The sequence below is a fragment of the Balaenoptera physalus genome (assembly GCF_965194825.1).
Source record: "Balaenoptera physalus genome assembly, chromosome: 2".
NCBI classification, from domain to species: Eukaryota; Metazoa; Chordata; class Mammalia; order Artiodactyla; family Balaenopteridae; genus Balaenoptera; species Balaenoptera physalus.
In genome coordinates, this window is record NC_138883.1 from 1,350,289 (window position 1) to 1,418,972 (window position 68,684).

Below are 68,684 nucleotides of genomic sequence, written 5' to 3' on the forward strand. Positions count from 1 at the left end.
CCCACCTGGGCCCCACCCAGCTCTCCTAGATCTTTCTGGACCCCAGTCAGATCAACGGCTTCCTCTGGCCCAGCATGGCCTATGGCTTGGGCACCTACAGTACCTACATCTCATTTAGTTAGAAGTCTGTACCCCATCCTCTGGTCTGGGAGCCCTGGAGGGGGGACCAGTGCTTGGCTCAGGGCCGTAATGGAGTAGGTGCCCAGGAACGGTCCACGTAGGGGGAGGGAGGGACCCCTAAGTCAATGTCATCCTGAGAACAGCTCCGGGTAGTGGCCCTGCCCCTGCACACACCTGGCCTGGGGTGAGGAGATATTGCCCCAGTTTGCAAATGAAGATGCAAAGGCTGCAGGCCAGGGATGAGGCTGGAGGGAGGCTGGGCTTGCCTTCTCCACGCCACTCTCCTGACCAGAGGCAGTGCACAGGCTCTGCCCTGAGGACGCTGGTGGGAGCTGGCGCCAGTTGTCAGGCCCCGAACGAAGCCACTGCATTTAACTCAGGGGTGACTGCCTTGAACTCCCACAGTGTTCCTTCAGTTGCCAGTAGCATGAGATACCTGTGGGCGAGACAGACAGATGTGAACATGGGCAGCTGGCAGTCTGCGTCCTCCCTGAGGGACAGTGGGCTGGCCTGCAGCCTCTCCCTCTGGGTGCGCACATCTCACACATGTATCCAACACATAGCCAGACTTTTTAGGTACAAACATGCGTAACACTGTGCACATTACTTTGCAACTGGCTTTTTTTCTGTTTTTTTTTTAAATTTATTATTTTTAAAAAAATTTATTTATTTTTGGATGCGTTGGGTCTTTGTTGCTGCGTGCAGGCTTTCTCTAGTTGTGGCAAGCAGGGGCTACTCTTCGTTGTGGTGCACGGGCTTCTCATTGCAGTGGCTTCTCTTGTTGTGGAGCACAGGCTCTAGGCACAAGGGCTTCAGTAGTTGTGGCTCGCGGGCTCTAGAGTGCAGGCTCAGTAGTTGTGGTGCACGGGCTTTGTTGCTCCACGGCATGTGGGATCTTCCCAGACCAGGGCTCGAACCCGTGTCCCCTGCATTGGCAGGTGGATTCTTAACCACTGTGCCACCAGGGAAGCCCCCTGCAATTGGCTTTTTTTTTCTCTTGCAATTAGCTTTTTAAATTTAACACTGTGACGGTTGAAACCACGTGGAAATTTGAACCACAGCCCCATCTGGATGTGGCGTCTCTGCCAGAGCAGAGTAATGTGCCCCCTGGTACAGGGCATCTGGCCACTGATCTGGTGAATATATTCCTTTCCATCCCCACCAGAGATGGTTGCATTCACGTGGGAGGAACAGCAGTGTTCATTACAGTCTTGCCCCAGGGCTGCGTCAACTCTCCTGTCTTCTGTCATCACGTAGCCGAAGGGCCTGAACCATCTGGACAAACTTCACACTCTCGCGAGGTCCACTGTGTCAGTGACCACGTTATCTGTCGGAAAGAGCAGGCAGTGGCAAGTGTGCTGGAGGCCTCGGGAAGACGCCTGAGCTGTGCAGGACTCAGGGGCCCACCGCATCAGTATCCTTTTAGGGTTTCAGTGGTCTACAGCATGCTGGAGCGTCCTCTGTGAAGCAAGGAACAGACCACTACATCCGGCACCTGCCACCATGGAGGAGGAGGAGGGACATGCTCAGAGGCCCCTTTGGGTCTGAAGCTCACAAATCCCGCACCTGGGGGCCCTGCTCTGACTCATTTACTGAGCCACATGGAAGGCCACCACCTTTGACTGGGTCCTGGAGCAGGAAAGACCCTGTAGAAATTCTAAGCTGGGTACAAGTGGCCCCTGTGCTTGGGCCGTACAAATGGGCAGGTCTCATGCCTATAGTATTAGAGGTATTGATGGGGGGAAAGGATGCTATGTGGCATTTATAAGCCCCAGTAGGTTCCTCAGTGTAGACCCTAAGGTTCTGGAGCGAGGGCCCGCCATCCACACGGGAGAACTGAGTACCATTTATGCAACAGCTCCTGACGTGCCACTGGCCCTGGTGGAGACAGAGGGCCTAACCGTGGGGCATCAGCTGACCACACAGCCAGGACTGACCGGCATGCGCTGGATTCTATCTGACCCACTACATCACAAGGTCATGCCCACCCAGAGGCAGCCCACCAGAACACGGAAACTGGTATATTTCAATCAGGAGCAGTCATGGTGAAAGTCACAGGTGAGCTGCACAGGCGGGGTTCTGTTGGCAACTACCTGGGGACTCGCAAGAGGAAAGTTTGTGGGACAAACTATAGCTCCACCTCTGAGTCTGGCCCTGAAGGAGAGGTGAGGGGAAACCTTCGGGTGAGCAGAGCTTTAGAGAAGCTCGGGATCTATACATAGCACATAGGGCTGGGCTGCTCAAGGTGTGGACTGCGGTGAATGACATGGTCAGGGGCTCACACCCCCTTCAGGACAGACGGACCTGCTAATGGACCACAACTGTGGCTCTCTCTAGAAATTGCTCTCTGCCATGGGAAGCTGCCTCACCCAACATAGTTCATTCCTGCCAGGGCCGCATCCCTTGTCTTGGTCTCCATGGCTCAGCTTGGGACACGTCTACCAACGCTCAGAGCTTCCTGTGGGATTGGCTGAGGCCTCCGTTACAGCTGCATCACAGGCCGATGTCCCCCTTCGCCCAGTTCTGCTGCCTTGCTTCTTCGCGCCATGTGTTGCTGCATGTAGATTTCAGAGTCTCAGAGTCTGTTTCCCAGGGAACTGACCTAAGATACTAGTTTAGAGAACAGCTACTGAATTTTGTATGTTTATCTTGTGTCCAATTATCTTACAAAGTTCTCTTGTAAATTCTAGTAATTTTTAAAATAGAGTATCTTGAGTGTTCTGGGTATATAATCATATTATCCTCCAATAAATATAATCTTGCCTCTTTGTTTCCATAGATATACTGCTTATTTTATTCTCTTGACTTGTTTCATTAGGTAGAATTTCCAAACAAATCGTCATAATAGTTGTGACAATGAGAATTCTCATCTTGTTTCTGATTTCAGTGGGTGCAGATTTTCAATGTTTATAGGCAGTTTTAAAAAATCATATTCAGGTACATTTCTTCTTATTTTACATAGACTTAAAAAAAAAGAATGGATATTCAATTGTGTGAATGACTTTTAGGTATCTCTTGACAAAAAATTTTGTGGTTTTCTCCTTTATTTGTTGGTGTAATAAACTATTGATAAATTTCCTAAAGCTAAGCTGTTCTTACGTTTTTAATAAATTCTGCTTGTTCATATTTTCTTGTTTTCTTAATACATTGGGTTGTATTCAATACACCAATATTTTCTTTGAAAATTTTTACATCAATATTTGTAAATGAAATCCCCTGTTACTTTCTTTCCTTCACTATTCTAATAGGATTTTAGCATTAGTGTAATGCTGACTTTTACCACATGAATTTTGGAGTTTTCCAGATTTTCTATAGATTGAAATTATTTTAAGAACAAGGGACTTCCATGACTTTTGAAGGGTAAGTAGAACTCATCTCTAAAAATGCTGGTGTCTTGTGCCTTTTAAAACGGTAGATATCTAGGGGGGCGGAGTCAGGATGGCAGTGTGGGCAGATGCAGAGTTAGCGTCTCCCCACAACAAGGGCGCCTGCTGGCAGCTGCTGGGGGACTGTGACCCCCAAGGAGGCGGGAGAAACCCTAGAGTGAACCAGTAGGACGGACGTCGGGGGACCGAGGCGGGAGGAGAAGTGGAGGCCAGACTGGATCAGCGCCCCTGAGGCGGGAGAGATCAGGAGAGGCAGGTGGGAGGGGCTCTCCAGGAGGAGCAAGAGAGGCGAGGAGGGCGATCACCTGGCCCACTCGGCCGGGGAGCCTGCTGAGCTCCCAAGCTGCTTCCCCCTCTCCAAAGCCCCATCCAGGCCGCCTGGGTCCTGGGGGCGTAGGAGGGAAGCCGGGGGATCAGGAGAGGCAGGCGGGAGGGGCCATCCAGGAGGAGCGGGAGAGGAGAGGAGGGCGACTGCCCCGCCCACTCGGGCCCGGGAAGCCTACTGGGCTCCCAGGTGAGGTCCCTGCCCTCTGAGACCATGGCCGGGGGACACACCTGGGCCCCTTCTGTTCCCTGAGCCTAAGCCCCACCTCCCACAGCCCCCAGGGCCTTTTCCAGCCCTGTGGGTCCTGAGAATTGGCCCCGCCCACCGCCCAAACCTCGCCCCTGCTTAGGCCCTGCTTTCCACAGCCAAAGCCTTCCCCCTCAGCTCTTTTTTTTTGTCTTTTCCCTCCTCCTCTTGTTTACTATTGTGGTACTGATGTACCTTCCAGTTGTTGATTCATCTATATTTTTATTTTTACATTCTTTCTAACATATCTGTTACTTTCCTAGTCTAATTTTACTTTTTACTTTGTTATTGTTCTCTCTGTTTTTTTTTTTTTTTTTGCCACCCCATGCGGCTTGCGGGATCTTGATTCGGGAGCCTGGGGTCAGGCGGAAGCTCCTGCGGTGGGAGCTCCGAGTCCGAACCACTGAACTAACAGAGAACCTCAGACCCCAGGGAATATTCGTTGGAGTGAGGTCTCACAGAGTTCCTCATCTCAACACCAAGACCCAGCTCTATCCAATAGCTTACAAATTCCAGTGTTGGAAGCCTCAGGCCAAACAACCAGTAAAACAGGAACACAATCCCACTAAAAAAAAAAAAAGAGATGGCAAAAAAATATGTCGCAGATGAAGGAGCAAGGTAAAAACCTACAAGACCAAATAAATGAAGAGGAAATAGGCAATCTCCCTGAAAAATAATTCAGAGTAATGATAGTAAAGATGATCCAGAATCTCAGAAATAGAATGGAAGCACGGATTGAGAAAATACAAGAAATGTTTAACAAAGATCTAGAAGAACTAAAGAACAAGCAGAGATGAACAACACAATAACTGAAATGAAAAATACACTAGAAGGAATCAATAACAGAATAACAGAGGCAGAAGAATGAATAAGTGAGCTGGAAGACAAAATGGTGGAAATAACTGCTGAGGAGCAGAATAAAGAAAAAAGAACAAAAAGAATTGAAGACAATCTTAGAGACCTCTGGGACAACACTAAACACACCAACATTAGAATTTTAGGGGTCCCAGAAGAAGAAGAGAAAAAGAAACGGTCTGAGAAAATATTTGAAGAGCTTATAGTTTAAAACTTCCCTAACATGGGAAAGGAAATAGTCACCCAAGTCCAGGAAGCACAGAGAATCCCATACAGGATAAATCCTAGGAAAAACACACCAAGACACATATTAATCAAACTAACAAAAATTAAATTCAAAGAAAAAATGTTAAAAGCAGCAAGGGAAAAACAAAAAATAACGTACAAAGGAATCCGCATAAGGTTATCAGCTGATTTTTCAGTGGAAACTCTGCAGGCCAGAAGGGAGTGGCAGGATATACTTAAAGTGATGAAAGAGAAAAACCTACAACCAAGATTACGCTACCCGGCAAGGATCTCATTCAGATTTGATGGAGAAGTCAAAAGCTTTTCAGACAAACAAAGCTAAGAGAATTCAGCACCACCAAACCAGCTCTACAACAAATGCTAAAGAAACTTCTCTAAGCGGGAAACACAAGAGAAGAAAAAGACCCACAAAGACAAACCCAAAACAATTAAGAAAATGGTAATAGGAACATATATATCAATAATAACCTTGAATGTAAATGGATTAAATGCCTCAACCAAAACACACAGACTGGCTGAATGGATACAGAAACCAGACCCATATATATGCTGTCTACAAAAGACCCACTTCAGACCTAGGGAAACTTACAGATTGAAAGTGAAAGGATGGAAAAAGATATTTCATGCAAATGGAAATCAAAAGAAAGCTGGAGTAGCGATACTCGTATCAGATAAAATAGACTTTAAAATAAAGACTGTTACAAGAGATAAGGAGGGACACTATATAATGATCAAAGGATCAATCCAAGAAAAAGATATAACAATGGTAAATGTTTATGCACCCAACATAGGATCACCTCAATACATAAGGCAAATGCTAACAACCATGAAAGGAGAAATTGACAGTAACACAATAATAGTAGGGGACTTTAACACCCCACTTACACCAATGGACAGATCATCCAAACAGAAAATAAATAAGGAAACACAAGCTTTAAATGACACAGTAGACCAGATAGATCTAATTGATATTTATAGAACATTCCACCCAAAAGTGGCAGAATACACTTTCTTCTCAAGTGCACATGGAACATTCTCCAGGATAGACCACATCTTGGGTCACAAATCAAGCCTCGGAAAATTTAAGAAAATTGAAATCATATCAAGCATCTTTTCTGACCACAACGCTATGAGATTGGAAATCAATTACAGGAAAAAAACTGTAAAAAACACAAATACATGGAGGCTAAACAGTGCGCCTCTAAATAACCAAGAGGTCACTGAAGAAATCAAAGAAGAAATAAAAAAATACATAGAAACAAATGACAATGAAAACACGATGACCCAAAACCTATGGGACACAGCAAAAGCAGTTCTAAGAGGGAAGTTTATAGCAATTCAATCTCACCTCAAGAAACAAGAAAAAACTCAAATAAACAATCTAACCCTACACTTAAAACAACTAGAGAAAGAAGAACAAAGAAAACCCAAAGTCAGTAGAAGGAAAGAAATCATAAAGATCAGAGCAGAAATAAATGAAATAGAAATGAAGAAAACAATAGCAAAGATCAATAAAACTAAAAGCTGGTTCTTTGAGAAGATAAACAAAATTGATAAACCCTTAGCCAGACTTATCAAGAAAAAAAGGGAGAGGATGCAAATCAATAAAATTAGAAATGAAAAAGGAGAAATCACAACTGACACTGCAGAAATAAAAAGGATTATAAGAGACTACTACAAACAACTATATGCCAACAAAATGGACCACCACGAAGAAATGGATGAATTCTTGGAAAGTTACAATTTTCCAAGACTGAACCAGGAAGAATTAGAAAATATAAACAGACTTATCACAAGGGATGAAATTGAAACTGTAATTAAAAATCTTCCAACAAACAAAAGCCCAGGACCAGACGGCTTCACAGGTGAATTCTATCAAACATTTAGAGAAGGGCTAACACTGATCTTTCTCAAACTCTTCCAAAAAATTGCAGAGGGAGAAACACTCCCAAATTCATTCTACAAAGCCACCATCACCCTGATACCAAAACCAGAAAAAGATAATTATTAAAAAAAAGAAAATTATAGACCAATATCACTGATGAACATAGATGCAAAAATCTTGAACAAAATACTAGCAAACAGGATCCAACAGCACTTAAAAGGATCATACACCATGATCAAGTGGGATTTATTCCAGGGATGCAAGGATTCTTCAATATACACAAGTCAATCAATGTGATACACCATGTTAACAAATTGAAGAATAAAAACCATGTGATCATCTCAATAGATGCAGAGAAAGCTTTTGACAAAATTCAACACCCATTTATGATAAAAACTCTCCAGAAAGTGGGCATAGAGGGAACCTACCTCAACATGATAAAGGCCATATATGACAAACCCATAGAAAACATCATTCTCAATGGTGAAAAACTGAAAGCATTTCCTCTAAGATCAGGAACACGCCAAGGATGTCCACTCTCACCACTATTATTCAACATAGTTTTGGAAGTCCTAGCCACGGCAAACAGAGAAGAAAAAGAAATAAAAGGAATACAAGTTGGAAAAGAAGAAGTAAAACTGTCACTATTTGCCGATGACATGATACTATACATAGAAAATCCTAAAGATGCCACCAGAAAACTACTAGAGCTAATCAATGAATTTGGTAAGGTTGCAGGATCCAAAATTAATGCACAGAAATCTCTGACATTCCTATACACCAACAATGAAAAATCAGAAAGAGAAATTAAGGAAATACTCCCATTTACCATTGCAACAAAAAGAATAAAATACCTAGGAATAAAGCTGCCTAAGGAGGCAAAAGACCTCTACTCAGAAAACTATAAGACACTGATGAAAGAAATCAAAGATGACATAAACAGATGGAGAAATATACCGTGATCTTGGATCGGAAGAATCAATATTGTGAAAATGATTATACTACCCAAAGCAATCTACAGATTCAATGCAATCCCTATCAAACTACCAATGGCATTCTTCACAGAATTAGAACAAAAAATCTTATAATTCATATGGAAACATGGAAGACCCCAAGTAGCCAAAGCAATCTTGAGAAAGAAAAACAGAGTTGGAGGAATCAGGCTCCCCAACTTCAAACTATACCACAAAGCTACAGTAATCAAGACAGTATGGTACTGGCACAAAAACAGAAATATAGGTAAATGGTACAGGATAGAAAGCCCAGAGATAAACCCATGCACATTTGGGCACCTAATTTATGGCAAAGGAGGCAAGAACATACAATGGAGAAAAGACAGCCTCTTCAATAAGTGGTGCTGGTAAAACTGGACAGCTACATGTAAAAAAATGAAATTAGAACACTACCTAACACCATACAGAAAAATAAACTCCAAATGGATTAAAGACTTAAATGTAAGACCAGACAGTATAAAACTTTTAGAGGAAAACATAGGAAAAACACTCTTTGACATAAACCACAGCAAGATCTTTTTTGACCCACCTTCTAGAGTAACAGAAATAAAAACAAAAATAAACAAATGGAACTTAATTAAACTTAAAAGTTTTTGCACAGCAAAGGAAACCATAAACAAGACAAAAAGGCAACCCTAAGAATGGGAGAAAATATTTGCAAATGAGACAACAGACAAAAGATTAATCTCCAAAAAATACAAACAGCTCATGGAGCTCAATATCAAAAAAACAAACAATCCAATTAAAAAATGGATGGAAGACCTAAATAGACATTTCACCAAGGAAGACATACAGATGGCCAAGAGGCACATGAAAAGATGCTCAACATCACTAATTATTAGAGAACAACAATGAGGTATCACCTCATGCCAGTCAGAATGGCCATTATCAAAAAAACTAGAAACAATAAATGATGGAAAGGGTGTGGTGAAAAGGGAACCCTCCTGCACTGTTGGTGGGAATGTAAATTGGTACAACCACTATGGAAAACAGTATGGATGTTCCTTAAAAACTAAAAATAGAACTACCATACGACCCAGAAATCCCACTACTGGGCATATACCCTGAGAAAACCATAATTCAAAAAGAGACATGCACCACAATGTTCATTGCAACACTATTTACAATAGCCAGGACATGGAACCAACCTAAATGTCCATCGACAGATGAATGGATAAAGAAGATGTGGCACATATATCCAATAGAATATTACTCAGCCATAATAAGAAACAAAATTGAGTTATTTGTAGTGAGGTGGATGGACATAGAGTCCGTCATACAGAGTGAAGTAAGTCAGAAAGAGAAAAACAAATACCGTATGCTAACGTATATATATGGAATCTAAAAAAAAAAAAAGATACTGATGAACCTAGTTGCAGGGCAGGACTAAAGATGTAGACATAGAGAATGGACTTGAGGACATGGGGTGGGAGGGGGAAGCTGGGGCGAAGTGAGAGTAGCATCGACATATACACACTACCGAATGTAAAATAGTTGGCTGGTGGGAAGCAGCAGCATAGCACAGGGAGATAGGCTCGGTGCTCTGCGATGACCTAGGTGGGTGGGATAGGGAGGATGGGAGGGAGGCTCAAGAGGGAGGGGATATGGGGACGTGTGTATGCATACGGCTGATTCGCTTTGTTGTGCAACAGAAACTAACACAGTATTGTGACGCAATTATACTCCAGTAAAGATCTCTTAAAAAATGGTAGATGTTTAATAATCTTTCCAATTTATTCTGTAGTTCTCCCTTTGGGCCACTTGCCTCTCAATTGTCATGGTCTCTTTTGTTTTGGCCTAACCCTTAAAGTGTAAGACCCCCAGATGTGTTCAAATTAGTCAGTCCATTGGATAATGATTGGATGGGATTTCAACTCTTGTCCAAATTGGGGGGGGGGTGGCACTGAATTTCCTGAGCAGGCTCCCTTTGGTTGAATCGGGGAACTCAACAGTAGCAGAAACCCCATGTGTATTCTCTAAGGGAAGGGTTGCTGTCCCAGACCCATGGCTGGTCTTCAATGTGTGCTTTAAAGTGACTGCAAAGTGAATGTGCAATGCACAGAAGACAAATTACAAATAGTACCAGCATAGGAAAGGATGCTCAACCTCACGATGATAAGGGAAACCCAAGGTTACACATCAATGAAGACTGACAGAATTTAAAAACAACTGATTTTCTCAGTTTTGGAGAGGGTGTCTGCAGCATGGATAAGAAGGTAAGTTGGTACAACATTTTAAGAGACCAGTTTGGCAATTTCTGTCAACTCTTAAAATGTGCATACCCCATGACCCAGCAATTCCTCTCCTAAGAACTTCTCTTTTAGGAAATACCTGTACAAGTGCGCAAGCATGTGTGTACAAGGAAGCTCACTCAACAGTATTTGAACTAGCAAAAATGGAAGACATTGACCAGCTACCCAAAGAGGGATAGTTATGCAAATTGTGGAATCTTCATGATTATGGACTTTTACACAGTTATTAAGAAGAATGAAGTAGATCTCTATGTGTGGGCAGGGAATAATGTCCATGACATACTGCTGAATGAAGGAATCAACCTGCAGAATGGTGTGTATAGTATGAAGCACTTGTGTAAATTGTGGGTGTGTGTGTTTATGTGCTTAGCAAAATGTCTAGAAAAGTTGAAGTCAGACTGTGAAGAGTGGTCACCCCAGTCATGTGGCCGGGTGGGGGTGGGGAGGACAAGAAGGGGACATTGTCTTTTTATTTTATACATATCTATGTGGCTTGACTCTTAAAATGAGCATATATTACCTTGGCAATAAAACAAAAAGGTTTTTTTAGTGCTTGCAACAAAAATGCGGATGTAATTTTAAACCACTTGGCAGTTTCTTTTAGAAGGAGGCTTCCTCACTCTGGGAATAGGACTAAATGTGACTTAGTCTTAAAGGGAACTGGAAAAGGCATTAATTCCATTAATTAATGCGTCAGCAGATTCCATCTCGGGAAAGGCTGTCTTAATGAGGTGCCTGGGGCATCCATTATTTATCTTACAAATACCAACTCAGGGCTCTGCTTGTGTCAGGCAGTGTGAAAGATGCCCCTTCTGAGGGTGCTGTGCTGGAGAAGCACAAACAGCTAACAGACCCACTCTGTCCTCTCGGCACCCATCTCTCCGTGGGCGACCCCTGTGCCATTTCCTCGACCCCAGATCCTCCCCTCTCCGGCCCATTTCCCGTATACTTGGTGCACTCCAGGACCCCCGAAAAAGAGTCATTCCAGTCCGGACTGCAAACCTCGCTCCCACCCCTCATTATGGGCATCTTGGATCCGTCCCTGTGAATCCCTCCCTCCTAGCCTCTTTTCCTTAACGCCAATGGGGCAACTGGGGACCTGGGAACCATCCTATGTGAGGCCCACACAGGTAGCTCCTGGTACCAGAGTCGGGTCTCGGTAAGCCGACATAGCAATCTTCCCATTCCCTCTCCTGGTTTCCATTCCGCTTCTGCATCGGTACACCCATTCTCCAGCGTGGCCCACACCCACCCATTGTCCCCTTCGCCCCCTTTCCGCGCCGCGAGCCCGCCGCGAGCTGTCCGTGGTGCTGACCGCAGGCGCGGCCCGCGCTCGGCCGCTGCGCACGCGTCCCGGGCGGGGCGCGCAGGACCCCGCCGGCGCCGCCACTGCGCAGCCTCCCGCGCGGATCCGGCCTGGGTGCGCGCGGCGCCGGGAGACTCCCGCGGCCTCGCCTGCCGGCCTGCGCCCCTCGTCCCGCGCCGCCAGCCAGCCCCGCGGCCTCCTCCGGCGGCTCCTTCGGCCCGCCTGGCCCCGCCATGGCGCTCAACAATTTCCTCTTCGCGCAGTGCGCCTGCTACTTCCTGGCCTTCCTGTTCAGCTTCGTGGTGGTGGTGCCGCTGTCCGAGAATGGCCACGACTTCCGCGGCCGCTGCCTGCTCTTCACCGAGGGCATGTGGCTGAGCGCCAACCTGACGGTGCAGGAGCGCGAGCGCTTCACCGTGCAGGAGTGGGGCCCGCCGGCCGCCTGCCGCTTCGCCCTGCTGGCCAGCCTCCTCTCGCTGTTGCTCGCCGCGGCGCACGCCTGGCGCACGCTCTTCTTCCTCTGCAAGGGACACGAGGGGTAAGTGGGGGCCTCACAGCTGCCCTGCACCAAGAGACGCAGCCCTTACCCCTGGCACGGCCCCCCTCCCGTGCCCGCAGCGCCCCAGGCTCTCCCCTGACAAGCAGGAGCGTGAGTCCCTGCATCTCCCCGCAGTCTCAGAGGCCCGAAAATATCAACCAGCGGCCCTCACCACTTCCAGGGAAACTGCCCTTTGTCTGCACGCAGAACCGAGGGACCGTGGCGTTCTCCGTACCAGGCCAGTGCTTCCCTCTCCAAGTGCGCATCACCATGCACAGCCCGGGGTGCAAATGTTGCATCGTCATCTCGGAGCCGATTTGGGCCTCCCTCTCTGGCCCAGCGGGGCCCACACCCGTCAGCACCGCGGACAGCTCCCAGCCGGGTTTGGGCCTGCACCCGGAACGGGGAGGGACCAGGCAGGCAGGCAGGGGGCAGACCAGGCTAACAGGGGATCCTCCCCTCGTTCCCATCCTCCTGGGAAGGAAAGCCGGAGGGAAGGCCCTCGAGGCCCACCGCTACCGCACACACCTTGGCTGGGGGATGCGGGAGAGGGAGCGGCAGGTCTGTGAGGTCCCGCTAGCCTCCCTTCCCCTGGCCTCCATTCTCCTTTTCACCTTCTCCTGTCCTGGCTCTATTTTGTGAGAGAGCGGGATGTGGGTCCCTGGGCTGGGGTTCTCAGCCGGTAACACTCCCTGGGCCTCTACCCCTGTGGGACCCTGTGTGGCCCGCCCCACCCACGCCCAGGCTGTGGATCCCTGCGCCCTGGAGCGGCCAGGTCTCCTGCAGAGGTCCCGGGAGGCCACTCCTGCCTGTTGCCTGCCCTCACATCTACGTGGGAAGTCCATGCCTTCTCCCAAACTCTGCCCCCACCCTCACCCCCATCCATCATCTGTTGGCAGTTTTTAGTGGCTTTTCACTTCTCTCGGGGAGGTGGGGCCTTGAGGTTGTGAGTGGGCAGGGACTCCTGAGAGCTCTCAGCTTGGCTTTGGCATGGAGAGAGGGGCTGGAGAGAGGAAGAGGGGGCTGCAGGTTGAAGAGGAAAGGGACAGCTGAGGCTGGGGGGAGAGGGGTGAAATCCCAGTAACCCATGCGTATGAGTTTTCAGGGGCTGCTGTAACAAAGCACCACAAACTGGGGCTTAAGACAATTTATGCTCTTACACTTCTGGAGGCCAGAAGCCCAAAATTAAGGTGTTGTCAAGGTTGGTTTCTTCTGGGGGGTTAATATTTCCAGGCCTCTTCCTAGCTCCTGGCGGCCGCTGCAACCCCTGATGTCCCTTGGCTTAGGCCTTTATCACTCCAATCTCTGTCTCCTTCTCCACATGGCCTCTTCTCTCTCTCTTTCCTTCTTCTTATAAGGATACTCGTCATTGGATTTAGGGCCCACCCTAAATCCAGGATGACCTCATTCTGAGATCTTTAGCTTAATGACACCCACAAAGACCCTATTTCCAAATAAGGTCACATTCACAGGTACTGGGGGCGCAGATGTGGGCATACGTTGTCAGGGGACGCAATTCAACCCAGTGCACTAAAGTTCTGCATTTGGGGTCTGTAGAAGCCATGTGTCAGCCCAGGGCGTCCTCCAGGTGCTGTGTGCGGGGTGGGGGCTCTTCCCAGGGTGAGCCCAGGCCAGTCCCAGGGGGATGCCTGCTCTGCTCCTCCTTCCCTCCACCCGCACGATGGCTGGTGCCCCGAGGAGGCTTTGAGACACCATCTGCACCTGCGGTGCCAAGCCCACGTGGCACCCAGTCAGAGTCTCCAGTGCAGGTTGGGGCTGGAGAAGCATCTCTGATTACGAGACAGGGTCTGAGGTCAGGGTCTGCTGACAGGGCGGTCAGCAGGCGGGGTAGGTCGAGGTCCCTTCAGTCTGGGAAGCTGAGGGCAGTGGGCACAGGCCAGGTGGGGGCCACGGCTTGGTCATCAGCTCACGCTCATGGTTCCAGCTTGTCCCTACAAGACAGGTGACCTCAAGGCATTCAGGGTCTACCTGGCGAGGACACGTAAGCAGCTCTCTAGGTGGGGCCCAGCCCCCCGTGGCTCTGAGTGGCGGGAGGTTTCAGAGGCACCACCAGAGGCTGGGAGCAGAGCAATGGGAGCCCAGGGCCTGCAAGTAAGGAAACCTGGTCACGCAGGACTGCCTGTTTCGCACAAGTTGGGCAGCAAACCTAGGAACCTAGGGACAGCTTCTGTCCTTTGTCATCTCATAGAAGGTGTCCATCAGCTCTGTGAAACCATCCCCATCCCCATTTTAAAGACAGAAAACTGAGGCTTGGGAGTGTACACGCCTCCCTGTGCTCTTTCACTGTGCCCGTCCCCTGAGGACAGAGGGGGCCTGTGCTCCCATGGAGGTGGCCTGGTTGGAGGAACATTTAGGGTCCTCTGTCCCTTTGCGTCAGTCCTAGGGGCTCATATGTCCTACCACCAATGGCCTCGACCATGGCAGCCAAGGCTGGGCCAGGCTTCTCTTCTCCAGGGACATCTGTTGCAGAATGTCCTTCTCAGCCATCAGGAATTCCGGCCCAAGGCCACGTGATGTGCCACTGCCCGCTCGCACCCTGTCCACCACACAAGCCAGTTGGCAGTTGGTCAGCTGTGATGACATCTGTCACAAGTGTCATCCTTTCTTCTTGGTTCGGGTTGTAGGAGCCGGTCAAAGCTCTTGTGGATGTCCAGGCCATGGCTATGCACCTGAGGGGACCCTGGGCTGGCTGAACCCAAGGCACACACGTACCTTGTTCACCTCTGTGTGCTCAGGGCTGAGCACGGGGCATGGTGCCCAGGAGTCACCAAATTAGTGATTGTTGAGTGAATGACAGAAAGATTCCTGCCCCCTGAGGTTTGCTGCTTCACAGCCACTCACGGGCCCTGATGCCTTTGCAGATTCACAATCTGACCAAGGGGTCAGCGCTCTGGGCTCGCTGTGTCAGCCAGATCTGGACCTGTGGGAAGGCTGGGTCTGCCTCATCCAGCCACGGGCAGGACGGTCAGCTGAGGGCAGCCAATTCCAGCACGGTTGTTGGTCAAGCTGCATAGACCAGACGAGCAGGTGCTGGGTGGGTAAAGGGACTCGGGACAGCCAGGAGGCCGGGAAGGGCAGGTGGAGAGAGCAGTGTGATGGACCGTGGCTCTCAGGGCTGTTGATGGCCACTGGACATCCGGCCCATGAAGGACACCACTGCCCTCCTTAGACTTGGGTTTTTAGAGGCCCTGCCTGCTTAGGGTTTAGTGTGCACCCTAATTCTCCTAAGAGTCCAACTTCAGACCGAGACCCAGGGTGGAACCCTACACTTTGATCTGTGTGAGGGGCTCACGGCTGCGTCTCAAGCTTGTGGTCAGACGCGGTGTCCGTGGTGCCAGCTCCCTCCCCGTGCAGTGTGTGTCTCTGTGCAGATTGGGGACCCCTGATGGCTTGTGCCCAGGGGTGTGACGGGTAAGGGGTCGGGGCAGCTTTTCGTACAGGGGGGTCATCCTGCTTGCTGGCTGGGGGAAGGAGTGAGTGGTCAGCGGCACCTGTGGCTCCTGGGGCACTGCTGTTTCAGGCCCCTGGCTGAGCTGAGGGTGAGTCTTGGGCCTGGGGGCCGGGCAGCTTTGCCGGTCCAGGTGGCAGTGGTTTGTGATTGACGGCTGGGGAGCGCTGGGTTAAAACAACCCATCTGCCTGCCCACACGTGTCCCTCAGCCTGCAAATCGCTCCCAGGGCTTCCCAGGATAGCTGTCACCATGGAGACAGCACATCCAGGCAGGGCACCCTGAGAGGTAGCGGGAGAAAGATGAAGTTAACCCTGTGAGTGCTGGGCTCCCGTTCCTGACCGCTGCCCCGGCCCGTCCTTGGGAGGAGGGGGTGGGAGTCGTGTTGTGAACTCTGGGGGGGCCGGGGCCAAGTGAGGCTCTCACGCACCCGATTCTTCAAAAGTCTGTAAAGCCAGAGCAGATGCCAAGGAAATGACCAGAAACCGATGGGAAGGGTAAGAGGAGGCTGCTGGCTGGCAGGACCCCAGCACGGGCCCTTCCCGTGGGGTCTCGTGGGATGGAGACCCCAAATCTGTGCCCATGTAATAGGGATGCGGCTGGAGTGTCGGTGGTTTCTGGCTCTCAGAGACTGTGCTGTAAATCGCCCTCAGAGGTGGGAAGGGGCAGCTTTCCGACGGGTCGGCTGTGTCTCAGGCCCGCTGTGCCAGGGGTTCCATGAGGGCACTTCCGTCCACACAGGGGGTGAGGAGCCCTCCTGGGCCTCTAGAATTCAGTACAGAATGGGGGGGTTGTGGCCCCTCCCCAATGAGAAGGAACAGGATTTGCCGCCGGCTGGTCGGCCCGCTGGCCTGCCCTCCGCACCCTGGCCATCCCTCCTCCCAGGAGCCCCGCTGGGGACAGGGTTCCTGGGGGGACGGCAGAGGCCTGTCAGCAGGTGGAGGGCACCTAGCGAACCGCCGTCCCAGTGAGCTGGACTTCTGTGCCAAGAGCGGCCTTCTCCTTTGCTCTGCCTGTGGAAGCTCGTCCCTGGCCTCCCTGGGACCACCGTGTTCTCCTTGGCTGGAGCCAAGTGTCCATCCAAGATGGAGATGCCAGGGGCATAGGCCCTGGGTAACCTCTGCTTTCCTCGGAAAACCAGCTCCTGGGAAGGGGGGCTCCAGTGGGCTGGGCCTTCCCCAACCCCCGAGCCCCACCCAGCCCCATGCTGCCCCATGGGGGGCACAGCTGGCCGTGAGCCCGTCTCCAACTCTGGTTCCCAAGGGTGACTCAGCAGCTTCTCCATCCCTGCTTCCTGCACCCCATCTCCTGTGGCAACACAGGCCCCAGCCCGAGGGCTCCAGGTGTGCCCCTGGCTTGGGGGTCAGAGGGCAGTGAGCCCGACCCGGCCTGGATGATGGGCTGAGGTCTGTCCTGGGGGAATGCGAGCTCATGAGTGGCCCCGCAGCTACATGCCCTTCACCCACATAAGCTCCCTTGGTTCCCACCATAACCCGATGTTACAGAGCAGAAATCGAGGCCCCCAGAGTGCCTTGCAGAGTGAAGGTCACACAGCTGGCAAAGGGCAGACCGGGCTTGACATCACCTCTGCTTGGTGACAGCTTCGGAGGGGGATGGGCTGTAACGTACCTCTCTTCATAACTATAGGCCCCTGACCCCTAATTTGAGCTCTCAGGGCCAGATGGATTTTGCAGTTCAGAATTGCATCCATCAGGGTCCCAGGTGGAGATTGATGACCACCCAAGTGAGGAGAACCTGAGGACTAAGGTGTGGGCCAGGTGTGGACCCTGTCACCACCCCCGACCGAGGGGCTGGGCAGGGTTACGTGGATGAGGCCGCCCAGAGGGGCAACCTTTGGTGGAGGGACACCGCCAGCCTGGGGCTGCCCCCAGGAGGGACCTGGGGATGAACACCCCCCACCCCCACTGTCACGTCCCCCCTGGGACCCCACTGGCTGGATGCAGCCAGGAGCCAGGGAGAGGGTGGCCCCCTCCGGTGGGCCCCCGCGGTGGAGGGTGGAGGGGGCGTGACCTGAAGAGCAGCAGCCCGCGATGGTCCCGTCCGGGCAGGGATTTCGGTGCCGCCCTCAGAGGGCGAGACACAGCAGGGCGGGCAGCTTGAGACTCAAGCACAGTGAACACACAGCCTTGACCCTGAGCTGGGCAAGGACCGTGGATGCCCGGTGCGTGCAGGCGAGCTTGCGCTGCCGGGACCAGTCTTTGGAGAACTGGGGATGGGGGGCTGTGGCGGGCGTGGAGCTTCCTGTGCACGGCTCTCACCTTCGTCCCCTTGGCCTGGATCCTGGGTGTGGAGGCCCCACGTGTATGCGGGAGCGTGAGTGCAGACATGGGGCCAGGCCCGCTGTCCCTGCCCTTGCAGCTGTGATTGTTGGGGTCTCAGGAGCGTCCTCGCCCCTCCTCTGACGCTCTTGTCGGGGTGGCTCAAGCCCTCCCAGCCTTGGTACTCAGCAGGGCGGCCCTGGATGGGGCCTGCCGACAGCAGCGCTGCGGGATCTTTCCCTGGAGATGTGGATGGTCCCGGCTGTGACAAAGCAGCCTGGTCATTCGTGCTGTGAGTTGGGCACTGGTGACCTCGGTTTACCGTCTGCCCGTTTTTCTGAGGCAGCTCCTGGGCCGGGGCTGCGGCGTCCATGCTGTGTTGTCCTTGGGGCCCAGCACAGCGGGGGTGGAGGCCCAGAAAGTGTCTGGCGGGTGGATAAACAAAAGAAAGAAACAACAGACGCAGGAGCCGTGCATCCATCGCTGCTTGGCCTCGGCTGATAGTCACCGTGTCTGGTGACAATAACTTTGATGTTTTCTTGGCTGAAACCCCAGCTGACACCTTGTTTAGTGAATGTTCCCCGTGAAGCCAGATTTGATCAATCATTTCCCCCAGATTCAATGTACTGCAAGCACTGATGTTCACATCAAACCTGCAGCAGGTTAGATGTAGGTCTAGGCTGCGGCCCCACGTGAGGGCGTTCCCTCTGCCCACGCCACCCCTGCCACGGGACAGCCCTGTGCCCCCTGCCCCCTGCGGCATCAGCTCGGCTGCCTGCTCTCCTGCAGGACTCTGAATCTCCAGGGGGTGGTTTGGAGATGGTGGGACGGTGGATGCCTGCGGGCCGGCAGGAGAGTCTGGTGGGTGGGGGTTCCCACACGTCCCTCCCCCCACCCGCCGTGCCATTGGAGGGCAAACATCACCGCCCTCTGAAAGCACCCCAGTGGGGGCCGTGCTCCCATGGACCCTGGAGAGGCCCTGGCCCCGTGGGGCAGTGCAGCCTGGCCCTGAGCGAGCTCTGCCCTCTCGGCCTGCCTCCTGGGTCCCCCAGGTGCCCACTCTGGTCACCCCATGGCCTTTCAGGTTTCAGTGGAGAAATCAGAGCAGGGTCACAGACCCCTATGCAGGTGCAGGCCAGCCGCACTGATGACTCTGTGGGAAAATGGCCTTGGTGGGTGCCCGCACGGCTGATCCACCTTGAAAGGCTGTCTGGCCTTTTCAGCATGGGTGCTGGTTCTGACGCTTCGGAACCAGGCGGCCTTGGGTTTGAATGGTGGCCGTGACTCCGCTATAAGACGGTCCCCACTCCCGGGCTTTGGGGGGACGGGCTGGGCAGCTCTGGCCGGCGCGTGGGCCTGTGGGGTGAGGAACGCTGCCGGAGGGGAAGCGACCTCTGGTGACCCCACTTGGCCCTACCCCGTCATCTGGGGCCCAGACCCCAGCTGGGACCCCGAGGGTGGGGGGCTGCCTTCCCGCTGCCGCCTGGCCCTGCAGCGGTGCTGTGGAGACCGGGGGTGGCGCAGTGACCCCCCTCCCGCCCTCGCTGCAGCTCCTTCCTCTACGCCTTCCTGAACCTGCTGGTCAGCGCCTTCGTGGTTTTCCTGGTCTTCATCGCCAGCACCATCGTGAGCGTGGGCTTCACCATGTGGTGTGACGCTGTCACGGAGAAGGGCACCGTGCCCCACAGGTGCGCCCTGGGCCCCGCCCGCCGCTCCTGGGATGACGTCTTCCTGCACGAACCCCGCCCTGAGCCCGCAGCTTTGCTCATCCCACCCGTTCCCCCACCTGTGCACACCTGGCCGCCCCTGCCCTGGGGCCCGTACCCCCTTCCCAGTTCAGGGAGCCCACAGCGGCTTCACGCAAAAGCAGGGGCCCCACAAACCTTGGGGGTGGATCGGGGTATGGGGGGGATGGAGGCCCAGGAGGTCGGAGGTTCCGGCTTCCCCGTCATTGCTGGCACGTGGTTGGGTGACGGAGCCCCACAGGGTGGGCTCCAGGTCCCGGAAGGCCCCAGAGAGCCGACCTTGTGCTGCCGTTGGGGGCAGAGGCCTGGGCCCAGGTGTGGTAATAAGGAGGGTGTGGAATATGAGGGTGGAGGGGGTGGGGACGGTGAGGGACGGGAGTGGAAGTTTCTGGTCAGAGGGCGTCGGGGACGGAGGCCTTCGGGGCTGGGACGGAGGCTCTGGGCCCTGAGGCAGGGGCCATCTCTGGCTTGGGGGCGGCCCAAGGTGGAGCATGGTGACTGCCTGACCCCCGGCAAAGGGCTGCCCGCTGCCCAGCCCTAAGGGGCATCGTGCAGTGCCCCAGGCCATTCCCCTGGAAAGGCAGGGACCCTTGGGTTACCTCTTCCAGAGACTCCAGATTCTTTCTTTAAGAAAAATCAGATCTGGAACCTTAAAGTATAGAATGGACAGAAGATCCGAAGTGGGTGGGGGCAGGGGGCATCTACCAGCTTATCCTGCACCTTCACCTCGGGGGTCCCTGGGGTGCCTCTGCAGCAGCTTGGGGCACACAACAGAGGGAAGTTCAAGCACCCTGGGTGGGTGGCTATTTTGGGGTCCACACCAGGGCAGCCTATCTGTGGGCTGGGGTCTTGCCCATGCTGAGCTGCGCCCTGCCTGATGGGCCGCCGGCCACCTGCTTCCTCACTGCCCCACCCCCCCCCAGCCCACCCAGAGCCCTCGGAGCATGGGCAGGCCCCTGGGTGTGGCCTTGGGCTTCTCTAGAGAGAGTTTCTTTACCCTCACAAACTCCATTTCCAGCCCTCCAGCCCCATCCTCCAGCCCCTTGCAGGGTCCAGCCCCTTGCAGGGCGCGCCGGGGCCTCTGGGCCTCCCTCTGCCAGGCACCTCGCTCCCGTTAACGTGTGCTGACACCTCGGATGCTACGGGCCCCTGAGCCCAGGCCGCATTCACCCCAGGCTTCTGAGGTTGGCCTGGCCCAGCCTGTCTACTCATTCACCCCAGGCTTCTGAGGCTGGCCTGGCCCAGCCTGTCTACAGACGAGCAGCTTGTGCGGGTCACTAGCACTTTGTAGTTTGCCCTGCTAGTTCCCGCTGGTTACATTGGCCTGTGCTGCCAGCCCCAGGAGGTGAAGGGTGAGCGGGTCAGGTGGCTGGGGCTGCCCCCGTGGATGCCCGTGGCCCTTCAGCCGGGCTACTGTGTAGCTCAGTCCGGGGACCAAGGGGCTAGAAGCAGCAGCCCAGCAGCCCTGCAGCCCTGCTTCTGAGGCCCCTGGCTCTGCGGGGGCCGAGGCTGGGGTCTCCAGGAGAGTGACGGGCAGCGCTGGTGGCCCCCACTGTCCAGTGCCACATGGGGACCGGGTCTGCAGGTTTCCTGCCCCACCCGTGGGGCCCCACCCCGCCTGTCTGCCCCACCTTAGGGACAGCCGCTCGCCGTTTGGGGGTGATGCCCTGCTGCCCCCCATGCTTGGTCCCCCAGCGGTCCCCATCCACCCTGCGTCTTGCCGTTGTAGCTGCGAGGAGCTCCAGGACGTCGACTTGGAACTGAACGTGGACAACTCTGCCTTCTACGATCAGCTCGCAGTCGCCCAGGTGGGTGGCGCTGCCCAGGCGGACGGCAGGCGTGCATTGCTGGGCAGGGGGCGATCGCCCAGGTGGGTGGCGCTGCCCAGGCGGACGGCAGGCGTGCATTGCTGGGCAGGGGGCCGTTCACTGCTAAACATTCACTGAGTGCACAGCGAACCCATCCCCTCACCCCACCCCGGGGCAGGAAGCACACTCGTAGCTAAGGACGGTGCCAGGCAGAGGAGATGGAGCTGAGTGAGCCCTGTGCTGGGGGAGCAGCCGGGAAGGCTTCCCAGCGGACGGCTGGATCTTGGAGACTGAGAGGATGCCTGCAGGGGGTGCGGAGGGGTGGGCTGTGGGGCGTCCGAGGAGGAGGGAACAGCGTGAGCTAACTGCAGAGGCGGGGAGGCCTGGGGAGTGAGGGCGTGGCTCTGTGCCCGGTGGTGCTGGGAAGGAAGCCGGGCGTCATCCTGGGTCTACAGTGCCGGGGCCGGGAGTCTGGATTCTGGTCCTGGCACCAAGGGGGCCCTCAGATAGACGCCTGAGGGCTCACAGTGAGTCCCCAGAGAGGGATGCCGAGGCAGTGTCTGAGGAAGGGTGTCGCAGGAGGGGATCCGCCCCTGCATTTGGAGGAGCCCCCCAGCCACTGTTGGGGAGACCCTTCTCCTCCAGCCCTGCCCTTGTATCAGCTTCGTCCCCTGCCCTCCAGGAGACCACGGGGCAGCTCCGGGGACCCTGTCTGCTGGAACACAGGCATGTCGGGACATGTGGTCAGAGAGGGCCTGTCCCTCAAAATCTGCATCTGACCCTGACGATGACCCTGATGGCAGGGATGGCGGGGCCCCCCGGGCAGGGGGTGGATCCTTTCAACACAGGGCAGGGCTCACCAGCCTTCAGGTCCACCTCTGGACCCGCTTGGCCAGTGGCTGGTCTGAGGACTCTCTATGGCGAGGAGCCCCGTAGGGGGTGCTGGACGTCGTGTGGGCCCCGCTGAGACGAGCGGAGCCTGCCGGAGACACCTTCACGCAAGTTTAGTGGGAAATGCTCCAGCCTGAGTTCATGGAATTTATGCCGATCACATCAAGGAAGGTACAGGCTAAGTCTGATGACAAACACCCTCAATTGAGTCAGTTTAATTGCAGCTCGAGGCTGGTTCTGATTAAACTGTTTCCCCTTCAACTGTTTGGAAACAGCAGATAAAGGTCAATTTGTTCCGGCGATTGGAAGAGGCTACATTACGGATGAAACGAGCTCCCTTGGAGCCGAGCGGCCCCAGCTCCTCCCGGGCCCTGTCTGGGCGCGAGGGTGGGCAGAGTTCCCAAAGCGTTTGCACAGCTTGGGGGCCGGGAGGGCCGCCAGATGCCGGGGGCGACGTCCCCGTCCTGTCCTGTCCCCGCAGCACCTCGTTCCTTCCCCAGCGGGTCCGTCCTTTTCCCGGGGGGCGGGTGGTGGCCACTGGGTCTGGCTGGCCCCCTCACCCCGCCCTCTGCCCCCGCAGTTCGGCCTCTGGGCCTCGTGGCTGGCCTGGCTGGCCATCACCATCCTGGCCTTCCTGAAGGTCTACCACAACTACCGCCAGGAGGACCTGCTGGACAAACTGGTCCACGAGAAGGAGCTGCTGCTGGCCAGGCCGGCCCCCCATGCCGCCTTCCAGGGCGAGAAGAGCGCCGTCATCTAGGCCCGGCCCCGGACGCCCCGTCCAGGGCACATGGCCTGCCCTGGGGCCACGGCCGGGGCTCTGCCCGGCCCCCCGCGACTTGCATGCCTCCCCTCGGCACTGCGTGTACTGAGCGACCCCCTCACCAGGCGCCCCGTTCCCAGCCTGAGCGGCGTGGCAGCCGACGGGGGTGGGAGGGCCTCCCCCAGGTGCCACGCGGGGGCAACGGGCCGGTCCCCGTGTCAGCCTGGAGGGACGCCCTCCGGCCAGCGGGCTGGCCGTGGTCCCCCTGCTCCCCGGGCCTCGGCTGGATGCCATCTGCGTCATTTCCTGCAAGGTTCCGTGGCAGCAGCCCGAGTCCCCAGCGTGACCCCACCGGCCCGCGATGGTCACACTTGTCACTTGCTCCTGAGCCGCGTGTGGACAAGAATCCCACCACCTGCGAGAAAGAGCCGAGTGTGGGACAGAGCTGCCCTCTGACCCCGGGTGGTCCCCACCCAGGGCTGAGTCTCCTCTGCTGCGGCTCCAGAGCCCCTGGGGCCAGACTAGTCTCAGTGCTAGAAGCACAGGCACGGGGGGCTGGACCTGGGGTCAGGTGGTGGCTTCGCGGGCGTCCTGGGGACTTGCCCGGGGAGGCCCCAGGGGCCCCCGTGCAGGCTGGGCCTGTGCTTGGGGGGCGGAGACAGGGACTCCAGATGTGGAGGTGCCATTTCGCAGGGGAGCGGGGGCCAGGTGCCACTGTGGGTGTCTGTGTGCATGTGAGGCACGTGAGGGTGTGCGTGTGTGTGTGATGTGGGTGCACATGTGGTCAGAGTGTGTGCATGTGTGTGAGTGTGCACATGGGCATGCATGGCGAGGTGTGAGCGTGTGAATGTGGGTGTGAGTGTGCAGGTGAGCGTGCCCATGCGCAGGTGTGTGGGAGCGTGCAGGTGTGGGTGGAGACCAGAGCGGGCAGCTGTCTGCAACCCCGTCCCCGGGTGCCCCAAGGGCCCCTTGCACCCCAGAGGAGGGGGCTGCCTTCCCAACTCAGGAGGCCCCGAGGGCATGGTCCTGCCCCCTCGGCAGCAGGTGGTGGAGCTGGGAGGGGAGCTGGGACCCTGGAGCTCTGCGACAAGCCACCGGGGGCTGCTTGGCTGTGGACGCCCCTCCTCTCGGGGCTCCCCAGCTTCCACACCCTGTTCTCCGTGTCCTGTCCGGGATTGGGGTGCCCGAGGTGTAAGCACGCCCCGCCCCTCCCCTGAGCTTAGTAAATAGTTTCCTGGTCTGGCCTGCGTGCTAGTTTGCCCCCCACCCTCCAGGGGAAGGTGAGCCCCCAGCTCCCCATGTCCATGGCTCTCACCACTGGTGGATGGTTCAGTCTCCCAAAAAGCGGGGGAACAGGGTGTCCAGAGGCCACGGATCTGGGCCTGGGTCAAGGTGCCAGATGTGGCGGGCAGCCCGGGCCCGGGAAGCGAGGCTGCAGGTCACTTGTCATGACGCTGCTCAGCTGGCACCTTTCGGGAGTGGGGGCTTGGGACCAGGGTGACTGAGGTTCCTGGCATCTCAGATGCTCTGGCCCCGGACCTGGCTGAGAGTTTTGGGAAGAGCAGCAGGGTCCTTGGGGAGGTGTTTTGACAGAACCTGAGGCCCCCGAGGGGATGCGCCCGCCCTAGTCCGCCGGCCGTGGGGACCCTGTCCGGCCCCGGAGAGCTCCTGGTCTCCAGCAGAAGGTCGGGTGGCTCTGCCTTGTCCCCCATCAGGTAGCAGCCGTCTGGGCCCTGGAGGGAGGAGCAGGGCCAGGATGTGGGCTTCCGGAGCCCGAGGGTCTGCTGCAGATTTGACGCCTGTGGATGGCCTGGAGCTGATCTGAGCAGCCCCTTGGTCAGGCGAGCAGAGACCTGCGTGCGCTTACAGGGCCACCTGCAGAGCGGGACTGCCGCTGACACACTGGCTGGCTGCACTGGCACCCCCAGACATCCCCACCCCGGGGGCTTCTGGGAGAGGCACAGCTGGCCCCGGGGAGGGGGTACTGGGACAGGAGCCGCGCGCCCTTGCAGTGGGCAGGGGATGGACCCTCCGGGGCTGGACAGGAGGGGTGGCCGTGCCTCTGAGGCTCCTGGGGTGGGTGCACCCGATCGCTTCCATGATGCCTTGCTTCTCCCCGCTGCTGTTTGATAATGGACATCCTGTTTTACTTCTACTTCCGGCTTAACTGAAAGTAAAGATTCTTAAACTTAACTGTATCCATCTATTTCTCAAGTCAAAATAGAAACAAAAATACCTGAGCCTCTAAAGTGGGCAAGGAGGAATCTCTTTGCCCGTCTTTTCTCCATCTCCAGTTTGCCTTGTTTCCATTGTTGTATCTGCTTTTGATTGAAGACTTAAAGCACTGCACTCCGTGTTTGCTCCTGGAGTTCCCGGAACTTACTAGGAACTGGGAGTTGGTCCCCCTCCCCCACGGCGGCTGTACCCTCACATCCGCACATTTTCTCATGGGTTCTGTTCTCACTGCTTCCCGTGGAGACTTCACGGGTGTGAGGGTGGATTTCAAATTTTGGAATTCTTGGGGTAGTCGGGTGCACCTTGAGCAACATTTTTCCGAAGACAATGGAGGTCACGGTCTCTCGGACCCTCCAAGGCTGAACGTGTCTTTGCAATGAGCGAACAGCCCTTAGCTGAGCGCAGCGGGGCCGCGAGGAGGGGAGCGCCACAGCCCAGCCCCTCTGGGCGGCTCCCCCCGCCCCCCAGTACCTGCCCCAGGGCTCTGGCGCTGGGCTTAACCTGCTTGTCTTCTTCAGGGGGCAGGGTGAGACGAGGCTGGGGTGGGGGGGTGGGCTGGTGTGTGTGGGGTGTGTGATGCTGGAGGGTCCCCGAGGGCCAGGGCCCGGAGCCCCGCCGTGGACCCCACTAGGACACTGCTCCTGGAGGTGGGCCCCTCTCAGCTGGGCTCCCCACTCAGGGCTCCCCGAGTCCTGAAGCCCGAAGGGACCCCGGAGGCTGCCGCCCCGGCCCCTGAGGCCAGAGGGGACGGCTTGCCCACCTCTGCCTCAGCCGCTGGAGCGACTCCCACCGCAAATCGGTCCCCATTTCCCTCCTTTGGGTAAAAGCCCCCAGACTGAAAGAGGTGCAGTGTGTTTTAATAGAGAATCCGTGTCTCCCCACGTAAGCCGTGGAACAGATGCTTAGAGAAGGCCCGCGGGAGGGACAGCACAGCACCGGCGGCTGCGTAGACGCTCGTCTGAAGGCTATGGGGGTGCAGCTTCTCCCCTAGCGGTGCCTCCCGGTGTCTGACCCCGGGCCTCCCTGCTTTGTTCAGGGCCCCGCTCCATGCAGCGTCTGAGGGGACCCTGGGGTCCGTCATCACGTGGCCTCCTTGGCCTGGCAACGGGGACGAAGGCTCGGCGTCTACAAAGTCACGGGACTCCCAGGCCGCGCGGCGCCAGCTGGGACCCGGGCGCAGACGGCTGTGTCCTGAGGGTGGCGGGGTCCTCTCGGCCCCCCGATGTCCTCTCTGCACCGGCCACACTCCCAGGCTGACGGCTAGGGAGGAGCCGGGGCAAGAGGGGATCCCCAGGCCTTGGGCCCAGTGCAGGCGTCAGACAAGCTGGGGGCTCCGGGGCGCTGCCCTGCACGTGACTGCAGGAGGGAGTACGCCCCGCCCCGCAGCCCGAGCCTCTCCCAGAGGGGTTTCGGGGTCTGGGCTGCAGGCCCCAAGCAGCAAAAGTCCAGTTTTACCTCCTCCTAGGACTCCCACAGACATAGGGAGGGTGTCCCCGTCCTCAAGGGGCTACACACGGCCACATCCGGGCCAGGCCCAAGGTCACCAAGAGTTCCCACCGGGGTGAGGGAGGGGCCCAAGGGGTAGCCTGGGGGCTGGAACCTGTGGGACCCTGAGTTTCAGTGGTGGAATTCTTGTTCTCCTAAAGCCTCACAGGGCACCCCAACATGTGAAATAGGAGGGGCTGCCTGCTTGGAGCTGGGGGGCCGCCTGCTGCATCCAAGGCCGCAGCACCCCACGTCTGATCTCAAGCTGTGGGCCCCCCTTTCCCAGTCACCCTGCCTGCAGCATCCCCGCTGAGTCCAGGGCTCAGGGCTGTCTGGAAGCCCCCAGCCCGACCTGGGGCTCTCCCTCTGCAGTGTTGCCCCCCGGGCCCAGGGGAGGTGAGTGTCGGCCGTCAGAGCTGCAGGAGGTGGCGCCAGCAGGCCAGGGCCGCGAGCCGCAGGCGCAGGAGGAGGACCAGGAGCCGGGCCCGGAGCTCCTCCAGGGCCAGTGCCACGGGCTCGGCCCGGCTGCAGCACAGCCCCAGCGCCAGCAGCAGCAGGACACACGCCGTCAGCCGCAGGATCAGGGCGCCGTCGCGGGGCCTGCGCCGGCCGGGCGCTGGGGCCGAGGGGGGACTGGTGAGCCCGGGCCGCGGGCCTGAGCCCCGGCCCCAGTGAGGACCCTTGGGCGCCCGCCTCCCTGCAGGGCTGGTGGGGAGGCTGCGGTGGGCGGGCACGGCTCACCCGGAGGCTGGCACCTCGGTGCTGCCCGTCGGGTGGGCCCCTGCGGCGAGGGTCTCCCCGGCCCTATCTGGGCCTGCAATCTCCTTGCAACAGGGCCTCCTGTAGGCCCTGCCCTCGCACCCTCCCTGGGGAAGGAGTGAGGGGGACAGAAGGTACCCCAGGGGTGCTGCCGCCGACCCGTGACTGTCAGGGACCCCATGGCCCTGCCGGGGTGGGGAGCCCGGCTGGAGCAGTGGGGGGTCTGGTGGTGGCCTGGAGCTGGGGCTGTGCTGGGCAAGCGTATGGGCTGGAGCTTTGAGGGATGAGGGCCGAGGGCTCAGAACTTACCCCTGGCCGTGGCGGAGGGCTCCCTGCAGGCGATGTCTGGGGAGGAGAGTGAGAGTGGGTTCGGGCGGAGCGGGGGGGCACCCCGCTTGGAAGGCACACTGCCTCTGCCAGCCAGGAGCCCCCGGGGCCCCTCATCTCACCCGCCCACCCTAAGGACCCCGAGATGGGCTGGGTCAGCTAGAGCTACCCCTCTTTACAGATGGAGACTCAGGCCCCCGCAGGTCCTGACCCGGCCGGCTGTCCATACCCCCTGGCCGGCCAGGCTGCCCGGCACCACCCGGGGTTCTGCCCCAGCCTCACTGATTCAGATTCTAGCTTCCAGATGCTGGCGCTGCTCTCAGAGCCTTCCGGGGGCCCTGCGAGAGTGTGGGGCGTGGGGCCCCTGCAGCAGCCTAGGAGGAGGAGACTGCAGGGGTCCTGGGGGGGCAGCAGGGGCTGGCACTTTGGAGAGGCAGGCAGGACACCCCCCCCACCTCCTGTCCATTCCGCTTAGCTCACTGGGGGACCCCAGACCAGCCCCGGACCGTCTGGGCCCTGACTCCCCACCTGAGAGTCTCTGCTTCTGGGGCTGCTGGGAAGCTCCAGAAGCAGGTGCTGAGCTGTGCTCTGGGGGTTGGGGGCCGGACCGGGGAGGGGGGGCGGGTGTGGACCCCTGTGGGAGGCCTGGACCCGCCGTTTACGATGGGCCTTCAAGGGGGACGCTGACACATGTCGGGGGAGTGAGTTTTTCCCGCAACTCGGCGGGACTCAGGGAGCACCTCCCTTGGGGGGCTGTGGAAGCAGAATCTAAGATGCTCCCACGATCCCCCCAGGTCCTCATCTTTGTGTGGTCCCCTCTGCTTAGTGTGGGGGGCTTGTGACTTGCTTCTACCAACAGAACATGGCAAAGGGGCAGGGGTTCTGCAGCTGTGATGGAAATCCCCACAGTGGACCGAGTCAATCAAAGGGAGATTGTCTTGGGTGGGCCTGACCTAATCAGGCGAGCTCTTTATAAAAGACGGTCTGGAGGTCAGAGAGAGACTCTGCTGCTGGCCTTGAAGGTACAGCTGCAAGGACACGAATTCTGCAAATAACCCTGTGAGTTTGGAATAGGGTCCCGAGCCTCAGGTGAGGCCCAGCCTTGGCTGACACCCTGATGCCTGCCTTGTGCCACCCTGAGCAGAGGACCAGCTTTGCTGCGCCCAGAACCCTGACCCACGGGACCACTGAGATAATCAGCGTGGGTTGCTTGAAGCTGCTATGTTTGTGGTGATTTGATACGAGGCATAGCTAGCTGATACAAGGGCAGTGTCCCACGGGAAGGGCTGGAGAAGGAGTGAGGTAGACTGGGGTGGAGAGGGCAGGGGGTGGGGAGAATTTGGGAGGTGGGCAGTGAAGGCTGAGGGGCAGTGGGGAACTTCAGAGCGTTGGAAGGAAGAGCGGGTGGGCTCTGGGAACGCCTGCCCACGGGCCTTCCTTCAGGAAGGCACTAATGACTTGGGCAGCTCTGGTTCTATTTCTCCTGCCGGTTGCTGTTTCCTTGACCGTCACTCTGTTCAGACCGAGCCCACGGGCCTGGGTTTTATTGGGGTTACACCTGTGAGCACAGGGCAGTGACTGTGGTCCCCGCGGACAGCCCTCTGTGAGATGCTGGGTGACGTCCCCCCACCCCGCCTGGCCCGCTCGCCTCTTACAGTGGACGGCCACCTCCAGGGGCTCGCGGAACCGCACGCGCCTCGTGGTCCTCCGTGGCTCGGCCCCATGGCTACGGCGCTCCTGCGGGCTTCGTCTCAGGATAGAGGGGGGGCCCTTCCTGTCGCCCTCCTGGGGGGTGGGAAGCAGAGGGAGGCAGGCAGGAGTGAGCCCCTCCCGCCCGGCCCCCCGAGGCTGGAGACAGGCAGCCCCTGCGGCGTCCCTGCCGTCTCCTCTGGGTCTACGCAGCAGGGACCAGACAGGGGCGTGGAGACCCTCTGCGGACGTGCCCCGGCCCCAGCCTGGCCGTCTGACCCCCTAGGCCTGCTGCCAAGTGGTGAGGGCTCGGACAAAGCCACTGGGACTGGTCATGACTGGATGGCCGTGTTAGCGGGGACGGGTGCGGTCCGTGATCACGCAGGCCTGTGTCTTCCGCCCAGGCTCTGCCCCCACCCATCCCGACGGGGTCCGGCATCACTTCTCCATGTCAGTAACGGTGACGGCGGTCGCGGCTGGCATCCCCCGAGGACTGACTGCCTTCACGTCTGAGCTGTACACACGGAACCTCCCTGCGCCCCGGGGGGCTCTGCCTGGTGGCCTCCTCTGTCCAGGGGAGGCCCTGCCTGAGCTCAGCGCCCTGTGACTGCCCAGCAGCGCCACCCAGAGCCCGCTGTGGGACAGCTCTCGCCACACACTGGGCCTCGGTCACTCACCTGTGGACGAGGGGAGGGATCTGAGCAGGAGGCCACTGGCCCAGGGCGGGGGGCAGAGCCTGGACACAGCCCACCAGGGGCCGCCCTCCCACCCACTGTGTGTTTGGAAGGTGGAGCCAGGAGTCAGCAGCCCTCTCCGACCTCAGTGTTCCCATCTATCAAATGGTGACAGCAGGCTGTTCTGCGCGGGCACCCTGTGATCTGGGGCGTTTGTGAGATGGCTCTCTGCTGGGGGGCCACTGGCTGTGTGAGCCCGCTGCCGGCCTTCCGGGCTGAGGCGGTCCTGCTGGGGCGGGAGACGCACCCGGTCCCGGGGTTTGGTCCAGCTCATGGCTGTCCCGTTCCCTCGGCTGGACACCTATGCCTGTGGCCTGCCCTGGTCAGCAACGAGCTCAGACGCTAGCTCAGGACTCAGGGCCTGAAGTCGGGGCCCCACCTGCCCCTTGGGGAGACCCCCTTACACTCCCTCCGTCTCCTGCTGCTGCCGACTCTGCCTTGTCCTGGACCCAGGCCTGACCTGGCTGCGTCCTGTCACCGCGCTGTCCTGCTGTCTCCACCCCCCCCACTCCGACACCCTCCTCCCTGTGCCGCCAGGAGAAGCACCAGACTTGCTGCTGCCCCCGAGCCCTCCGTGGCCCCCACCTCCTCTGCCTCTGCCGGCCCTTCCCAGCCCCTGGGACTCTGCTCTGACCCATCCTCCAGGCCCCTTGTATGCTCTACCCCCACCTTCAGCCCTGGTCAGATGCTGTGCACTCGTGGTCATCCTGTGCCCCAGCCTGGGGGCCTCTAACCCTCTCTGCCAGGCCCCCTCCAGCCCCCCAGCCCAGCGATTTCCCTCCCGGGGATCCTGGGGCTGAGGCCAGCTCGGGGAAAGGGCAGGGAACACATTTCCCTCTGCTCCTCCGCCTCCCTGCCTCCAGCTGAGGCCCCCCCGCCGGACCAGCGCCCACCCAGGGCCCTGCCGCACCCTCCCCGCCCTGAGCGTGGGTGAGCCTGGAGCCGCGTCCTCATTCTTTCTGGTCTGATGCCGCGTCTCTGGCAGGGAGTCGGGGCTCAGGGCGTGTGCTGCCGTCTTCATTTACTGGAACATGGTCCTAAGATAAGCAAAGACATTATTTATTGCACACGGAACACTCCTCATAGGAATAAAATAAAAGGAGGAGAGGTTCTTCCCAGGAAGCTGGGCTGGCTTCCCTCTTCCCATCAGCCTGGCCCACAGGCAGACGCTGCTTTCCTTTGAGGTGCTCCGGGTGCAGAGGAATCCTGCCTGCTCAAAACCGAGATCGTCAGCAGCTTCCCCTGCTGCCAATCTTCCTAATTATCAGCTTTAATGGCTGCGTAATATTCCACAGGGCTGATTCCATCATTTACAGCCACCCTCCTCCGTTATTGGGGATGTTTGGGAGGTTTGCATTTTATTATTGTCACTTGCAGTTTCTTTAGGTCACTTGCAATTTTCTGAGGCCATAGATAAGACTGCAATAAACATCACTGCTGCCTCCTTCTCGGGGATGCTCCAGGCATGAATGATGGGGTCCAGGGCTGGGCTTTGTCAGGGCTTCATGGGGGCTAGGAAAGGCTTCTCCAGGGGTTCGTGGGGGCTGGAGCTGGTGGGCCCGCCCCTCAGTCCTTCCCAGACTCTCTCTGTCTCTCCCTCCCCCCGGATTTTGGATTGCTCATGTACTAGGTGTAAGGTGGTACCTGCCCTGTCTCGTCAGTGAGCCTCTGATTGCAGCGTTTCCCATCTCTCCTCACTAATTGCAGCCCTTTTGGTGTGAATTTTCTTTCACATCCTTTGAACGGTCCTTGACTTTTGAGACCTCCCCCTGTCCTGCTCCCACCGGGCCTGTGCAGGTGAAGCCTGGCAGGCATTTAGCCTCAGTCCTTTGAGGGCCCTGTGGGGTGATGGGCCCCCCCACCTCCTTGTACATGTGGGGCAACGTGGACACCAGGGGCTGTTGCCAGGTCCTCTCTGCCCCCCTCCCCCTGGATGATGAGACGGGGTGAGGTGGCACGGGAGCCATCTCCCCTCCTATCCCCAGCCCCACGCTCTGCCAGGGGTCTCTGGTCTGGGTCCTTGGCGGCCGTTACTGCTCCCTTCCTGTGCGGTCAAATGTCTGCACTTCATGAGGAGTGTTCTGGCTTCCATCCACCCTCCAAGGACCCTGCCCCCAGGGGCTGAGATGGAGCTGAGTGAGGGGCACCTTCAGAGGAGCTCCTTCAGGGCCTCCCCAGAGGGGAGCTGCCAGGTGGGGGCCGGTTTGGGGGAGGGCTTTCTCCGCCTGGGAGATAACAGGCCAGCCATTCAGTTATTTAAAAAAGGAGCAATTTTCTCCTCTCTCAGCATCAGGCTTTTTATTGCAAATAGGGTCATGGGGGAGCCGGCCAGCCTGGGGAGGAGGGGCGGGGAGAGAGGCCTTATCTGAAGGACCGGGTCTCACAAAGGGTGGCCTGGGGGCCCAGCTTCAGCCCCGAGGGGAGGAGGGCGGGTTGTGTGTGTGACAGTGTCACTGCCAGCGGGCCCAGCTGTCGAGCCCCTGCTGTGCCCAAGGCCCTCCGCCCAGGCCGGGGGTGGTGGGACAATGTGTGAGTGTGTGCACAGCTGTGTGAGCACTTGTGTGTGAGTGTGCACGTGTGGGTGTCCATAGAGGTACGTGTGTGCACGCGTGCGTGCGTGCTGTGTTCACACATGTGTGAGTGTGTGTGTGAATGTGCCTGTGTGCATGTGTGTGCCTGCAACTGGGTGTGCACGTGTGTGTACATGCGTGTGTGCGCATGCAGTGTGGTGTGTGTCCCTGGCAGCTCTGTGCTTCCAGCGCAGGCAGCCTCACTCGGCTCCGTCCTGTGCCTCCCGTGACCTTGTGTGACCTTGGCAAGTCTCTTACCCTCCCGGTGCCTCAGTTTGCTCGGCTGAAAATGGAAACAGCAGCAGCAGCAGCTTCCCCCGTGGCTCCGGTGGGCTGAGTGAGGCAGCGCACGTCAGGGCTCAGAGGCGACCTGGGGACCCGCCTGTGCTCGCGGCCCTCAGCCGTGGTCATCACTCAGGGAGAGGGTGTGACTGCCTGGCACGGAGCCTGCGCACACGGTGAGAGCCTCCTGTGGGGTGTCGCCTCTCCCGCGCCTCTCAGGAGCCCTGGGCCCTCTCCGGCCTGTGCCTTTGCCTGGGCCTTTCTCTGCTCCCAGGTGGTCCCCCGAGCCCAGCGTCCTCACCCCGCCCGGCAGCCTTGCTCAGGCTCCAGCTTCCCGTTAAAGTGTTATCCCTGCCACCCCCCTCCCCAGAGGAAGCGGGGCCTCTGCAGACCCCCAGGACTGGCCTGAGCCCTGGGTTCTGCCCTTTTGTCTCAGGAGCCTTGGTCAAGCGGAGGGACGGCCCCAGGCCTCAGTTTCCCCACCAGGAAAACGGAGGAGTAGCGTGCGGCTCTGGTTGGCTCAGCAGGTAAAGGCCGCTCCGGGTACCACCTCTCGCCTGCCCCGCAGGCCTCCTCCAGCGCCAGCAGGGCCCCCTCCGCCCCGGGCTGGATGGCGAGGACAGGGCCCCATGTGGGAGCGGGAGGCCTTGGGCTCTGGCAGGGACAGCGTGTAATACGAGTGCCCTGGCTCTCAGGCTGCCTCGTGACAGATGGGTGATAAAGGGTGGAAAATAGCTCTGGGCCTGGGCCTGCGGAGTGTCACCCCCGCTCTGCCCCGTCCCCTGCCTGGGGAAGGCACGCCCCCTGAGGGTGGGGCTTCCCAGAACACTGCCTGGAGAGGAGGGCGGCCCTGTCCTTCCCGGGGTGGGGACCTGCCCTGGGCCTCCCCCAGAGCTCCTGCTCCAGTCCTGCGGGCCCTGGAGGGTGCCGAGCGGGGTCCCCAGGCTTCCGCCCGCGTTCCAGGAGAAGGGGGTCTGGCCAGGACGACACGCCCACAAGACGCCCACCCTGACAGTCCGCGCGGTTTGGGCGAGCACTCTCCCTCCCGCCCTACCCGATGCGCCTTTGGGAGACAGTGACAACATCCACAGGGGTCCCTCCAGCCCAGCTCTGCACCCCGTCCCCCCACCCCGCCTGCTCCCCCGGCCTCCAGGGGCTGCTGCCTGGGCCGGGCCGGCTCCACCTGGTTCACCGCCTCGGGCAATGCCGAGTCCTGGGTCCCGGCCGCCTGTCCCGCTGCCCACACCTGCCCCACCGCTTGTGACGCCGCTCACTGGCCTTCCGCCTCCTGTGGGCCAGGCTGTCGCGGCCCCGGGTCCGTCCCCCGCTCCCTCCCCCGTGGCCTGCTGGCACACCTCTGTCCTCATTGAGGGACCTCTGAGACCCCCGGCGCGGTGCCAGCCCTGCACAGGGAGGGCCCCTCCTTGGCTCTGACCCCACGCCTGGCACCGGCTCAGCACCCGCACCTGCTCCATCGCCCTTCGAACCCTCCCTGTGCCTGTCCGCCCATGGGGACCCCAGGGCGCAGGGGACAGACAAGCTTGCCGAGTCCCACAGCCCTCAGGAGCCCTGGGCTCGGGGCAGCAGCGCCATGGCCGGGCCCCTCCCGCTGTCCTGTCGCGGGGGACACCGCCTCCGGGGCTGGCGCAGGCAGAGGACCACGCCAGGACCTCGCCGGGCAGGCTGAGCTCATGCGCACCAACTCACACACCACATACACACCCCACACGTATGCACACACACACAACACATGCACACAACACATGCCACACACATACACACATACCTACACAGCCACACACACTCATACGCACACACCATACACACATCTCACACACACAACCCACATGTACACACATCACATGCAAACACACACACTCGTACACATATGCACATCCCACACACACGTTTATACACACAGGCTCACACACACACACACACGCACGCGCGCACACTGCTCGGCCCACCTGGGCTCCTGCAGCTGTCGCAGCCCTGCGTGAGCTCGCCCACCTGACGGCCTATAATCCTCTGGCGATCAGAGCCTCCAGCACAGTGGGAACCGGAGCCGCTCACAGGCCAGCCGAGAAGTTTCCATTCCAGCCACGGGGCAGTGGCCTCAGCGGTCCTCTGGGCTGTCCTACCCTGAGGCGTCCTGGTGGCAGTTTGACCCCCTGCCCAGAGCAGCTTGGCTGAATTAAGGGGCCTGAGGCCACAAGCTGCGCGTTTCCTCAGCGGGAAAACGAGACGGGAGGCTGTGGCCACCCCCATGCTGGCCTTCCCTCGGGAGGGCGGGGAACAGAGTGAGGGCTGGCTGGCTAGCGGCTGCTCCCAGCCCAGAGCTCCCAGCCTGGCAGCTTCCCAGATCACACCATTTCTGAATTAAGCCAGGGGAGGACTCCCGGGGAGGCCCCGTGGGGCTGGCCTTGCTCACTAGGCCTGCCCGGCGCCCGCTGGCCCTGCCCGGTGCGGGGATCCAGGGAGTGGGAACTGGCCCGGTGGTCCCGAGGCCCCTTCCACGCTGAGATGCGAGGCCCACACCTTTCTAGGGCACATTCAGGACATGGGGTGGCAGCAGGACCGGGTGATGGCTGTGTGCCTGCTGGGTGCGTGGGGCCAGCCAGCCTCGGCCTCGGGAGCCCCAGGTGACAGGGCAGGTGGACACCCACCTGGACACCGGCCACATCAGCCCACGTTCCCGCCCCCAGCTTCTGCCCACCGTCCAGAGTGCTGTCAAGATGGAGAGCTAGGCCTCCCGGGGTACCTGCACACAGCAAGTGCCAAATAAATGGTGCGTCCTGAGCCCCACGCGCACGGTGGGCCAGGATGTGGATTCCCTCTGATAGAGTCAGCTCAGAAAAGAGCCACGTCTCTGGGGATGCCCAAAAGCCATGGCCTGGGCTCAAGTGACCCCAGTAACGCATCTGTTCCCTCTGGGCTCGGCCCACAGCAGGGCCCCCGAGGGCCTCTGGGGAAGGCTTGCTGGCGTCGGTGCCCGACCCTGCCGCCTGTGCCGTGGCCCGTGCAAAATGCCCAGAGCTCGAGAACCCTGGCTCCCGGGCCTCGGAAGGCTTGGGTCCTCGCGGGGTGGCGCGTGGAGGGACCCACAGTCCAGCTTCGCCTGCACATGGCCTCAGGCAGGAGCGCGGGTGAAGGGCCGGTGGGGCCCTCATGTCAGGCCTGGCCGCGGGGGAGGGGCTCAGAGCACCAGTGGCCTGGGACACGGCTGAGTGCGCCGGCCACCCACCCCGTACACATCAAACACGAGGTTCAGAGGGGCCGGGGCTTCTGACGTCACCCACTGCCTGGTTTGCCTGGGACTGTACCCGAATGAGTGCTGAGAGCATGCGGCCCGGGTGGGTGGGATGGGCGGCCCCCCAGCCCCCGTCCAGGGCCACAGTGCACGCCGCCCGGCCTCAGTCCACTGCCGCGCGCCCGCCTGCAGCAGGGTCTCCGCCCGCATCCATTCTGGGGAATCTCTCCGCTCCGGCTGCCTCATGCCCTGATGCGGAGCGAGCATCCCCTGTGCCCCTGAGTGGCTCTCACCTGGCTCCCTCCTGGGTCTGTGAGGGGTGGTGCCAGCTGGGCGCTGTGGCGTCCCCCAGTGGGCACCGTGCCGCATAACCCTGGCCTGGTCTCGCTGGCGGTGCCCCTCCTGCGCCCTGGAGAGGCGGGTGCTGGGCTGCTCAGGTGAACGGGGCCGCGACTGCCCGGCCTCCTGCTGCCCTGGTCTGGAGCTGCGGCCTGCCTGCCTGTGGGGCCAATCTGTGGCCGGCCTGTGTCCCCGCCCCAGGCCCCTCTGCCAGGTGGCAGAGCTCGGCCAGCTGGCAGAGGCTGAGCTATAATTACCTCTCCTCTTTGGCAGAAATAGCAGCGACCCCGAGGACAGGCCACTGGCCCCAGAGCGGGAGAGGAGGTGGCCATTTCCCAGGCCCTGAGAACACAGGCCCGGCCTGCAGAAAAGACGAGGGGGCAGTGCCCCCCCTGCCCTCCAGACCCGTACGTGTCTTCCCAGGCCGGTTCTGGAGGCGTGCAGCTTTTGGAAGACCCAAGGGTCGGCATCAGAGGAAGAGTGTTGGGTGGGGGGAAGGCAGAGGGTGGGGTGATGTTGGGCCCTGGCGGGGTGCAGGCTGTAGAGGGTGGGGTGATGTGGGGGCCTGGCGGGGTTCAGCCTGTAGGAGGGTGGGGTGATGTGGGGGCCTGGCGGGGTGCAGGCTGTAGGAGGGTGGGGTGACACCAGAGTCCAGCCCCCAACTGACCCTGCCCCAGGGTGGAGCCCCGAAACAGAGAGGGGCCGGCCCTGACCCCTGCTCCTGCACCCTCGTGCGTCCTGCCTTGGGGTCCCAGGAGGAAAAGGCAAAGCACAGGTCCCAGGCTGCCGATTAAGGGCACAACGATTGAGTCCCGACATTGCCTCAGAGCTAGTAAATTACCCGAGCAAACTGCTACGCGGGCAGCGGGACAGGGCGTCCTCAGGGACAGCCGGCGCTGGCCGTTCCCTCCTTTCTGGTCAGCAAGAGGGGACATAAACGTCTGCCCTGGAGCCCCAGCCTGAGCAGTGCAGCACCTCCTGCGGTGGGACAGGCCCCAGGCCCCTGTGGACAGAAAGCCGACAGAGGTGGCCTCGGGGCAAGGGCTCAGTGGGAGGGGGTCTCGTGTGACTCTAGGACCCCCTCCGCCCAGCCCACCTCCAGAAAACGGCTCAGAAGCTCCGTCCCTCGGCCGCCCTGCCTACCCGCAGTTTTTGTAAATGAAAGTGAGTAGGGCTTTACTGGAACACAGCCACGCAGCCTTGCTTTCTGTCCACGGCTGCCTTCGCCCTGTGAGGGCAAAGTTGAGCACGGCCACGGAGCCTAAAGCATCTGCCATCTGGCCCGTTACTAGGAGAGTTTGCTGCCCGGCCCTAGCATGGACACGGCGGCGGGGGGAGCGCCAGCCCAGAGCCCCTCGCCAGCTTCTGCACAGAACATGCACAGCCCGTGGGGTCCAGGCCACTGTGGCCATGTGCAGCCCTCAGGGGACCCTGGGACACTGAGAGGCAGTCACCCTCTGTCACACTGCCCCTCGTAGCCCCGGTCCAACCCAGGCACACGGCAGGGGGGGTGGTTCCTACGGCTGTACCTCCTCCACACCCAGCAGAGAGGCACAGGGGTCAGGGCTCTCTCCGCGTCCCTCGGGCAGCCCCTTGATCGGTGGAAACCGTACAAACCCGTCAGGGATCTGCCCGCAGCCCCCGGGCCCGCAGCCACCGGCACCAGCCTCTCTCAGACCTGGTTCCATCAGGGCTGCCACACGTGCCAGGACATCAGGAGCTGGCTGGAGGACAAAGGGGGTGCCGAGACTGGGCCAGGCCCACCCCTCATGGCTGTGTGACTTTGGGCAAGTTACCTCCCCTCTCTGAGCTGCACTTTGCTCATCTACAAGTCTGGGCAGCTCAGCACCTGCCAGGCAATAGGACACAATAGAAGCTGAATGCCCCCAGCTCCCAGCGCAGGACAGACCCTGGGAAATGCTGGCTCCTCGCCCCTGCTGCCCCCTCTGCCCCGCCTGCTGGGGCAATGTCGGGACTCAGCCATTGTGCCCTTAACCGGCAGCCTGGGACCTGTGCTTTGCCTTTTCCTCCTGGGACCCCAAGGCAGGACGCACGAGGGTGCAGGAGCAGGGGTCAGGGCCGGCCCCTCTCTGTTTCGGGGCTCCACCCTGGGGCAGGGTCAGTTGGGGGCTGGACTCTGTTGTCACCCCACCCTCCTACAGGCTGCACCCCGCCAGGCCCCCACATCACCCCACCCTCTGCCTACCCCCCACCCAACACTCTGCCTCTGATGCCGGCCCTTGGGTTTTCCAAGAGCTGCACTGGCTCTAAGGCTCAGCCGCACTAGCTCAGCTCAGGCGGGCAACGTCCCTCCCTCCCCCTCTCCCCCTCCCTCCCTCCATCCCCCTCCCTCCCTCACCCCTCCCTCCCTCCCTCCGTTCCTCCCTCCTCCTGCCCCCCCCCCACAGGTCTGCATTGCACACCTGCCCTGTGCCAGGCCCTGGGGCCCTGTGTCCTAGTAGCACAGCCATTGCTCAGCAGGAGGCGGCTCTGGTCCCAACAGCAGCTGTGAAACCCAAGAAGAGAGAGGGCTGGGGGGAGGGCTGTATTACTCGGGGATCTCCAGAGAAACGGGCCAACAGGACGTGTATAGAGAGAGTGACTGCAGGGTCTGGCTCTCACGGTTGGGTGCGGAGGCTGAGGGCTCCCACGACCCGCTGGCAGCAAGCTGGGGACCAGGAGCGCCAGCGGTGGCTCCGGTCCACGCCCAAAGGCAGGAGACCGCTGTCCGAGCTGGAGACCGTCGGGCCAGGAGAGCGGATTCTGCATCACTCACTTCTGCTCTGTTGAGGCCTCCAGGACTGGACGAGGCCCCCCCGCAAGGCGAGGGCACCTGCTTGACTCAGACCACCCGTTCAGATGTTACTCTCAACCAGAGACACCCAGAAGAAAGTCCCACCAAACACCTGTGGCACCCGTGGCCCAGCCAAGCTGACACACAAAACGAGCCTTCCCAGGCCTGGTCTCCGTGCAGAGGCCGGAGGTCGGGGAGGGTGACTCGGGAGCCTCATGGTGACCCTCCACGTTGTCTTCACCCCACTCGCCCCCCAGTACTGGCCCCGACTCCCAGGCCCCCCTCCTGGGACTGAGGTCTTGCCTGAATGCAGAAAGCCCTGAGGGTCAGGTGGGAACAGGGGTGGGAGAGCCCAGATGGCGTCCCTCCTGCACCTGCAACAGAACTTCAGGGACGGCGTGAGCTGCTGGCACCAGGTGCCCAGACCACGTCCTTGCCCATCAGGGCCAGCCCTGGGCCCCTTGGCTGGGCGGGGCCGCGTCTTCCCGACAGTCTTCTCAGCAGTGGACGGTCAGCTGCTCCACGCCTTCTGGAAGACACTGGGGGGGGGGTTGCTTGGTGGAGGGTCCCCAGGCAGGTGAGGAGCGGCAGGAAGTCAGGCAGGGGGGCTCCTGCGGAGCCCTGTAGGCCACTGCACGGGCCTCGGCACCCACGGGATGGGGCAGAGGATGGATGTGACCTGAGGGGTTTAATTGGGCCCTTTGGTTGCCTTCCCCTGGGGGAAGGACTGGGGGGAGGGGAGAGGGGGGGAGGGTGGGAGGGTGGGTGTGGGACTCACTGAGGGGTCAGGTGTGGGTGTGTGAGGGTCAAGGGTGCTACAAGGCCGCTGGCCTGGGGAAGACGGTGTAGGTGCCGCCGGTGGCCGCTGTCACAAATGACTGCAAACAGTGACTTTACACAATCCAAATGTACTCTCGACAGTGCTGGAGGCCAGAAGTGGGAAATGCGCTGAGCTCAGGGTGTGGGCAGGGCTGGCCCGTCTGGAGGCTCCAGGGACCATCGTTTCCTTGGTTTTTCCTGCCTCTGGAGGCCCCACTTTCCCCAGCCCGTGGTCCCTGCCTTGGGCTTCAGAGCCAGCGCTGTCTGTTCCAGTCACCTCACCTCACATCACTCCAACCTCCTCCCCCCGACCTTCAACCAATAAGGACCCTGTGACTACATTGTCCTGCCCCCTCAATCCAGGATCATCTCCCCATTTTAAAGTCATGCAACTTTAATTCTATCTGCAACCTAATTCCCCTTGCCATGTGACCTAACATAGTCACAGATTCAGGGGGTTCGTATGTGGACATCTTTTGGGGCCATTATTCTTCCCACCACAGATGGCAGGGGTGCAGGTTTTGGGGGTACCATGGGGATTAAATATGAGAGCCAGTTAATTTGAGATGCGTGGGGGGCTTCCGAGTCAGGGCGGGGGAAGTTGGATGTACGCGTCTGGTTCCAGGTGGCTCCAGATGGGAGATGTGAATTTGGGGTCACCCTCTTGCTAGCTTGAAAAATGGTTCCCCAAGACATGTCCACATCACATTTCTGGAACCTGTGGATGTTAACTTACTTGGTGCCATCACCTGTGTTCCCATAAGGGGGAGATTTGACGCAGAAGAGGAAGCAGTGATGTGACCACAGGTGCAGAGCTTGGAGGGATGGGGCCACAAGGCACAGACACTGGCAGCCATCAGAGGCTGAGAGAGGCTGCAGGGACCCTCCCCCTGAGCCCCTGGAGGCAGCGCGATCCTGCCAACGCCCTGATTTAGGATCCCTCAGAACGCCGAGAGAATAAGTTTCTGTTGCTTAAGTCATAGGGTTTACGGCTTTTTGTTATGGCATCTATGGGAAATGAACCAGCCATCTTAGAGATGACATAGAAAGCTTTGGGCCTGAAGGAGTGACCCAGGGGTGCCCAGGGACAGAGGCGCATCGTGAGGTCCGAGCATGAGCCTCGGACCCAGGTCAGGCTGGCGTGGGGGGGAGAAGCCAGGCAGGGAGGTGGAGCAGGGGGCCTGTGGGGTGGTACAGCCCAGGGTGGCGGGGGGCAGGGAGGAAGGGGGCGCTCTCAGGGCCACCGCCAGGGCAGGAGGGACGAGGAGAGGAAATTCACTACTGGGCCTGGCTGTGAGGAGTTCACAGGTGGACCTGGTGGGCTTGAGGGTGGGGGACTCAGGAGAGGGGGAGGGAGGGGAAGGGGGGAAAGGAGAGGGCAGACTTTGGGTCGGAGGGGCCGATGTACCATCTGGGTGGATCCAGGACAGGAGACTGGGGTGGGGTCCACAGGTGCAGGCCGCCCTTCTTGGGGGCAGGAAGAGGTGGGGAGAATTTCCACCAGTAGTGAGGTAGTGAGCCCTCCATCACTGGAGGCAAGAAAAGATGATTCCTGCCTTTGGGGCCTCTCAAGGGCTCCACACAACCCCAGGATCACATGTGCCGTGGGGACGTGCAGAGGGAGGGAGAGCTCGACGGTTCAGCGGGTTGGGGTCTGGCCCTTGTGTGCGCCAGGAGAGACGCTTCCCTTCTGGTTGGGATGCAGGTTGAGGGTCCCGCCTGAGGTCACAGCCCTGGGCGTGCAGCATCAATGCCCTTAACTGGGGAGCCCACAGCTTGTCATTCTCAGCCTGAAGCACGGACCCTCTGGCAGTTAGGGCCGTGTCTGCTCACCCTGCCACCCAGCCAAGGCCCCACTTCACAAGACGGGGCGGGGGGGGGGCTGGGCAGCGTCCCCGCAGAGCCTGGCGGGGCCCTGGGTCACCGTGTGGCTGGGCCGCTCCTGTCGGAAGCAGCGGACGTGGGCCCCCTGGTCTTCAGCAGTCGCGGTAACGGGAACCGCTGGGCCCCATTGTGCACTAACAGAAGCGGCCCCTTTTCCCTTCTCCTAAATTATTCATGACCTCCAGGAAGCCGTAGAAGTCGTCAGCTCTCTACAGGAGCCATAATTACAATGATAAATTTTATTTGTAAAGCCGGTCCCTCCGGAGAGCCAGCTGCCTGGGGGGCCGTACATAAGCCGTAACCGAGGCAGGGGCCGCGGGAAGCTGCCCGTCACGGCTGTTTTTCCAGCAGGGCCTGGGCGGCTGGAGCAGCGGGGAGGGTTGCGGGAATGGGGGTAGCTCAGCCTGCTGGCCTGGCCTGCTGAGGGGGTCTGCTTGGCCTTTAATGGGGCAATCAGGTCACCCTGGCTTGGGCTCCCTGGTTAGAGCCGTCCGTGGTGGCCAATCTCCCGTTTTGTGGGTGCCACTCCCACTCTTGGGCTCGGGGACCTGCCTCTGGCCGGCCCCAGGGCTCAGCGTTCATACCCGTCACACACACCCCAGGTTCACACTCCGGGATTCTGCATCCATGTGCACGCGTGCCGCGCGCACACACACGTGTGGGCACATGCTCTGTCCACAAAGGTGAGGTGTGTTCGTTGGGCCAGGATGTGTGCCAGACCCCCGCATGGCTGAGAGCCTCTCGGACCCCGCCATGGATGGAGCCCCATGGATAGGCCCTCGTGTTGGCCCGACCAGAACACAGATTTTGGGGGGAAGTGCCCACACGAGGCCCCGAGGGGGCAGCTCACAGAGTCGGGGTTTGAACCAGGGCCACTGGGGCTGTCCTGGCACCTGTGTCACGTGGCCACCTAGAGCTGTAGGCACAGAACGTTAGAAAGAGCTTGCCACTGGAGGCAGAAGGCAGGGCCCCCAGCTCCGCCATCCCTGACTGCGTGACTTTGGGCCGGTGCCTGCCCAGCTGAGAGCCGCTGGCCCCTCTCCCGTAGGAATCGTCACCCTGGGGCTGCTGCAGGCTCTGGAGGGATCTGAGCGCCACACTGCAGGCACGTGGCGCTGGTCCACATTGGGGCAGACCCAGCAGCGGCTCAGCAGCCCGGGACCTGGATGCCCACAGGTCTGCGTGGCCCAGGTGTGCTTGTCATGGGGTGTTGTGCGCCCTGGGCTGTGCCTGAAGCCTTCAGCCTCAGGGCGGGGAATGCTTATCCTTCGGACCCTCTGCCGTATGCAGAGAGAAGCCTCCCCAGGTTGGCTGGCCCGAAAAGGCAGGAAGAGTCAGTCTGTAGGTCTCTAGAGAAACCATGTGCTGGAAGGAGACATAGCCAGACCTTTAGAGAGCTGAGGGGTAAAGGGTCTGGGCTGGCGTTGATATCAGGGGACCCAGGCCCCGTCAGGATTCGAGGGAGAGCTTATGGAGGCCAGGAGACAAATGGACCAGCTCGAGCCCACCTCACAGTGGGTCCGGTGATCTGCAGACCGGGCTTGCTGCCTTTGCCCCGGCCCCTGCTTCACGCTTGGGCTGTGTGCCTGCAGCAGCTGCAGAGCCCTCTCATTGCTTCCCCGACCTGTGGGGTAAGAGCCATGATGATAACAAAAACCCAACCCAACCAACCAACCAAAGAAACAAATGGAAGCTTCTGAAACCACCCACCCTGCCCAAGAGAGTCATTCCACGCATCCTGAGTGCTTGATGGAAATTGAAACCATCCCCGAAGACTCCAAGGATACACGGTTGGTGGTCCCACCATGTCCCCCTCAGCTCACCTGTGTGGCCCCAGCAAAAGCCAAGTAGATGATGGTAGGAAATGGTGGGTCACCCCAAACCTGAGCCTGCGTCAGCCCAAGCGGAAGCTGCTCTGCCTGATGCGGTCCCTGGAACGGCGCAGGTCACCCACCTCTGCAGGGGCTGCACCAGCTGCTCCGGATACCTCGTCCTCGTTCCCCGTCCGTGAAGAGGAGCCGGGCTCGCTGGCCTTTCCCTGCGCAGGACAGCAGTACATGCAGCCTTGCTTCCGGGCTTCGTCCCCCTCTGGCTCTCCTGTTTCGATCCAGTCTGCCGGGACTCCCTGCCCCTCCCTAATCTGCAGAAAATCATGTGGCTCCACCATGCCCAAGGTGTCGTGCTGACCAGACCTGGTGGGCAAGACCTGGTGGGCAAGACGTGCTGACCAGACCTGGTGACCAGACCTGGTGGGCAAGACCTTTGATTCGCTAACGATGGAGGAAAACTCCAGCCCTGGTCCCAGGAGCTGACTGCGTTCGCCAGTGTGATGTGAAGGGACTTCCCTGGTGGCGCAGTGGTTAAGAATCTGCCTGCTAATGCAGGGGACACGGGTTCGATCCCTGGTCCGGGAAGATCTCACATGCCGCAGAGCAACTAAGCCCGTGCGCCACAACTACTGAGCCCGTGCTCTAGAGCCTGCGAGCCACAACTACTGAGCCCGTAAGCCACAACTACTGAGCCTGTGCTCTAGAGCCCATGAGCCACAACTACTGAGCCTGAAAGCCACAACTACTGAGCCCATGTGCCACAACTACTGAAGCCTGCACACCACAACTACTGAGCCAGCGCTCTAGAGCCCGCGTGCCACAACTACTGAAGCCCACGCGCCTAGAGCCCGTGCTCTGCAATAAGAGAAGCCACCGCAATGAGAAGCCCGCTCACCACAATGAAGAGTAGCCCCCGCTCGCCGCAACTAGAGAAAGCTTGCACGCAGCAACGAAGACCCAACGTGGCCAAAAATAATAAATAAATAAATTAATTAATTAAAAAAAAAAAAGAAAAATCACCGTTTTTTAAAAAAAAAGTGTGGTGCAAAAACTAACGGCTGATGTGGCGAGGGAGGGGTAGATGACAGGGCTGGGGAACCTTCCAGTGGCCAGGGCTGCGAGCACGGCCCCCGTGTCCCCTGTGTGGGGACAGGTGGCCAGAGGCGCCTGGCGATGGAAATGACGGTCCTGACCCACAGAGCTGTGTGGGGAGTGGTCCAGCAGCGCAGGAGCCCTTCTGACACTGTGCCCCCCATACGGCTAGCCTCCTCCTCCCCCCGCCCCATGAGCAAAGACTGCTGCCTGTCCTACCTGCCGTCCGCTGTACCCACTGGGGTGTCGCTCCAGGACCTTTGCCTCCGACGTGTAGGTTTCCCTGCCCAAAAAGTCACTGGGGTCTCTGTCCTGACTCTGGGCTCTTTCTTCGGTCTCGAGGCTGTTCTAGAGGGTTACAGGGCTGCAGGGCGGGGCCCTACAGGCCGCTGACCGTGGTGGGGTCTGCAGAGCGGAGGACACGGCCTCCCGGGGACAGCGAGCATGCCGGCTCCTTCAGCGACACCCCCGCGGTGGCCCACTCGCTGGGTCTCCCGTCACCCGAGCGCCCCACGGCTGCGGAGTTTCCCGACTCCAAAGTGGGGCGCCAGAGGTTGAGTGCAGCCACGTGCCGGGCATCACGGTGTTGTCGGGTTACTGGGCGCCGCCTGGCTCGGCTGCGAGTGTCCACACACACTCGGGTAACACAAGCATCGCTTCAGGAAGGTCCAGGCCGTGGCGACTGAACCGGGGAGGGGTGCACGCTCACACTGCAGAATAGCTGCCCGCCCTCCGGGTCCCCGGAACAAAAGCGGGGCGGCCGAGGGTGCCCGACGCCGCCTCCCGGGAGCCCGCTCATGCTGCAGCGTTGACCGACTCAGCCCAGAGCACAGGGACGTTTCCAGCCTCCCGGGTGAGTCCTGCGTGAGCACGCCGCAGCCGTGCTCAACCCCGGCACACGCGTGTTCGTGCCCGCAGCACCTAGGGTGTCCTCTGAGGTTGCTTCTCCCCCTGCTGCCCTTCGGCCCCTGTTGTTCTTTCGGCCTGACTCCTGCCCAGCTGCCTCCATCCCATGTGCAATGTCACCTCGCCGGGGAGGAGATGTGTGCGAGTGTGTGCCTGTGTCTGGCAGGAGTGTGGGTGGGCGTGTGTGCACGTGTGTGTGTACAGCCAGGTGGAGCAGAAAGGGCGTGTCTGAGCCGCAGGAGCCTTGCCTAGTCCCACACAGGGCAGACAGGCTCCGGTCTCCAATTTACAAACAAGTTTGTTTCTGGGATCCCTGGACAGCGGCCATGCACAGTTGTTCAGGTTGTGCGTGCAACAAGGAGCCAACTTATATTTACTGGAGGAGGGGCAGAGGTGCCACAGGGGCCAGTGCCGGCCCTGCCCATCTTCCTGGATATGGAGGACATGAGAGATTTGGGTAGTCGAAGGTCATACTTGGGCTCTCATAGGCCTTGTGCTCTCCCTACTCGGCTCACACACGGCCCTCCCACCTCACCCCACCCTGTACCCTCTGCAGCCCTCCCTCGTGTGGCCCACTGCTCCCCTCACACAGACCTGTCCCTGCTACTCCTGCTGTCCCTGACCTCAGCTGCCCTCCATCCACACGTGTCTGAGGAGACCCAGCACGTGCTTGGGGACCACGCAGGACGGAGCAGAGGTGGGCCCTGTGTCTACCTCCGTGGGACAGACACACGGTGGCCTCTGGGCCTGTTCTTTTAAGACTCGGCTTTATCTCCACGGCCCTGTGGCCTCCCCGCCCCGCAGACGTCACCCTCCCTCTGTTCTGGGCCCACTGTCAGCACATCTGCCCTCCTCCCGTGGCCCTGCCCTGTGAGAGGGCCCCGTAGTCATTCCTCTGTGTTCCCGCACCTCCCCCGATGCCTAGAACAGGGCCAGGTGGCCGTTATGGGTCTGGAAAACGATGGCAGGAAGTGCCCTACTCAGCAGGGCTGTCCCCTGCTGTCCCTCGGCGCCCACTGGGTGGTTGGTCATTCCCGTGCTTGCTGGCTCACCCTTGGGGATCATGCTCACACACGTACACATGCAGAGCACATGTACACATGCACGTGCACACGCACACACATACACAGGCATGCACACACATACACAGACACACATGCACATGCACACGCACACACATACACAGGCATGCACACACATACACAGACACACATGCACGTGCACACGCACACACATACACAGGCACGCACACACATACACAGACACACACATACACAGTCACGCACACACATACACAGACACACACATACACAGTCACGCACACACATACACAGACACACACATACACAGGCATGCACACACATACACAGACACACAGGCACGTGCACACGCACACACATACACAGTCACGCACACACATACACAGACACACACATACACAGGCACGCACACACATACACAGACACACACATGCACGGCACATGTACACTCACAGGCACACATGCACACCCACACGAACGCACACACACACATGACACGGGCTCAGGCGTGGCTGGAACAAGACCTCTGGGAGGGAGGGGACCTCGGTCCCCCGGGGGCAGGAGGCCAGGTAGCTGGCCTGGGGACATGGCCACTGATACTTGGCTGGCAGGAGACAGGGAGCCCAGCTGAGCCCTGAGCTCTGCCTCCCGGGCCCTGCGGGGTTCGTGCTCTGTATTTGGGGGCGCGGGTGGCTCACCTGCGCGCCATCTGAGCCGCAGACACGCGCCCGCCTGCGGCAGACCGTGCAGCTGAGGGAGGTTAATTAAGTGCTAGACTTTCTATTACCCGGACGGTGGAATATTCCATAAAATCACGCTAAAGGGGACCCGAGTGCTCTGGCCGCGCAGGGCTGGCTATAAACACTGGGAGCCCTGCCCACGCGGCAGACGAGCCCGGCTGCGAAGTCGGGGAGGGGGAGTTTATTGCACACCGTCTGATGGAATAATGGAGTCATCACGATAAAATACCTTTCCAGAGCATTAGAATCAGAGGTGAATTGATTCCGCGGTAAAACAGTCTTATTTTCCTTTCTGGGGCTTATTTAGAGCTCGTGTGCCGCCTTCCCTGTAGAACAGTGTTCGCGAAGCCGCACTGTTTCAGGTGCCGCCCTGCCCCACCCCTGGCAGGTAGGGGTGGCTGGCGTGGGCGCGGGACGCCCCTCAGGCCCGCAGGCACCTCCCTGCTGGACGTGCTGGAGGGGCCGAGGGCTGGAGGGTCCGCAGGGGCCGGCGGCGCGGCTGTCTGCTCATCCACTCAGCACATTTGTGCCCGGGCTGACCCCGTGCCAGGCCCCGGGCGAGCAGCGAGCGGAGGCCAGGAAGGGTCCAGGTAGCTGAGGTGTGGGCTGGGAGACAATAGGGACCCCCCTGCCCAAGTGGGCCCAGGGGATGGCAGGAGGGCGGGTCAGGGGTCCTGGGAGGTGACGGCGGGAGTTGGGACTGAGTTTCTGAAGTCAGAAGAGGCCGCAAGTGGGGAGGCCGGTGCTGGGGGGGCGGGAGCTCGGACAAGCCTTAGGACAGAGGCAGCCTGTGGTGGGGGGGCCCACGGGCGGGAGCAGCTGGGCAGGAAGGGCTGGAGGGACTCCGGGCTGGGGCCGAGGGCCTGGGAGAGGCGGCGGGAAGGCCCTCTTTCTCCCGTCGCGGGACCCCGGCCCGTGACCGCCCGAGTGGCCCGTGGAGGCTGTGCCTCAGTGCCTCCCCCAGCAGAGGTCCAGCTCCCCGCTTCCAAGAAACAGTGTACCCCGTTCCATGAGACGGGGACACCCAGACTGAAGGCAGAGGAGGCCTCCTGTGGCCTCATGCAGCCCGGCCATCCGACTGGGAATCTCGGGAAAGCAGGGTTCTGGTTCCGGAGGTCTGGGCAGCCCAGAGTCTGCACCGCCAGAACGTACGTGGTGCTGCTGGTGGTGCCGGATCAGACAGTGGAATGGAACACTCTGGCCAAGGCAGCTGGCTGAGCCGCTGACCCCTAGGGCTGCCGGGGGGGGGGACCTGGGTGGCTGCATTGCCCCCTCCCCCAGAGCCACCTGCCATGGCCCTGGGGTGCAGGGTCACCAGGTCCCGTCCATACCTGGCGTGTGAAGCTTGGCGAGCCCTGACTCTGGCCGACCCCTCCTCCTGCAGACGAGGACATCACGCCCAGTTGGGTAAAGGCCCCGGGGACACAGTGAGGCAGGGCCTCCCACCCACAGGACCCGAGTGCGTGTTAGGGGCCGGGGCGGGTGGTCTAGGGTGTCAGCACGGGTGCTTCTCGGCGTTTACCTGGGGGAAATCTGCACTCTGCCCGCTGAGTTATGCTTCCATATTGGCTCTGAGGGAGACCAGCCGCGTGGGCCCCGGCATCAGAGGATCATGCATTTTAATCTGGGCCGTGTCCCGGGAGGGCGCGAGGATTTAGGAGCCGGTGTGATGGATTTCTCGCATCGTATCAGCAGGCCCTCTCGCCTCTTCCAAGGGGGTGTTCCTCGGCCCCGCGTCCTGCCACCCCGCCATCCCGGGGGGATTTTAAAAGTGGGAATATTTGGACTCCAGGCAACTTGGGGAGAATGCAGGAAACAGAACCAGGGGGGTGGGTTGAGCGCTGTGTGCCCCTCGCTGGAGTCGGGGGCACGGGCCTCCCCTGACCAGCTGCCCCGTTCCCTCCTCAGGCCCAGAGGCCCCTCCCTGCCCTGCAGCCTGCAGCCGGGGGCCCCCCCGTGCGTACCCGAGGCCCAGGTGCCCTGGCTGCTCACCACCGATCCCACCTCGGGGCCTTTCGTGCCTCCTCCCGGCCCAGGCCCCCACCCCCCAGCTCTTGTCCAAAGTTGCCTCGGTGGGACCCCTGGGGGGGTCTGGCCCTGCCACGTCCCCTGCGTCCCTGCAGGCCCCTCTCTGGAGCTTGCATCTTGACGAGTCTTGCTTGGCAGGTGCTCCAGGGGGCAAGGCCCTCGGCCCGTTGCTGTGCACCCCGGCCCCGCAGCCCTGGCTCCGAGGAGGGTCTGCGGTGCGTGTGGGCTGCTGAAGGGCTGCGTGAATAAATGACTTTGGGTGGGTGCGTGTGGGCTGCTGAAGGGCTGCGTGAATAAATGACTTTGGGTGGGTGCGTGTGGGCTTCTGAAGGGCTGCGTGAATAAACGACTTCGTCTGCCTGCAGTTGGAGCTAAAGAAAAGGCAACGGAGGAGGGGGAGGCCCTCACAGCGCAGTTAATTCACTGTTTCTCCCTGTGAACAATCACTGGCCTCCTGCAGCCCTGGCCCCCATGCAGCCCGGCCGCAGACTTTCCAACGGGCACAGAAGAAGCCGAGACGGGCCCCTCAATAAGAAAGGTGGGCTTAGGGTCACCCCGGGTCATCCTCTGCCCCTCTGACTTGGAAGCCCGGCCCCTCCCCGGAACCCACGTCCAGCCCGTCCTGAACGGAGAGGCAGGTCGGCCTCTTTCGGATCCTAGGTGGACGAGGGTGTTCCGAGACACGGCCGTTTGGACGGATCTCCTTCTGCCGAGGTCAGGGGTTCACAGGCGACTCAGAGGGAGAGAATGGGGCTGTGCTCTCCACTGGGCATCCCTGGAGCCCGAGGCCTCCCAGGCAGTGCCCACCTGTGCACACCTGCTTTCACACCCCTCCCACACCTGCCAGGATGCCTGGCCCAAGTCCCACTGTCGCTGTCACACGGATCCCTGTGAGGGTGGGTGGCCCCGGGCGGGGGCCCAGGGAGGGAAGGCTGCAAATTCTGCGCCGTGGGTCAGCCAGCGGGGCCCGATGTGGGCTGGGGTGTGCGCCTGGTGCCCCGCCTGCCTGGCCTCCCCTGGGGAAGGAGAGGGTGCTGCTGCTAGCCGTGGTGGACCCTGCTGGGCCTTCATGCTTGTCCTCGTCCGCAGCGCTGGCCTCCCACCCTCCGGAGAAGCTGATGAAGGACGTCCGTGTGGGCACCGGGCAGAGCCTGCAGCCTGAGTAGGGAAGGGGCAGAAAGGCAAGCGTCCCCCTCGGAGATAGACGTGGCCAGCGTTTCCCAGGCCTCCGGCCAGGAGGGGCACACGGGGGCCAGGTCCCCTGCGCCCTGCATTGCGTGGTGACAGACCCTCCCGTCTCTCCCCAGGCTGAGCGGCACCTCCCGGGGACAGGCTTCTGCTGACCTGTGGGGCGAGAGGTGGCTCGGCGGCCCCCACGAGGGGAGCCCACAGCCATGGGGAGCTGGACCCCCTTGGACGTGACTAGGAAGCTCCGGTGACGGTGGGCGCCTCACCCAAGCCCAGCGACTGCCCCCAGCCTGGCAGTTGCAGCTTCAGCTGGGGGGCCTGGGGCTCCAGGGACAAGCAAGCACTCGGGTCACATTCAGGCGCGTTGTGGAGCTGGACTCCAGCCCACAGAGCCTGACCACTCCGGGGCCCCAGACGGGGAAGCTGGGGCCTGAGACGGGGTGACCCGCAGGTCCCACTGAGTGATGCGCTGGGCCCAGGTCTCGAGCTCTGCACACTCACCGTGGCCCTGGCCTGAGGAATCACGCAGTGTCCTGGGCGCACGGTGGTCGCATGGGCTCTCAGGGTGGGACCTGCAGCAGGACCTGGCAACCAGCTGCTGGGGGCCTCAGACGCCCGGTCCTGCTAAAGGGTCTGCCCGGCTTTGCCCTGTGCTGGCCGGGCAGGCGCAGTTGCGAGTTATCCAGGTAAAGCTGAAGGGGACGGTGGAGCGGGGGCCACTTGGGCCTGTACACCACTGTGCACGCCAACGACATGGTCCCCAACCTCCCAGGCGCTCGCCCTCGCTGCCCCAGGGATTGTGTGGAAAATACTGGGTGTTAATAAATAACTTTGGGGTCACAAAACACCGTCTTTATCACTATGATGGGCAACAAAAGCAATGAGGCGGAGGGGCCAGCCGCCGGGTGTGAAATGGCTCGTAAACGGCCCTCCCGATGGTGCAGCGCTGGGCACCAGACGCCGAGGTTTAAGACCCACGCTGATTAGAATTTTTTATAAGTTTTTTTTACACGAGTAATAACAGCTCTTTCGAGACAATAACATGGCACAAGAAGGATTTTAAAGATCCTCAGGAATGAGAATTTGATTAGCAATCAGGACGGGGCCCCTCTCCGCCTGGGGCAGCTCTAATTTCATGCATTTATGTTCTTTTTATTGTCTTTCCCTCGGGAGACAGAGCTCCTTCTGATGAGCAAAACTCCTTTTCCAGACCAAGGGCATCCGTCCCCAGCCAGGACCGGGGCTGGAGCTGCCTGGACGCCGGGCTGTGCTCGGGGAGTCCGGGCCGGGCCGGGACAGCTGGCCGTCCGGCAGGTGAGGCGGAGGAGGGGCAGGCTGGCGGGTGGCCGCGGGTGTGGGCCGACCGGCCACCAGGTGGCGGTGGAGGACGGACCAGGAGGCCAGGCGCATCCCCGCTGGTCACGGGGGTGAGGCGGGGGTTAGCAGGACGGGGCCCCACCCGGAGGGGGCCCTTCCACGCCACCCTAAGGCCCAGCCGACTAGATATCTGGGGAACCAATGAGGGCAGTGCATTTCCCAAAGGCAGCGCCCGCCAGGGGTGCAGTTTCCAGCTGCGTGAGGACAGCCCACACCCCCAGGCCCCGACAGTGTGCCCGGGGCCTGAGACGCCCGGGGAGTCACAGCCTGGTCGGGGGGCACGCCCTTCTCAGGACCACCGTGCTCCTCGGCTGGCCCAGCTCGGGGGACCCCAGGAGCCCTCTACTCACACCTGAAGAGCCTGACCCGGCCGTGCCGGAGGGAATGGGGTGCACGCAGGGGCCTGGCCATTGGCTCTCGGGGATCTCATCCACGCACATCTTTCTTGGCCGTGTGGGGAGCCAGACTGCATCCTGGGAGACGGTCTGGGCTCCCTCCTCACCGTCACACCCTGGGCATCACGGTGGGTGCTGGGTCATGGGGCCGCCGACCGCCCTGGGGCCCCTGTCCAGCCCTCCCGAGAGCGTTGGCAATGGGTGGGAAGTGTTGGCTTCTCCTGTTTCCCCTGCCTGAACAGGAAGAATAGGAAGGTGGTGAGTGGCCCGGGGGACCCCTCTGAGAATAGGCTCGGGGGCCGGGGGCCGGGGGCCGGCAGCAGGGCTCTGGGAGTCTGTGCTGGGCAAGCGGGTGAGGGTTGCAGTGGTGGGGCAGGCGTGGAGGGGCTCCTGCTTCCCCTGCTGGGGTGGCGGCAGTCTGGGAAAATGTCCCAAGGGGGTGTTTAATTCTCTCTTGCCCCTCCAGGCCGTGGCACAAGGAGACGCCCCGGACACAGCTCCTTTGTGGCCCCTTCTGTGCTCGGGGCCTGATCCCGCCATCAGCACTTGATCCCCTCGGGGAAAGCCTCCTCATGGTGAGCAAGCAGACCCAGAGGGAGGAAACCATCCGTCCAGACCCCATAGGAGGGGCCCCGTGCTGGTAGGCTGCAAGCCAGTGGTGTCTGGGCTGTGCGGTGGGCCTCAGTGGAGCGGGGAAGTCCTGACCGGCCGCCAGGCTCCGGCAGCTCACCTCCCTCCGTAGGCTCTCCCGGGTGACGGGCCGCCGCGCCCCGGACCTGCCTCAATTCATTTTCTCGCGCTCCACCCATGATCCTGCACGGCCACGCTCGCTGCGCGTGAGTGTGGGGAGTTCTGAAAGATTACCTGCCACCGGCGCTTATTTAAATCCCGGGGTGATTTATGAGTGTGGACAGTTTTAAGGCCACCGCCGAGCAGGTAGTTAGCCAGACTGCTGAACTGACAGTTTCCAAAGTGAGTGCAAAGGCAGGCCAGGCCACCCAGCTCCGAGGGCCGTGCTCCCCGCGCCCGCCCAGTGCCTGGCCCAGGGGACACTTACCGTGTCTTTGGCAGCCCTTGCAGAGAAAGCCCGGGGTGTCCCGTCTGACCGCAGGCTACTCTGGGAGGGCATGGGGGGCTAGCGGGCCTCGGGGGTGCGTGGCCGGCGCAGGGTGGGCCGCGGGCGCCCCAGGAAGTGTGGGGAGCCGAGGAGCGACCCTAAGGTCCCTCTCAGGCTGGAGGGCTGGGGTGGGTGGGGGCGGAAGGCAGCTGGGGTGAAGAGGTGCCCCAGGGAAGCTGGGAGCGAAGTCTTCTCCACCTGCCTTTGGGTGTGGCCCAGGACAGGGCTAGGGACAGGTGGCTGGGTGGGGCGGGGGGAGGGCTGCAGGTCCAGAGTCAGGGCCCCGCGCCCAGGACTAGGCATGTCCTGAGCCGTGGGAAGGAGGTGAGGTAGGGGCTGGAGACCTCACCCTGCCGGAGGGAGCAGCGCCCCTGCACCTGGGAACAGCCCCGCCTCCCTCCCGGCACTCCTGCTTCACGGAGAGGCTGGACGTTGGGACACGGATATGGAATCTCCTGCGTTTTAACCTGTCGGTGCCCGGTTAAGATGTGGCAGACCTCACCGTGGGCCACAGTGCACCCACCACACGAGCTCGGGGGCTGGGCCATGGCACAGGGAGGGAAGAGAGGTGTGTGGGGTTGGGCCCTACTACGGTGAAGACTGGCCGTGGGCTGCTGGGAGGGGGGACGCGGGGCCGGGGAGGGGAGGGGAGGGGAGGGGAGGGCCCACGGAGGGCCCACCCGGGAGGGCCCACCCTGCACCCCTGCACCCCTGCACCCCTGCACCCCTGCGCCTGCATGAACCAGCCTCGCTTGCCCGGCCCAGCTCGTCCTTGTCCCAGCCCTGAGGGCAGCCCCGTCCAGCCTGGCCGCCAGCTCGCGGGGACACCCTGATCGAGTCCCCCTTCCTCACTTGGCCACAGGTCCTCCATGAGGAGTGGACCCTGCGGGTCGGGTCCCTGCCCTGGAGCCACGAGGTGGTGCCGCGGCCAGGGCTTCCAGGGCTTCTGCGCGGCCGCGTGCATGAGTGAGTGTGCACGTGTGTGTGTGCGTGCGTGCTCCTGTGTACTCGGTGTGCCTGCACGTGTAGGCATGTGTACGCGTGTGTCAGAGGTGTGCGCGCACATGTGCGTGGGCATGTACACACACGTGTGCGTGTGCGCTGGGGAGCAGGGCCCGCTTTCAGAGCTCCCCAAGTCCAGGGGGAAGCGTGGGGTCCAGCGGTCGACAGCAGCTGCCCTGTCCTTTTTGGCCCCCTTCATGTGGGCTTCACTGGGTGGGACACTTGTGAGAGTCGTTCGGAGTTGATGTCCAGCGCCGTCTAACCCGCGGGAGCTCACGGGGCGGGGCAGGGGAGGCAGAGCAGGGGCTTGAGGGACCGGGCCGGCGGCGGCCTGGGTCCTGGAGCAGGTGCCCCGGGTCTCTGCCTCGCCCCCCATCAAGCGCGGGCTGGGCTGGCGGCAGCTGAGGCGCCTGCAGCTCTGAGGTCCAGTGATTCTGAGATTTTCGAGGGAGGGCACTGGACCGGAGACCCCACCCCAGCAAGGGACGGCACTCCTTCTGAGACCTGCCCGGCTGCCGGAGCTCCGGCCTGGTTGTGCGTCCCTTACGCCTGGTCACTCGGTGTCATCTGCTTCGAGGCACCAGCCCAGGCAGACCTGGCACCGCACAGGCCGAGTGTCCCCTCTGGGGTGGATGCCAGGGCTCAGGGGCTGAGGGCTGAGAGCCCGTGCGGGCACTGGTGAGGCTGGAGCCCGGTCAGTGCAAGGGACGGAGGGAATCAGTGAACGCTGGGCGGTCAGGAGGGAAAGGGCGCGGCCGGGGTGGCTGAGGGTGGGCCCCAGGGGATGGCTGTCACTGGCTGTCACCGGCAATACCGAGCCCCCCAGGCGGCCGAGTCTGGGACAGGAGGAGGGTGCAGGTTCTGCCCCCGCACAGGCAGCGGTGCCCAGTGTGACCCGGGGACAGGCAGGGACCCTGGGAGAGAGACAGGATGTGACAGGTCCGCGGTCAGTCAGGTGGGGGCACCTGCCGGGGGCTGAGGGGGGAACTTGCACTGTGATCCCAAGGCCCGAGGTGCCTGGGTGCCGGGACAGCAGGGGGCACAAACGCTGCCCCCCCCCCCCCCAGCGCAGAGTGAAGCTTTGGTTCACAAGTGCAAACCTGCAGCTAGTGAATATTTAACAAGGCCTAACAAAAGCGCATGCATAATTAACCAGGCAGGCGCGGAGGAGCCGGAGTAATTTGTCTTCTTAAAGGGGGTTTGGTAATTTGTTAAGCTGTTTTGAAAGCTGCAGTCTAGCTGCGGGAGCCGTTCTGATTTCTAAATTAATTTGCGTGATTTAGAAAGTGGGAGCGTCACGCCCGCCTCCCGGTTCTGGAGGGGCCCTGGCACGGGGAGGGGGGGCCTCCACTGGCGCTGCCTCCGAGGTTTGCTCTGTGTTTCTCAGTGGATCAATTGATCAACTTCTGCATTCATGGAGCCTCCGCTACCTCTGGGTTTTGATGTGCAGGACCCAGAGGCCCTCCCCCACCTCCCCTGCTCCCAGGTGAGGTACGTGATGTGATCTAGTTGGCTTTGGAGGCTCAGTTGAATCCGTGTCCTCAGAGGCCGGTCCTAACACTGGCTCAGCACCCTCGGGGTCTGGTGGCGGGTGAGCCTGTCTGGGAGGCCTGGAGGCACTGGGCCGCCACTGGCACTGTCCTCGGCCGGACTCTGAGGTCAGCTGACCACCTGCAGTTTAAGGACCGGACTCCCAGGGTGACTTAGGGGTCCCCCGGGTAACCATGGAGGAGCCCCTCCTGTTTCCAGCCCTGGGTCCCTGGAGCACTGTGAATCCTGGAGGCCCCCCTGACCCCACAGGGCGTGGCCACCCTGCTGGCGCTCAGCCCCGTCTTTGGAGACCGTGTCACTGTCCCATCAGGTGGCTGCAGGATCGGGGGGTCAGGTTCAGTCCGTGCGTTCCTGCACCTCGTTGGCTGGACGGGAGGCCTTCGGTCAGCAGCAGAGCCGTGTGGACGGCCAGGGGGTGGGTAGGGACAGTGGTTTGTGCAGAAGCCTGGGGGCCAGGGAAGGCCAGTTGGTGTCGGTGTTGTCTCTTCCCGTTAGGGCTGCAGGTTGGACAGGGCGGGACAAGCACCTCAGGGCTCTGGGACGAGAGCCCTGGTCCTCTTCTTCCCCAAAGCCCTCAACGTCCCCAAGGCTCTGCCCTTCTTGCCACCCCACCTACCCCCTAGGCCAGATCCCACCCACCAGTGACACCCCGGGGGTTCCCAGCTGCTGTAGCCTTTGGCTCTCTTTCCACCTATGGTGCATTTTTCAAGCTCTGAGCTGGTCTGAAGCAGCCTTGTGGGTCCTGGAGGCAGGGGTGGGGATGAGAGGAAGGCCTCCCGAGGCCTGAGCTTGGGCCAGACCCGCCTGGCTGAGGCAGGCCCACGACCGTGCCACCAGCCAGGTTTGGGTCGGATTTAAGGCAGAGCTGTGATTTCAGGGAAGACAGTAGGTGCTCAATAAATGTTGCTCCGCAGGAGAGGAGCAGAGGCTATGGCGGGTCACGCTTTGTGACGTCCCTCCCCTGGGCCTTGAGGGGCATCCGCTGCTTCTAATTGCTCATCCTGCCCTTGCTGTACAGGTGGGAAACTGAGGCTTAGGCCTGCAAGGCCCCATCCTGGTCCCTGTCTCAAGCAGGGCCTCATGCCCCTCTGATCTGGGGGGAAATCCCCACCTGGCGACCTGCCCCCACCGGCCCTGGCAAGCCCCGGGGGTCTCTACCCCACCCTGAGGGGGGGGCACTTCGCCAAGGCCACCATGCCTCTGGCTCGTCTTTGTCCCACCATTGAGGCCTCAGCAGCTCTCTCCACGGCTGGGCGAGTCCTGAAATTCTCTTTCCATTAAAAATAAATGCCCCATTTTATCTGCCTGAAGTGGCTCTGCTCTCATTGCCTTTTCCGTGCCGCTGTATATGGAGAACTATAAAACCATAATACAACGATTAATCCCCTGTATCTGCTTGTACCTAATTTTTATTAAAAGTGTCCTGTGCTCCAGCTGCCTTGTAAATTAGAGTGAGGTGGAGAAGACGCCAGCTGGATTAGCTGGGAAGGAGAACGTCTTGAGATGGGGAGAGGTCGTCACTGGCCGGCCGGGCGGGCGCACGGGCAACCCGGGAGGAACCTTGTTCTTGGCCCGGGACGGACTCAGGCGGGCCTCAGGTGGGCCAGGGTCCCTGGACGTCTCGGCGCCCGGCTCACCTGCCCACAGGTGCCTGCACCGGCGCGAGCTGCTCTGCAGAGACTTCTCCCCTTCTGAGGAAGGAGCTGGGCGGCGGGGAGCCCAGCCCTCACGGCACGTGGGTCAGGCCTGTGGCTCCCACCCTGGCAGACGCAGGCTGAGCCCAGCCCCGACGGGTGTGCTCACCGGACTGGGGGCAGGTGGGAGAAGACCCCGAGCTGCCAGGGGCGCCCCCACCTCCCACCATCAGATGCTCAGCTCACCCGGACTGGGGGCAGGTGGGAGAAGACCCCGAGCTGCCAGGGGCGCCCCCACCTCCCACCATCAGATGCTCAGCTCACCCGGACTGGGGGCAGGTGGGAGAAGACCCCGAGCTGCCAGGGGCGCCCCCACCTCCCACCATCAGATGCTCAGCTCACCGGACTGGGGGCAGGTGGGAGAAGACCCCGAGCTGCCAGGGGCGCCCCCACCTCCCACCATCAGATGCTCAGCTCACCGGACTGGGGGCAGGTGGGAGAAGACCCCGAGCTGCCAGGGGCGCCCCCACCTCCCACCATCAGATGCTCAGCTCACCGGACTGGGGGCAGGTGGGAGAAGACCCCGAGCTGCCAGGGGCGCCCCCACCTCCCACCATCAGATGCTCAGCTCACCGGACTGGGGGCAGGTGGGAGAAGACCCCGAGCTGCCAGGGGCGCCCCCACCTCCCACCATCAGATGCTCAGCTCACCGGACTGGGGGCAGGTGGGAGAAGACCCCGAGCTGCCAGGGGCGCCCCCCCACCTCCCACCATCAGATGCTCAGCTCACCCGGACTGGGGGCAGGTGGGAGAAGACCCCGAGCTGCCAGCGGCGCCCCCACCTCCCACCATCAGATGCTCAGCTCACAGGACTGGGGGCAGGTGGGAGAAGACCCCGAGCTGCCAGGGGCGCCCCCACCTCCCACCATCAGATGCTCAGCTCACCGGACTGGGGGCAGGTGGGAGAAGACCCCGAGCTGCCAGGGGCGCCCCCACCTCCCACCATCAGATGCTCAGCTCACCGGACTGGGGGCAGGTGGGAGAAGACCCCGAGCTGCCAGGGGCGCCCCCACCTCCCACCATCAGATGCTCAGCTCACCGGACTGGGGGCAGGTGGGAGAAGACCCCGAGCTGCCAGGGGCGCCCCCCCACCTCCCACCATCAGATGCTCAGCTCACCCGGACTGGGGGCAGGTGGGAGAAGACCCCGAGCTGCCAGGGGCGCCCCCACCTCCCACCATCAGATGCTCAGCTCACCGGACTGGGGGCAGGTGGGAGAAGACCCCGAGCTGCCAGGGGCCCCCCCACCTCCCACCATCAGATGCTCAGCTCACCGGACTGGGGGCAGGTGGGAGAAGACCCCGAGCTGCCAGGGGCGCCCCCCCACCTCCCACCATCAGATGCTCAGCTCACCCGGACTAGGGGCAGGTGGGAGAAGACCCCGAGCTGCCAGGGGCGCCCCCACCTCCCACCATCAGATGCTCAGCTCACCGGACTGGGGGCAGGTGGGAGAAGACCCCGAGCTGCCAGGGGCGCCCCCACCTCCCACCATCAGATGCTCAGCTCACCCGGACTGGGGGCAGGTGGGAGAAGACCCCGAGCTGCCAGGGGCCCCCCCACCTCCCACCATCAGATGCTCAGCTCACCGGACTGGGGGCAGGTGGGAGAAGACCCCGAGCTGCCAGGGGCGCCCCCCCACCTCCCACCATCAGATGCTCAGCTCACCGGACTGGGGGCAGGTGGGAGAAGACCCCGAGCTGCCAGGGGCGCCCCCACCTCCCACCATCAGATGCTCAGCTCACCGGACTGGGGGCAGGTGGGAGAAGACCCCGAGCTGCCAGGGGCGCCCCCACCTCCCACCATCAGATGCTCAGCTCACCGGACTGGGGGCAGGTGGGAGAAGACCCCGAGCTGCCAGGGGCGCCCCCCCACCTCCCACCATCAGATGCTCAGCTCACCCGGACTGGGGGCAGGTGGGAGAAGACCCCGAGCTGCCAGGGGCGCCCCCACCTCCCACCATCAGATGCTCAGCTCACCGGACTGGGGGCAGGTGGGAGAAGACCCCGAGCTGCCAGGGGCGCCCCCACCTCCCACCATCAGATGCTCAGCTCACCGGACTGGGGGCAGGTGGGAGAAGACCCCGAGCTGCCAGGGGCGCCCCCCCACCTCCCACCATCAGATGCTCAGCTCACCGGACTGGGGGCAGGTGGGAGAAGACCCCGAGCTGCCAGGGGCGCCCCCACCTCCCACCATCAGATGCTCAGCTCACCGGACTGGGGGCAGGTGGGAGAAGACCCCGAGCTGCCAGGGGCCCCCCCACCTCCCACCATCAGATGCTCAGCTCACCGGACTGGGGGCAGGTGGGAGAAGACCCCGAGCTGCCAGGGGCGCCCCCCCACCTCCCACCGTCAGATGCTCAGCTCACCCGGACTGGGGGCAGGTGGGAGAAGACCCCGAGCTGCCAGGGGCGCCCCCACCTCCCACCATCAGATGCTCAGCTCACCGGACTGGGGGCAGGTGGGAGAAGACCCCGAGCTGCCAGGGGCCCCCCCACCTCCCACCATCAGATGCTCAGCTCACCGGACTGGGGGCAGGTGGGAGAAGACCCCGAGCTGCCAGGGGCGCCCCCCCACCTCCCACCATCAGATGCTCAGCTCACCCGGACTGGGGGCAGGTGGGAGAAGACCCCGAGCTGCCAGGGGCGCCCCCCCACCTCCCACCATCAGATGCTCAGCTCACCTGGACTGGGGGCAGGTGGGAGAAGACCCCGAGCTGCCAGGGGCGCCCCCCCACCTCCCACCATCAGATGCTCAGCTCACCGGACTGGGGGCAGGTGGGAGAAGACCCCGAGCTGCCAGGGGCGCCCCCCCACCTCCCACCATCAGATGCTCAGCTCACCCGGACTGGGGGCAGGTGGGAGAAGACCCCGAGCTGCCAGGGGCGCCCCCCCACCTCCCACCATCAGATGCTCAGCTCACCGGACTGGGGGCAGGTGGGAGAAGACCCCGAGCTGCCAGGGGCGCCCCCCTACCTCCCACCATCAGATGCTCAGCTCACCCGGACTGGGGGCAGGTGGGAGAAGACCCCGAGCTGCCAGGGGCGCCCCCCTACCTCCCACCATCAGATGCTCAGCTCACCCGGACTGGGGGCAGGTGGGAGAAGACCCCGAGCTGCCAGGGGCCCCCGCCCCCTACCTCCCACCATCAGATGCTCAGGGTCGCTCCCCCCTCCCCTCGAGAGGCAGTGGCCACCACTCTGCGGGCCCCTGGGTCGGTGGCATCACTGACAGAGCCCGCCTGAAGCTGCGGTAGGGACAGGCCCCCGAGGGGCACTGCCTGCCCTGAGGCGCTGGCAGCGTGGGGACAGAATTCCTGGGGAAAGTCCTGCCTGGACTGTCGTAGAGGGACAGGAGGCGCCCTGGTGGCTGGGGTGACAGGAGCTGCGTCACCGCGCTGCCGCCCACAGTCACAGGCACGCAGGGACGAGGTCCCAGGGGCTGAGGGCCTTGGCCTGCAGGGTGGGGTGGGGGCAGGGAGGCCTTCGGGGCTGGGCTGGCAGCTCTGCGTCAAGGTCCAGCTCCGAGCCGGGGCCTTTAGGAGGGAGGAAGGCGGGAGGCTGGCTGATGAAGGCTGCAGCCCGGGAGGCGCGGAAGGGGTGCAGGGCCAGCCACGCGCAGACCCTGGGGCTCCCGGAGGAGCAGCGCAGAGGAGGCCCCTCCTCTGGGGTCTCCCCTCACCGCAGAGGGGGCAGCAGCCAAGCGCAAAGGCGCTGCAGTGGGAGGGCATTCGGGGCTGGGGAATCCACCCGCCTCCAGACTCGGGGACCCCAGGCTGCTCCGGCTCCCAGCAGGACCCCCCCGGCCCCCTGTTCTGCCCTCACGTCCAGCTGGCTGACCGGGGGGACCTTGGGGGCTGCCATGACTTCCCCCGGCACAGCCGTGGCCCACCGTCCAGGAGGCTGGGGCTTCTCTTGCCCCGGGTAGCGTCCAGCCCACAGGAGGGGGCCCTGGGGTGAGGACAGGAGGGCCTGTGACGAGGGAGGGTGCCCTTGCAGGGCGGCGGGCCCGTTCCCAGCAGCACCCAGGGCAACAGGGATGGTCTGCAGGCCCGTGCGTGAGCACGTCGAGCAAGCGCACCCAAAGCAGGGCAGCCCGCGCAGCGGACCCTCGCGCGCTCCCTGCCTCACGGGCCTCGGCCCTCCAGGCTTGTCTCTCACGACCTGCGCCCCCGTCTCCTCACCTGCAAATCCCAGGTGCCTCTGTAAGTGTCTCTCAGCAATACGGACTCTTCAAAGAATAACCACAATCTCCGAGCCGTCCCCTGCTGTCCCCAAACCACAGGGGTGTATTAGTTATCTACGGCCGCGTAACAGACGGCCCTGCGCTGGCCAGCTGGGACCAACACTCACTCACCACCTCACAGCGCGTGTGAGTGGGGAATCCAGGTGTGGCTCAGCCAGGCGCCTCCGGCGCAGGTCTCACAGGTGCAGCCCGGGGCTGCCGTTGCCTGAAGGCTCCACTGGGGAAGGACCCACCTGGGCTCCCTCGCCGGCTGCTGGCAGGAGGCCTGCGCTCCTTGTCACCTGGGCCTCTCCACGGGGCTGCCTCGCGGCACGGCAGCTGGCTCCCCCAGGGAGGTAAGGGTGGGGGACAGCAGGGGAGGCCACAGGACGGAAGCCAGTCTTTTCTTAACCTAATCTTAGAAGCACACCCCATCTCTTCTATAGTATTTTAGTCCCCGAAAGTGTGAGAATTAGTCCAGCCCAACCCAAGGGGGCGACCACATGGGACCGTAATGACCAGGAGCCCCTCACGGCTGGGGGAGCCTCTCTCGTCTGCCTAAGGCCCGTCCAGGTGCTCACGCCCACCCCCCCTCCGCCATCGAGCGGTGGAGCCCACCTCCCTCCCTGGCACAGGGCGGGTCTCGTTGGGTTTCCCCAGCTGACCAGACGTGGGGGACGTGACCCTGTGTGACTTGCCGGGCTCGGCTGTAAAGGTGGCAGCTTCACCTGGCTCTCTGGGGCAGCCCCTGGGAACGTGGCCGCCGCGCCTTGACGAAGCCCGGGCCCCACGGGAGGCCTCGTGTAGAGCCCTGGCCACGTGAGGGAGGGAGCCTTGACACCTCCAGCCTCAGGTGCCGTCGACGCAGCTGCACCAGTGACCCCTTACGCCTCGTGCCAGGACCGCCTCGCCCGTGCCTGGGGCTCCTCCCCACGCCTGGCACTGCCAGACGCCCCCTCCGAGTCCAGACTCCTTGGGAAATTAGCCTCCAGACACAGGAACTGGCCACAGATCCGCTTCTCCGCCCACTCGGCCACCTGTACTGGGGCCAGTGGCTCCACTGAGGCCCCGTAAAGTGGCTGCTTGAGTTTGCCTCGTTGCACAGCTTGAGGTTGCGCAGCCTGGGTAAATGGAGGAGCGTCTGGGGGAGACCCCTCTGCCCCTCTTTACCACTCGCCTCCCGCCCCAGCCTGCTCTTTGGACTCCGTCCTGCTGGTGGACCCTCACGCTGGTGCCCACGGTGGCCGGTCCCCACGGCTCCCGTTTAGGGCCGAGGGCCGGGGGAGCAGAGGCGTTTGGGGTCCCTCTAACCTGCAGCTTCATGGGGCCCCCTGCCCCTGTGAAGCCCCTGAGGTCCCACACCCCCTGCCGAGCCCAGCCGGATGGTGAGCCTCAGAGAGGTCCCTGCTTCTCCAAGACAGGCAGTGACATAAAAACTGATTCCCCGCGGAAACGCAGCCTTTAACCGACATTTCACTTTTATGAACAGTTTTATTACAAAGTAGATTCCCCACCGCAGTTCCATCAGCTGACCTCCTGAAGGCTCCATTTGGCTCCTGCGCGGCCCTGCTTGTCAGCGTGGGGACTGCTAATTGGAGGGGATGTAGGGGGTCAGCCCCTTCCCCACTGCCCTGTCTAGTGTCTCAAGGGCTCCCTTCCCCCGCTCTGACTGGCTGGGCAGTGACAGGCCTAGTAACACCTGCCGGGACCTCGCAGGGGGGCTGCAGCGGGGCCTTCCTCTGGGCTGGGCCGGCCTGGACAACCTCAGAGGCTCTGCTGGCCCGAGCATCCTCGAGAGCCATTCAGGCTCATCCCCAGTGGAGCGTTCCCCCCGTGTGGCTTCAAAGACCCTACTGGGCGCAGAGCCCCTGATGTGAGCGGGGAAGGGGCTGGGGCCTCGTATGCATCAGAGGGAAGCAGGGGTGCCTGGCAGCCCTCTGGACTCTGAAACACTCACCTTCAGACTGGTCTGGGAGGTTCTGCCTGGTGCTGGGAGAAGCGTCTCCCATCAGGTGGATGGACCTTCCTGATCCCCAGAAGGGCACCCTGGGGACCTCTGCTGGACTCCCTGCTGGACGGGGAGGGCAGGGGTATGACGATTTCTTCTGAGGACAGGAGGGGCTGTGGGACGGGCATTCATTCTCACCATGAAAAGATGGCTGTAATTTTGACCCTGACCCTGACTGGGGGAAACCAGCTGCAGTCTGGAGTGAAGCCCCCTACTCTCCTGACACTGCCCCCCACACTCCACCATGGCCTCAGGAAGCAACCTCCTGGAGTAACAGGCTGAGTACCCCAGGGTCTTGACATCTACAGGAGAGGATGGGCACCTGAGCCTTGACCAGTCCCCAAAGTAGACAGATTCCAAACTCTAATTTAGGGTCTCCATGGTGATGCAAGGACTCAGCTCTTTCTGTTCGGCCATCCTTAATGTGGCTTTTGTCCTTCGGCTAATAGCCTCACGGTCACAAAATAGCTGCTCCACCTCCAGTATCACATCTGTGTTCCAGCAGGAAGTGGGGGCAGGACAGAAGACAAAAGAGAGTGAAAAAGGAAGGCAAACCTGATGACTGAGTCTTTCCCCTTTTGTATTACTTTCTGGGAAACCCACCCAGTACTTCTACTAACATCACGTTGGTCCAAACTGTGCTGCCTGGCCCTCTCCAGCTATAAGGGGAACCAAGAAACATTCATGTAGAGGGGGTGCACTGCTACCTTGGATGGGAAAAGGGCTGCGGGTCATGACTTCAGAAGGCCAGGTGGGTAATGGGAAGGTGGTCTTTAGTGTCTGTCCCTTGGGTCAGGAGGACATCCTGTACATCACCTCTATTTTTAAGGTGCGGAAAGTCCTACTCTTTCTTTTAATTCACTCCTTTTAACATAAAAGAACCCCCCACCCCATCCCGTGACAGTCAGCTCCCACCCACCAGCCTCTATGTAATTAACGCCGAGCCTGATATGCTGGGGAGTCTGGCTGATTAGTTTTTTTTATTAAAATAATGACGCCTTCCAGGCAATCAGGGGAAATTGCATGAAACTCAGCAGTTTTCACTGCTTATTTATGGTAACATCGAGCAGTGGACAGTCTCATTACCGTCTGTAAATACCCAGGGTCGTGTCCTTGATGGTGAAATACTGCCTTCCTGGACGGTGGGGCGTGGCTATCTGACTCCTCGGGGACTATAAAACCCTCTGGAAGTAATTACCGTGGACTTTAAGAGGGCATTTGACAATCTCGTTCGGTGCCTTGGATCCTCTTAGGGGCCAGCAGTCCTAGAGGACGCGCTGGGCATGGGCGGGGCCGACCAGAGACGGGGCAGAGCAGGGGGTCCGAGACAGGTGGTGGACCCCTCGGGGCTCCTGGGGGCAAGCAACGGGCATGGGTCCCGACCAGGGAGCGGGACGCGGGGAGCCAGCCCTGCTGGTGAGGATGTCTGTGCTGGGGGCCTGCGCTGGGGTCCACGTTCCCGTTCCCCTCGGCTCAGAGCGTGGGACGGAGACCCTGTGCGGGGGGGAGGGACGCTGGGGCCCCTTCGGTGTCTCCACAATTCTTGCCTCCCACTGGGGCTCGTGGCAGATTTGGGATAAGACACTGGCTTTCCTTCCAGAGTGAGCTCGGGGTCAGGAGTGGTGTGTGGGGGAGATGACTAGTCAGGGTTCTCCAGAGAACTAGTCTCCAGAGACTAGTAGGGGGTGTCCTTTCAGAAAGAGGTTTTTTTGTGAGGATTGGGCTCAGGTGGTCTGGAGGCTGAGAGGCCCCACGAACTGCCATTTGCAGGCTGGGGACCAGGAGCCAGTGGTGTGGATGGAAGGCTGAGACCTGAGAGCTGTAGACAGGGGTTTAGATCCCGGTCCAGGTCTGAAGGCCAGAGAACAGGAGGCCCGAGGGCAGGAGGCCGTGGCCCCAGCCCCACAGTCAGACAGGGGGCGAGGGCCCCACTCAGGCCTCCAGGACCGGACGAGACCGACCGCATTCAGGCCACCGTCAGATTCAAACGCTGAGCCCACCCAGAAACACCTCACACACCCAGAAAAATGTCGTACCAGGTACCCCGACCTCCCCAGGCCAGTCAAGGTGACATATGAAATTAGCCACCACGGAGACCCTGATGGACAATAAGACAGAAGTCCGTGACGGGGGAGGGGCTGGAGACAGAATGACTGTCCGTCCGTGGTGGGAAAGATCCAGTGTAACCAACCCGCCCCAGGCAGCCGGCCGTGTCCCCCGGGTGGTCGCGGCCGCAGTGGGTGCCCGAGACCGCACAGAGCCCCCTGTAAACTGGGCTCTGTCTGGTGCTCTCTCCCCCAGCTTGGGAGCCACAGCTGAAGCCATGCGTGTAGCGGTGGACACCTGAGGGAGACACACTACACCCACCTGGTGATGGACCCAGCCCGGCCCGTGGTCCAGACAACACCCAGTCCCGCTGGGCAGTCTGGCCACCTGAGCATTCGCTGTTCCACTGTCTGGTGTCCTCAGCCCACCTGGCCCAAGCCAGGAGCTGTTTCTCGAAGTGAGGATGGTTACCTGTTGCATGGGGACCTCTGTTGGGACCCTCCCACTGGGACTTCTGGAGGCAACACGCAGGGAATTCCTACCTGCCTCCTTCAGGCACCGGGACGCCCCTCGGTCATCAGGGACCTGCTTGCTGTAGGGTTTGCTCTTGCTTTGTCCCCACTCGGAGCTGGGGGCTTTTCACTGGGGAGCCCTTTCCTCCACGCCCACAAAGGCACCTGAGCTCGGTGCCTTTTTCTTAAAGTTCAGGGGCAAAGGGGTCTATCCTGCCAAGTCCCAGGTCACTGGACCCTCACGTCCCGCCCTCTGCGGGCAAGGCGCCCACGTCCTGCTCCCCTTGTCTGGGTTACCGTGAAACCATCAAGACTTCCGTGGGCCATACCGTGGCACAGAGGGGCTGGTATGCGCCTGTGAGGAGGTGGTGGGGACACGTTGACGTCCTGGTTCTCTGGAGACGGGCAATAGCTTCCCCAGATCTGCCTGCACACGGGCACCAGGTGCTTGTAGGAACCTGGGTCTGGAGCAGCGGCTGTGGCTGGGGTCAGCCAGGTGACATTATGATGCCCACGCCAGTCTCTGGGCTGCACCAGCCGTGCTTGGGCATGAAGTGCTTCTCCAAGCCTTGTTATGATTCCGTCTCTCCAATTCCTCCAGGACTGCGGGGACTTTGGGGTTTGGCAGGAGGGAGAGCCCCAGATTCCCACTGTGCTCCTGGGCCCAGGGCGGCAGCTGGTGTGGATATCGATAGATGCTTTTCTAGCTACTCCCTCAGGAAGCCAAGACAGATGCGGGAGGGCGGGGGGAGCCCCTGGATGCACCTGGGGGGACACAGGTCAAAGCTCCGTTTACCCCAGGCCCCCTGAAGCCCTCTCTGATTTGGGGACCACAGTGACACTCAAGGTTCCCTCCAAAGTCTCTTCCTGGATGTCTGTCTTGACTTTCATCAGAGGCCCTCCGAGGCTCCGTGTCCCAAAGCTGACATTGTGACCTGAAGGAACCCGAGTGTGGTTCCAGCCACTATTCCTGTGTCTTCTAAAGCTCAGATGGCTTCCCGCGCGGTACCAGCAAGTACTGGGGTTCAGGCTACACTTGAAACCAGGAATTTAGGGATCTAAGTGTGTGTGTTCTCTTTCTTTGAAGCCCCAGTTCTGACAGCGGCCACCCGGCAACTGGAATCATCCCGTCTGCTCAGCGCCCCGCCTGGGCTCTTCCTACCAGCTTCCCTCCGGTCGTCCCTGGGTAGCTCGGACCATTCAAAGCCAATACCACAGGTGCTGGGCGGGAACATTCCCTCCTAAATGATGGTGAGGTTTTCGTCGGGGCCAGGAAACCCAGTCCAGCCCACACCGTTTCCACGGAGACTTGACCCTCGCACCACGCCTCGTGGGTAGTCATTCACGTTTCTTGAAGTAACAGCGCCCAACTGCGGCTCATTTAGGCAGAAAAGGAATCTATTGGCCGGACCTCAGGCAGCTCACACAGTTGCCGGGAGCTTGCAGCATCAGGCTTGGAAAATGACAGGAACCGAAGAGTCTGGGTGACCAGAGGTGGGGTCAGGGGTGCCACAAGCACCGACGCTGTGACTGTCGCCATGTGGGAGATCGTGCTATATCCCCACGTCCTCCCCCTCCCTTGTTTCTCCCCAGCTCACTGAATGGGGGATGGTCTGGAGTTTAGCTCAGCTGCAGCCTCGGATCCATT

General features: G+C 60.8%; 2 protein-coding genes across 8 annotated transcripts; one reads left to right on the plus strand and one right to left on the minus strand.

Annotated features, from left to right (window-relative positions):
• Positions 1 to 11,740: 11,740 nt before the first annotated feature.
• Positions 11,741 to 25,320, plus strand: TMEM179 (transmembrane protein 179). Its single transcript, XM_082449166.1, has 4 exons — positions 11,741 to 12,172; positions 19,471 to 19,608; positions 21,395 to 21,473; positions 22,945 to 25,320. The coding sequence occupies exons 1-4, from the start codon at positions 11,868 to 11,870 to the stop codon at positions 23,122 to 23,124; spliced, it is 702 nt and encodes a 233-aa protein (XP_082305292.1). The 5' UTR covers positions 11,741 to 11,867; the 3' UTR covers positions 23,125 to 25,320.
• Positions 25,321 to 26,198: 878 nt separating this feature from the next.
• LOC309654750 (nutritionally-regulated adipose and cardiac-enriched protein homolog) lies at positions 26,199 to 36,964 on the minus strand. Of its 7 annotated transcripts, none has more exons than XM_082449168.1 (6): positions 35,219 to 35,541; positions 33,185 to 33,373; positions 31,267 to 31,393; positions 29,589 to 29,718; positions 27,916 to 27,951; positions 26,199 to 27,463 (listed from the first exon to the last, which is right to left on the minus strand). In XM_082449168.1, the coding sequence occupies exons 3-6, from the start codon at positions 31,375 to 31,377 to the stop codon at positions 27,258 to 27,260; spliced, it is 483 nt and encodes a 160-aa protein (XP_082305294.1). In that variant the 5' UTR covers positions 31,378 to 31,393; positions 33,185 to 33,373; positions 35,219 to 35,541; the 3' UTR covers positions 26,199 to 27,257. The 7 variants fall into 7 exon arrangements, with proteins under 7 accessions (XP_082305294.1, XP_082305297.1, XP_082305296.1 ...); XM_082449171.1 differs by lacking the exon at positions 35,219 to 35,541 and adding an exon at positions 34,455 to 35,155; XM_082449170.1 differs by lacking the exon at positions 35,219 to 35,541 and adding an exon at positions 33,692 to 33,764.
• Positions 36,965 to 68,684: the final 31,720 nt, after the last annotated feature.

What these genes read in the sequence shown, in the direction of transcription:
- TMEM179 (XM_082449166.1), top strand. Translation starts at nt 11,868, where the DNA reads ATGGCGCTCAACAATTTCCTCTTCGCGCAGTGCGCCTGCTACTTCCTG. An exon ending in CTCTGCAAGGGACACGAGGG is followed by an intron (nt 12,173 to 19,470) that starts GTAAGTGGGGGC and finishes CCCTCGCTGCAG; the next exon opens with CTCCTTCCTCTACGCCTTCC. An exon ending in AAGGGCACCGTGCCCCACAG is followed by an intron (nt 19,609 to 21,394) that starts GTGCGCCCTGGG and finishes TTGCCGTTGTAG; the next exon opens with CTGCGAGGAGCTCCAGGACG.
- LOC309654750 (XM_082449167.1), bottom strand. Translation starts at nt 31,377, where the DNA reads ATGAAGACGGCAGCACACGCCCTGAGCCCCGACTCCCTGCCAGAGACG. An exon ending in CCACGCTCAGGGCGGGGAGG is followed by an intron (nt 29,719 to 31,266) that starts GTGCGGCAGGGC and finishes CCCACCCCCCAG; the next exon opens with GAGGGCGACAGGAAGGGCCC. An exon ending in CCTGGAGGTGGCCGTCCACT is followed by an intron (nt 27,952 to 29,588) that starts GTAAGAGGCGAG and finishes TCTCCTCCCCAG; the next exon opens with ACATCGCCTGCAGGGAGCCC.